The 71,639-nt window shown below is 44.7% G+C and overlaps 3 protein-coding genes and 1 pseudogene across 3 annotated transcripts in view; 3 read left to right on the plus strand and 1 right to left on the minus strand.

Annotated features, from left to right (window-relative positions):
- Window positions 1-1,280: 1,280 nt before the first annotated feature.
- ELSPBP1 (epididymal sperm binding protein 1) lies at window positions 1,281-38,462 on the minus strand. The gene is made up of 7 exons (XM_003940296.3): window positions 38,289-38,462; window positions 23,415-23,501; window positions 12,798-12,935; window positions 11,990-12,136; window positions 7,445-7,603; window positions 4,795-4,959; window positions 1,281-1,481 (listed from the first exon to the last, which is right to left on the minus strand). Exons 2-6 carry the CDS (start codon window positions 23,482-23,484, stop codon window positions 4,802-4,804), a joined length of 672 nt encoding a protein of 223 aa, XP_003940345.3. The 5' UTR covers window positions 23,485-23,501; window positions 38,289-38,462; the 3' UTR covers window positions 1,281-1,481; window positions 4,795-4,801.
- On the plus strand, window positions 28,743-29,614 carry LOC101039023 (AKT-interacting protein pseudogene; annotated as a pseudogene).
- Window positions 38,463-43,475: 5,013 nt separating the features above from the next.
- BSPH1 (binder of sperm protein homolog 1) lies at window positions 43,476-53,354 on the plus strand. Its single transcript, XM_039465391.1, is given in 6 exon segments — window positions 43,476-43,538; window positions 47,389-47,398; window positions 49,082-49,102; window positions 50,131-50,160; window positions 52,558-52,689; window positions 53,215-53,354. Coding segments are annotated over 6 exon segments (396 nt in total).
- Window positions 53,355-68,517: 15,163 nt separating this feature from the next.
- The window catches only part of LOC120362699 (binder of sperm protein homolog 2-like), a 4,066-nt gene continuing 944 nt past the window's right edge, over window positions 68,518-71,639 (plus strand). Inside the window, exons 1-4 of the mRNA XM_074385680.1 lie at window positions 68,518-68,586; window positions 68,674-68,740; window positions 70,232-70,264; window positions 71,089-71,229. Of these exons, the coding sequence (XP_074241781.1) occupies window positions 68,518-68,586; window positions 68,674-68,740; window positions 70,232-70,264; window positions 71,089-71,229 (310 nt within the window). The remainder of the gene's footprint in view (window positions 68,587-68,673; window positions 68,741-70,231; window positions 70,265-71,088; window positions 71,230-71,639) is intronic.

The raw sequence follows: 71,639 nt of genomic DNA on the forward strand, positions 1-71,639 counted from the left end.
CAGTTTCATTCTGTTGGCCAGAATGGAGTGCAGTGGTGTGGTGCCATCTCAGCTCACGCAACCTACACCTCCTAGGTTCAAGCGATTCTCATCCCTCAGCCTCCCAAGTAGCTGGGACTACAGGCATGTGCTACCACGCCTGGCTATTTTTTTTTTTTTTTTTTTTTTTTTTAGTAGAGACAGGATTTCACCATGTTGGCCAGGCTGTCTTGAACTGACCTCATGATGTGATCTGCTGCCTCAGCCTCCCAAAGTGCTAGGATTACAGATGTGAGCCACTGTACCCAGCATATTTACGTATTTATTTTTGAGACAAGGTCTCCCTCAGTCACCCAGACTGGAGTGCAGTGGTGCGATCTCAGCTCACTGCAACCTCCACCTCCTGGGTTCAAGTGATTCTCCTGCCTCAGTCTCGTGGGTAGCTGGGATTACAGGTGTCCACCACCATGCCCAGCTAATTTTTTTTTTTTTTTTTTTTTTTTTTTTTAGCAGAGACTGGGTTTCATCATGTTGGCCAGGCTCATGTGACCCGCCTGCCTCAGCCTCCCAAAGTGCTGGGATTACTGATGTGAGCCACTGCACCCAGCATATTTATGTATTTACTGTTGAGACAGGGTCTCCCTCTGTTACCCTGGCTGGAGTGCAGTGTGCAATCTCAGCTCACCGCAGCCTCCACCTCCCGGGCTCACACCATCCACTGCCTCAGCCTCCTGAGTACCTGGGACCATAGGTGCTGCCACCAAGCCCAGCTAATTTTTGGTTTTGGTTTTGTTTTGTTTTTTGGCAAATACACATTTTCCCCATGTTGCTCAGGCTGGTTGCAAACTCCTGGGCTCAAGGTATCCACCCGCTTCAGCCCCACAAAGTGCTGAGATTACTGGTGTGAGCCACCACACCCAGCCAATAGCTTTGCTTTATAAAATAAAAATTAAGAAAAAGTGGACCCCTTTGGCAAGCTGAGGAGGCAGGGTCACTTGAGGCCAGGAGTTCACAAGCAGCCTGGCAACATAGTGAGACCCTGTCTCTAGAAAAAAGAAAAATTACTTTACCCAGGCATATTATTTATTAATAATGTAACAAGTACATTAATGTAATAAGTACCCACAAACACCCCACCCAAACCTGTGATCTCCCCCAAAAGAGAAAGCAGGCTGTAATAACTCCTGGAGGTCCCTGTCCTGAGAGTCTGACCTCTACACACCATGAGACTCAGCAGCCTAGCCACCAACCTTTCCTTCCCCACTCATCGCTCTCATCTTAGGAAGCAGAGAAGGCAGATCCCAGTGTTAAATCAGGATTCCTTTATTGCTGGTTAATACCGTATTCTCTCTACATTCTTCTCAAAGGACCAGGTGATTGAACAAGGTGGTACAGAGGGTTTTTCTAAGGGTGATTATTTAAGCTTGAAAGATGCAATGAAAAAGACAAAGCCGTGTTCAGCCTCAATGTGGCGGTCTTCCTCTGAAGATGCTTCTCCTCCCCTTGAAAACAGAAGCAAACATCTGAGATGGATGAATAAGTAGGCCTTGGCTCAAAGCAGAAGGTGAATGGAAAGGACTTTGCATTGGTTTTCTAGACTTAGTTGGAAGCTGATGGAAGCAGCTGAGCTGAGAGGAATCAGATGCTCCCTCAACCCCCACCTAGCTCGTAGGAGCAAGAGCAATGAAGAATGAGCCCCTCAGCCTCACATCTAGGGAAAGGAGAAAGGGACCCGCAAAGAGACAGTTCTGCTGTGATGGATAGAGGTCAGAGGCTGGACCCTGGGCATGTTCTTAGTCCTAGCCACAGACCAAAGACCACTGTGGGTGTTTTTTAATATCTACCCTTTTAAGATGGTGCCCAGAGGCCAGGCGCAGTGGCTCACACCTGTAATCCCGTCACTTTGGGAGGCTGAGGCTGGCGGATCATGAGGTCAGGAGATCGAGACCATCCTGGTCAACACGGCGAAACCCTGTCTCTACTAACAGACACACACACACACACACACACACACACACACACACACACACACAAAATTAGCTGGGCGTGGTAGTATGTGCCTAGAGTCCCAGGTACTCAGGAGGCTGAGGCAGGAGAATTGCTTGAACCCGGGAGGCAGAGGTTGTGGTGAGCTGAGATTACGCCACTGTACTCCAGCCTAGGCGACAGTGAGAGACTCCATCTCAAAAAAAAAAAAAAAAAAAAGATGGTGCCCAGAACTCCAAACCCCCTCCTTTCCCCTTCCTCTATTCTGGGAAGAAGATTTTCATTGCTGAGCCAACATTCAGGAAGGGTTCAAACTAATTTCATGTCATCCATGAGCCACGTGCATTGTAAGGACAGAAATCACTAGACCCACCAGGGTTTTCCACCCCAAAGGGAGGAGAGGTAGGGTTTTGCCCACACATCTGATGGAAGGGCTTCCCTTTATTTTAGATTCCAGAAGTCACAGAGCACTGAGGTCAGTTGATCCATGCCGAGAGGTCTAAAGAGCATTTCTATAGGCTAGAGAATACTGACGCTGGCCTCAGCGGAGACCCAGAAGGAAAAGACTAGAAGACAAGGAGGGATGGGCCTGGTGTGGTGACTCACGCCTGTAATCCCAGCACTCTGGGAGGCCAAGGTGGGTGGATCACCTGAGGTCAGGAGTTCAAGATCAGCCTGGCCAACATGGTGAAACCCCGTCTCTACTAAAAATGAAAAAGAAAAAATAGCATGGGCGTGGCTGTGCACCCCTGTAATCTCAACTACTTGGGAGACTGAGGTGGGAGAATTGCTTGAACCAGGGAGGCAGAGGCTGCAGTGAGCTGACATCATGCCACTGTGCTCCAACCTGGGTGACAGAGTGAGATTCCATCAAAAGAAAGGGAGGAAGGAAGGAAGGAAGGAGGGAGGGAGGGAGGAAAGGAAAATAAGGGGAGGGGATAAAATTCACTCTGTGGAGGTACTTGATGACCAGTGGGCTGAGGTGGTGAAGGAAGAGAAGTAAACCCCATTTTTCCCTTGGTGAGCTACTCCAGCAATGGGGGCAATGGATGCACACCATGCTGACTTGGCTTCCGGATTTTCCTTCCTTCCTCCCTCCCTCCTTCCTTCTTTCCTTCCTTCCATCTTTCTCTTTTTTTCTTTCTTCTTTTTTTTTAATATTGTAAATACAGGAAATTTTTTAAATTGCATTTTCTGTTTTGGGGTACATGTGAAAAGCGTGCAAGATTGTTGCATAGGTACACACACGGCAGTGTGCTTTGCCGCCTTCCTCCCCTTCACCTGTATCTGACATTTCTCCCCATGTCTCACTCTGTTCCCCAGGCTGGAGTACAGAGGTGTAATCATAGCTCACTGCACCTTGAACTCCCGAGTTCAAGGGATCCTCTGACCTCCGCCTCCTGAGTAGCTGGGACTACAGGTGCATCCTACCACACCCAGCTAATTTTCTGTGTGCATGTGTGTATATATATATAATTTTTTTTTTTTGCAGAGACAGGGTCTTGCTACATTGCCCAGGATGGTCTCAAACTCCTGGCCCCAACCGATCCTCCTGCCTTGACTTCCCAAAGCACTAGGATTACAGGTGTGACTCCACAGCAGGTCAGTCATCCCCTTTTCTGGATTGTTTTTCAACACCACGCTCCATTTTGAGAAATTCCACTTTCCTCATCGCCCATACCCAAAGCCTCCCAGACTTGAAACTTGGAATGATACTTTTCTGGGTCTGAAAAGTCTGCCAGTCTCCCCTCTGCTCTCCTTCTTGTGGGAGAAATCCCAATTTCTTCCATCTGTCTAATCTGGGGAGTTCTTCCCATCTTCCCCAAACTCCCCCTTATCTTTGGCAACAGAGCCCACATTGCTGGGAACCTCAGCTAATCAGACACACTGGAAGAAGCAGATCTCGCCTTCCCATCAGCAACGCTAATCAGACACGCTGGAAAAAGTAGAATGTGAGCTGCTTGGGAGTAGAATCCAGCTACTTGGGAGGCTGAGGTAGGAGAATCACTTGAACCCAGGAGGCCGAGGTTGCAGTGAGCTGAGATTGTGCCACTGCACTCCAGACTGTGAGACAGAGAAAGACTCCATGTAAAAAAAAAAAAATTAAATTATGGAATATTATGTATCCATAAAAAACGATGAGTTCGTGTCCTTTGTAGGAATGTGGATGAACCCGGAAACCATCATTCTCAGCAAACTGACACAAGAACAGAAAATCAAACACCGCATGTTCTCACTCACAGGCAGGTGTTGAACAATGAGAACACATGGACACAGGGAGGGGAGCATCACACACTGGGGTCGGTTGTGGGGGGGGCGGGAACCAAGGGAGGGACAGCAGGGGCGTGAGGAGGTGGGGGAGGGATAACATGGGGAGAAACGCCAGATGTAGGTGACGGGGGGTGGAGGCAGCCAACCACCTTGCCGTCTGTGTACCTATGCAACAATCCTGCATGATCTACACATGTACCCCAGAACCTGAAGTACAATTTTAAAAAGGAAGAGAGAAAGAAAATTTAAAAAAAATTAATTAATTAAAATTAAACAGTTGGCCAGGTGTCGTGGAGCACACTCGTAGTACTGGCTACTCCGGAGGGGGAGGCTGAGCCCAGGAGTTGAAGGCTGCAGTGAGCTATGACGGCGCTACTGCACTGCAGCCTAGGTGACCGAGTGAGACCCTGCCTATTAAAGGAAGAGAAAACTTTGGGCAGCACATCGTCACATCAGCGACACGAATCAGACCTCGGCTTCACGTCAATGATGCGCCAGGCGCACCGCCGGTCTCACCTCTGCTTCCGTGAAAGAGCCACTGTCGGTCCCTGCGCTCACCTCAGCATCAGCAGTACACCCAGGTGCGGTCCCGGTCGTAGTTGTGAGACGTTGCACACCACACAAGGTCCTCCTTTGATCCTTTGTTAGTGCAGTTAAAATAATTCTTGTTTTTATAGCTGAATGGAAAGTGGCAAGGGAAGCCGGGGACCAGCGCGGAAATTCCTAGGAAGCAGAAGGGATAAGACAAAGGTTAGTCCCCAGGTCTCCATACCGTCATAGAGGCATGCGCTTCAGGCACACCCTAGATTCCAAATTGGCGTTGACCGTGGTGGTTTGCACCTTTAATTCCAGCACTTTGGGAGGTCGAGGCAGGAGGATCGTGTGAAGCCAGGAGTTCAAGACCAGCCTGGGCAACATAGCAAAACCTCATCTCTACCAAAAAAAAATTTTTTTAAATTAGTTGGGGGGGTGGTGTGTGCCTGTAGTCCCAGCTACTCGGGAGGTTGAGGTGGGAGGATTGCCCGAGGCTGGAAGGTCGAGGCTGCATTGAGTCACAATTGCACCACTGCACTACAGCCTGGGTGACAGATGGAGACCCTCCCTCTAAAATATAAAAAGTGGCTGGGCGCAGTGGCTCATGCTATAATTCCAACACTTTGGGAAGTCAAGGTGGACAGATGACTTGAGGTTAGGAGTTCGAGACCAGCCTGGCCAACACAAAAATTAGATGAATGTGGTGGCATGTACTTGTAGTCCTAGCTACTTAAGAGGCTGAAGCAGAAGAATCGCTTGAACCCAAGAGGTGGAGATTGCAGTGAGCCGAGATCACACCACTGCACTCTAGTCTGGGCAACAGAGTGAGATTTCATCTCAAAAATAAAATAAAACAAGTTATAAAAAGCTTTAAAAACTGAAAAATAAAATCTGGGTAAACACCGCACAGGACAGTGCTGTCTGGGCACTGCTCGGAATGCTTAAACCTAAACAAAAGAAGAATTTTGCATGGCTGGATTTTCTTCCCTCAGAGCTATCAGATTGTAGGACTTGAGGAAGGCTGGGACATAGGGCAGAGCACTGGAGCAGGGAAGAAGGGCAGAGTAGAGGCACACAGGGCCCTGGGGTCAGGAGGGAGAAGGATGTGGAAAGAAAAAGTTCCTCGTCAAAGTTTCCTTTCTTGTTGAAGAATAAATCATAAGTGTGCTAATAACTCTTTGTTACGCCCTATCCTATGTAGCTGTTAGACATGCCATGCTTACAGGCACGTAGTACATTCTATGTCCTTGTACTTGAACCAAGATATCTGTGCTGGACGTGCTCACAGGCATGTCCCAGCTCTCCACTGCTTTTAAAAACGTTTTAAGTTGTGAGCCAATCGGGTTTTAGTTTAAATTGTAAGATCTGGCTCCAACCAACGGAAATCAGATACAGCAGTAAGGACAGCCCGCAATGTGTAAAGGATAAATATGCCTGCTTTGCCTTTGTTCATTGTACTCTCGTGACAAGGTGGCTAGCGAGAAAACCCTTCCTGCAGTCCAGGAAGTAAAACTTGCGATGCTGAAAGATCCTTTGTCCCGGTGCTGATTTTCCTTTGCAGCATTGAGCATCTGTCTCCAACAAGGAGAATGTTGGGTACCAGGAGGACCTGGCAGGCATAGGATTTGTCTCAGAGAACCGATTTCAGTGTCCTCATCTTTTGTGGATTCCACAGGTGCAAATGCACCTACTCGCTAAACTTTGTCACTCACAAAATCAATACTCATGATGCTTCTGCGGCCATTTGCGGACACACACACAGAGTGAGGACGTTTGACCTGAGTCTCCCAACACACATGTTCTCAGCTGAGGGGAAATGAGGGGATGCTCCTTTGGCTCTTTTCAGCTCTTGTTCTGTGAGCTGAAAGGAGCCGAAAGAGCGTCCCCTCGTTTGGCAGTCTAGTACCATGTTTCCAAATGTTTGCACCTCTTGTTGGGTGATTTCACTGTTGGTTTGCTTATTAATTTATTTTAGGGGCAAGGTCTGACTCTGTCACCCAGGCTGGAGGGCAGTGGTGTGATCATAGCTCACTGCAGCCTCAACCTTCCAGGCTCAAGTGATCCTCCTGCCTCAGCCTCCCAAGTACCTGAGACTACAGGCACAGGCTACTACCAATATATTTCTTTTATCAACTAATATATTTATTTCATTCTTTCTTTCTTCTCTCTCTCTCTCTCTCTCTCTCTCTCTCTCTCTTTCTCTTTGAGACAGGTTCTCACTATGTGCCCAGGCTGGTCTTGAACTTCTGGTCTCAAGTAATCCTCTTGCCTCAGCCTCCGAAAGTTCTGGAATCTCGGATCAATGCAACCTTTGCCTCCTGGTTCAAGTGATTCTCCTGTCTCAGCCTCACAAGTACCTGTGAACCACCATGCCTGGCTCACACCAGCGTTTTTTTCAAAGCCCTGGCATGTATTTACTCTGTATTTGAATCATGGTTGGTTGTTTAACATTTTGAATATTTCATCTTGGCACCTTCCTCTTGGATTTTAAAGCCTGTGGCACATCACATCATTGACGTTATCCATGAGGCCAAAACTCTTTGCCAGATTCATCACCAGATCCTCAGTGCCCAACTCAGTGCCTGGCTCACAGTAGGGCTTCAGCAGGTATGTGTTGAGCAAATGCTTAAAAGAATCCACCCCCCACCCACACAACCCCCCATTCCCAGATTACTGGTGTCAGCACAGAAACTCCACTTTCCATCTTTATCCATGTTCTCCGTGGTCGGGCACCAGGGCTTCTTGCTTTCATCCACCATGCAATCAGAGACCACGTGATTTCTGTAGATGGAGGGGAAGATGCAGGGCTTGCTGAGAGAATTTCCCCCATACTCTGAAAACGATCATGGAAATGTTACAGGTCAAGAAGAGGAGATGAAAAGAGCTTCCATTTATGACACACAAACTATGTGCCACGCCTTATCCCATGAAAGGTGACATAGCACTGAATTCCCCAAGCAGCTTCTGAGTGACGTCATTATTTCGATGTGACGGATAAGTGAGAACCGAAACTACCAAGTCGCGCACACCTTACCCACTCCGTTAACATGACTTCACGGTCCTGCAGTCGCCATCACCTTGACTCTACTAAGCTAGGAAATGCTTGTCCGAGAAGAGCAGAGTTGCAAATAGCCTTATTATTCATTCCAGAAGCCTCCAGAAAAGCTATTTGTGTACTTATCAGACTGTTCAACTTTTTCAGCAGCTTGTGTCAAAACACTGTTTACTCTTCCACACTCTTTGAAACCCTATCTTCGGTCATTTCACCTTGCTGTAACCACCAACTCTAACCATTATATTATGATCCTTATCCAAATACCACGACCCAAATCCAAATTGTGGTTTGGATCCTTACAATCCGAATCACATCCCCCATGGAAAGACCCACCCTGGACAAGACCCCAAGACCCCATCAATATCCTGAGTTTTCCCTCTCCACCTCAAGATGTCATTCTTTTATTTTTAATTTTTTTAGATGGAGTCCCTGTCACCCAGGCTGGAGTGCAGTGGAAAGATCTCGGCTCAGTGCAACCTCTGCCTCCCGGGTTCAAGTGATTCTCCTACCTCAGCCTCCAGAGTAGCCAGGATTGCAGACAAGTGCCACCATGCCCCACTAATTTTTATAGTTTTATTAGAGGAGGGGTTTTTGCCATGTTGGCCAGGCTGGTCTCGAACTCTTGACCTCAGGTGATCCACCCGTGTCGGCCTCCCACAGTGCTAGGATTACAGGTGTGAGTCACCACACCCAGCCCAAGATGTTATTAAGACCCCATCAAAGTAGTAATCTCTCTTACTTGGGTGAGCAATAAACTCAGTCTTGCCTAATTAGCAGGCTTTTTTTGAGGGGGTGGTCTTTTAGGGGGAGCTGGAATTTGACTGAGGGGTTGGGGTTTACAGGTAGTAATGACCAGTGATTAAGAGCACAAATTCTGAAGGTGAGACTTCCTGGGATCAAATCATACCTTTGCTGCTATTAACATCAGTTTCTCCGTGTTTAAAACAGGGCTACCAGTCAGATTTACCTGATAGAGACTGTTGCATGGGATAGATGAGTTATTTCATGTAGTGTTTTAAACACCGCCTAGCACATAGAAAACGCTTGCTAAAAGTTCATTATGTTATTATTATTATTGATATGGAGTCTTGCTCTGTTGCCAAGCTGGAGTGCAGTTGTGCGATCTCAGCTCACTGCAAACTCCGCCTCCTGGGTTCAAGCAATTTTCTGCCTCAGCCTCCTGAGTAGCTGAGATTACAGGCACCCACTGCCATGCCTGGCTAATGTTTGTACTTTTAGTAGAGACAGGGTTTCACCACCTTGGCCAGGCTGGTCTTGAACTTCTGACCTCATGATCCACCTGCCTTAGCCTCCCAAAGTGCTGGGATTATAGGCATAAGCCACCATGCCCAGCCTATAATTATTATTTTTATTATCTAACATGCCCAAGATCATATAGCTGGTAAGGCCAACAACAGAATTTCAACTCAGGTCTAACCTCAAAGCAATTTTTTTTTTTTTTTTTTTTTTTTTGCCTAGCATTTCAGATGACAGCAGAAGAATGCGCGTTTCTTAGCTACGTGGCATGGCACCACCACTGATCCTGCATGAAAATGAACTCCAATCTTTACAAAAACCCTGTGACGCCAGCCTTAACATCTTTATTTTACAGATAATAAAAGTGACTTCCCAGGTGAGAATTTCCTAGGTGAGTAGAGTCAAGTTGATGATGACTGTGAACCAGTAAAGTCAATTACCCAGTAATGGAGATGGTAAGATGCACAGGCATGGGTGGTTTGGGTTCTCACTTACCCATAAAAAGGAAATAAGCAACAACTTTCTTAAGGTAGTGGGGCAGCCAAAGCTAAGAGGTACCTCTTCTTGGACATCTGTTTGGTGATTCATGCAAATTCTAATCTGTAACTCCATCAAAACTGGGTCTAAGGAGATTGGATCATTTTAAGGATAAACAGGAGCTTAGATATTAAGGTTATATTGCCATAAAACTGAAGGTTTTTTTGTTTTTGTTTTTGTTTTTGTTTTTGAGACAGAATCTCACTCTGTTGCCCAGGCTGGAAATCCACGGTACGATCACAGCTCACTGCAGCCTCGAACTCCTGGGCTCAAGGAATTCTCCTACCTCAGCCTCTCAAGTAGCTGGGACTACAGGTGCATGCCACCATGACCAGTTAATTTTTTGAGAAGTCTTGCTCTGTTGCCAGACCAGAGTGCAGTGGTGTGACCTCAGCTCACTGCAACCTCTGCCTCCTGGGTTCAAGTGATTCCCCTACCTCAGCCTCCCAAGTAGCTGGGACTAAGGCATGTCCCACCACACCCTGCTAATTTTCTGTATTTTAGTAGAGACGGGGTTTCACCATGTTGGCCAGGATGGTCTTGATCTCCTGACCTAGTGATTCGCCCACCTCAGCCTCCCAAAGTGCTGGGATTACAGGCATGAGCCATCACCCTGGCCGGTTTTTAAATTTTTTTAGAGACAGGGTCTCCCTATGTTGCCTAGGCTGGTCTCAAATTCCTGGCCTCAAGCAGTCCTTCTGCCTCAGTCTCTCAATCCCTTTTGGGATAACAGGCGTGAGCCACTGAGCCTGCTCTAACTGATATCTTTCTTAATTCATCTATTTGGTTTAGGGTTAAGAAATGGCTATGGTTATGAATTAATGATGTATTAATGACAGAGTATATAAGTAATGTATTTATTAATGATGGAATGTACGTATTAATGACAGAATTTAGAGTCAGGAATGGAAATGGAGAAAGAGTTGGACTTGCGATGAAAAATCAGGTTAAGTATTAGGACAGAGTTACAGTGATATTTAAGGTTAAGTTTGGTTTATTGTAAAGAACAGACATGGCAGATGATTAAGGCTAGAATAAAATTAAGGTTTGGATGGAATTAGGATTTGTTGAGTGCTAAGGGAAGAACAGAATTAAGATTTTTATGCAAGAGTAAGCATGCTGGCCAGACACGGTGGCTCACGCCTGTAATCTCAGCACTTTGGGAGGCCGAGGCTGGTGGATCACGAAATCAGGAAAGCGAGACCAGTCTAGCCCAGCAATTCCCTACTAAAAAATACAAAAGTTAGCTGGGCATGGTGGCACATGCCTGTAATCCCAGCTACTCGGGAGGCTAAGGTAGAGAACTGCTTGAATCCAGGAGGCAGAGGTTGCAGTGAGCTGAGATCACGCCACTATACTCCAGCCTGAGCGATACAGTGAGACCCTGTCTCAAAAATAAAATAAAGGGGAGGGGAAAGGAAGGGAAGGGAAAGGAAAGGGAGGGGAAGGGAGGGGAGGGGAGGAAAGGGGAGGGGAGGGGAGGGGAAGGAAGGGAATGGGAGGGGAGGGGAGGGGAGGGGAGGGGGAAGAGAAAGAAAGAGAAAGAGAGAGAGGAAGGAAGGGAGGAAGGGAGGGAGGGAGGGAGTGAAGGAGAGAAAGAGAGAGAAAAAAAGAGAGAAAGGCCAGGCGTGGTGGCTCTCACACCTGTAATCCCAGGACTTTGAGAGGCCAAGGTGAGAGGATCACGAAGTCAGGAAATCGAGACCATCCTGGCCAACACAGTGAAAGCCCGTCTCTACTAAAAATACAAAAAATTAGCCAGGTGTGGTGGCAGGCACCTGTAGTCCCAGCTACTCAGGAGGCTGAAGCAGGAGAAGCACTTGAACCCTGGAGGCAGAAGTTGCAGTGAGCCGAGATCACATCACTGCACTCCAGCCTGGGCAACAGAGTGAGACTCTGTCAAAAAAAAAAAAAAAAAGAGAGAGAGAGAGAGAAGAAAGAAGGAAAGAAAGACAGAGAGAAGAAAGGAAGAAAGGAAGGAAGGAAGGAAGGAAGGGAGGGAGGGAGGGAGGGAGGGAGGGAGGGAGGGAGGTACAAAGGAAAGAGAGGCAGGTTGGGTTCATCAGTGGGTGCATCTGGCTATTGTCAGTTCTAGAAACAGAAATACTCGGAAGTCAATATCAGGACGGCAGCTCATTGTTTCAGTTCTCAGGACCCCTGTCTTTTCATGCTGGATTGGGACTGGGAGAATAGCCTCAGGACAGCCCTGTCTGTAGTTGTCACAGTGAACTCTCTGAGCAGACGGTTGGCTCCTGTGAGTATTTCCCTCTGGGTGCTCTGGTTGCTACCCTGCCCAGCCTCCCCTCAGGATGATTCCTGCTGTCCACTCTCCCTCCCACTACCCACCTACTCCCTGCTACAGGAGCTCACCACTGGTTTCACAGAATTTCCACTGCTCTTGCTCATCGAAGACGGAGGTGACTGAGCACCACAGACTGCCTAAGAAGCTTCCCTGGGAGATGCAGCTGTTATAGGCCTTTCCTCGATAGATGAAAGGGAAGATACAGCGTGGGTAATCTGTTAGGAATGGAGTTTGTGAGTGGCTCGACTTCCTCTCGTCATTCACAGTACAGAGTTATTTAATCATCAGTCAACTAATCAATCAATCAACCATCACAGGACAGGACAGACGTAAGGTTCAGAAGAGACTTTATGCATTATTTCATCAAGCATTTGCCTATGCCATATACATCTGATTCTTGAACAATACGAGTTTGAACTCGGGTCTGCTTATACATGAGGTTTTGTTTGTTTGTTTTTGAGACATAGTCTCACTCTGTCACCCAGCCTGGAGTGCAATGGTGCGAACTGGGCTCACTGCAACCTCCACCTCCCAGGTTCAAGCAATTCTCCTGCCTCAGCCTCCTGAGTAGCTGGGATTACAGGTGCCCACCACCACATCCAGCTAATTTTTAAAATTTTTAGTAGAGATGGGTGTCACCATGTTGGCCAGGATGGTCTTGATCTCTTGACCTCATGATCCACCCTCCTCAACCTCCCAAAGTGCTGGGATTACAGGCCTGAGCCACCATGCCTGGCCTCCCAGAGCTTTTTCTATGCACACCTATGTATTATAATTCATCTGCAAGAAGTGATCATGTCATATACAGGCACACATTCTCTTTCGTAATCCATCCTATTCAAAGCCCCTGGCCAGGGACAGCAGGATACCGCTCACCTTCACTCTGGCAGTACTTCCATTGGCCATTGTACACCGCTCTGGTGGCACACCAAGGGGATAAGCTAAGAGTTTTGGTGCAAGTGAAGTAAACAGATCCCTGGTACGTGAAAGGAAAGACACATTCCTCGTTCCTCCCTGAAGGGCAGAAAGACAGAACAGGAGTGGGGAAGAATCACAATGAATTAACAAAGGATGAGTCTTGGTTTGGCTCTTGCTTTGATCTGAATGTCTGTGTCCCCCCAAAATTCATGTGTTAAAATCCTAACCCCCACGGTCACAGTACAAAGGGGCCTTTGGAAGGTGACTAGGTCATCAGGGCAGAGCCTTCATGATCAGGTCTCCTTATAAGAGACCCCAGAGAGCTAGCTGGCCCGTTCCACAATGTGAGAATACAGTAAGGAGGCGCCATCTGTGAACTAGGAGGCAGGCCCTCAGCAGCAGCTGCAAGTGCTGGGGCCTCGCCCTTGGACTTCCCAGCTCCAGAACTGAGAGACAGACATTTCTATTGTTTATAAGCTACTCAGTCAATGGTACTTTTTCAACTGTGTTGTATTGTATTGTACTGTACTGTACTGTATTGCATTGTACTATACTATGCTGTACTGTACTGTGTTGTATTGCACTGTACTGTATTGTACTGTATGGTACTGTATTGTATTCTGCTGTACTATATCATATTGTACTGTGCTGTATTGTATTATATCATACTGTGCTGTGCTGTATTGTGCTGTGCTGTATTGTGTTGTGCTGTATTGCATTTGCACTGTATTGTGCTGTGCTGTATTGTGCTGTGCTGTATTGTGCTGTGCTGTATTGCATTTGCACTGTATTGTGCTGTGCTGTATTGTGCTGTGCTGTATTGTGCTGTGCTGTATTGCATTTGCACTGTATTGTGCTGTGCTGTACTGCGCTGTGCTGTATTGCATTTGTACTGTACTATATTGTATTGTACTGTGTTTTATCGTATTGTGCTGTGCTGTGCTGTGCCATACTATATTGTGCTGTACTGTACTGTGTTGTATTGTATTGTACTGTACTGTACTGTATTGCATTGTACTATACTGTGCTGTACTGTACTGTGTTGTCTTGCACTGTACCGTATTGTACTGTATGGTACTGTATTGTACTCTGCTGTACTATACTATATCATATTGTACTGTGCTGTATTGTATTATATTGTACTGTGCTGTGCTGTATTATACCGTACTGCATTGTGTTGTATTGAAATATGCTGTACTGCACCGTATCGTGCTGTGCTGTGCTGTATTGCATTGTACTGTATTACACTCTACTGTATTGTGCTATACTGTAGTATATTGTATGGTGCTGTACTGTATTATATATTATACTGTACTATATTATACTGTATTGTACTGTACTGTGTTTTGTTGTATTGTGCTGTGCTGTGCTGTACTATATTGTGCCATACTGTAGTATACTATACTGTATTGTATTGCATTGTATTGTATTTTTTGAAATGGACTCTTACTCTGTCACCCAGGCTGGAGTGCAGTGGTGCAGTCTCAGCTCACTGCAACCTCCACCTCCCAGGTTCAAGCAATTCTCCTGCCTCAGCCTCCCAAGTAGCTGGGATTACAGGTGCCCACCACCATGCCTGGCTGATTTTTTTTGTAGTAGAGATGGAGGTTTGCCCTGTTGGCCAGGCTGGTCTTGAACTCCTGACCTCAGGTGATCCTCCCGCCTCAGCCTCCCACAGTGCTGGGATTACAGGTGTTGTATTTTTTTTATAGCAACCCAAAGGAACCGAGACAGTTCTCATGGTGGCCTGAAGGCTACACACCTAGGCTTAGCATCCAGTTTCCTAACAACATGTCAGGGTGTATCCAGTTCACGTTGGGGCCAGGAGCATTGAGGAAGAGTTTCATGCACAATCAAGGCAACCTAGGTGTTTCGTTCCCTGAGACCACTGTTTCTCAGAGCAGAAAATGGAGGAGCCAATAATGTCACACAAAATACGTTTTGGTGGATCACAATATCACATTAGGTTATGTAGGGACACACATTAAATGATTTTGAAACACTGACTGGAAAAAAAATCCTTTTCCAGTGGTCCTTTTAGTCCTTCTGCTTACGCAAAAGAGAATGCTTCAATTTAATACTAGTATTTCTCTACCGCATCCCTAATACTTTGATAATCTCCCATTTTAACAAAAAAAAAAAAAGAGAGAGAGAGGGAGAGAGAAAGTGAGAGGGCACGACTGAGGCTCAAAGCTTTATTTGGACAAGAGACTAGCAGAATTTAATAATGGGATTTTGTTTTCATAGTGCAGTATTTATTTTTAGTTATACTTCCTATTTATGGAAAGTGGTACTGCTTTTTTGTATGACAATACTGATGTTAACCAATCTCTTAAAATGAATCTATTGAAGTGAAGAAAAGTGAGCAACTTTAAAGAAATATGTTGAAGAAAAATAGCGCTGGTGGTACCTAGATGTGGCAGATATTGAGGGGTGATGCTTGGCTGAGTAAAGCTTAGGAGACCTAACTTTCTTTTTTTTTCTTTTCTTTTCTTTTTTTTTTTTTTTTTTTTTTTTGAGACGGAGTTTTGCTCTTGTTACCCAGGCTGGAGTGCAATGGCGCGATCTCGGCTCACCGCAACCTCCGCCTCCTGGGTTCAGGCAATTCTCCTGCCTCAGCCTCCCTAGTAGCTGAGACTACAGGCATGTGTCACCATGCCCAGCTAATTTTTTGTATTTTTAGTAGCGACGGGGTTTCACCATGATGACCAGGATAGTCTCGATCTCTTGACCTCATGATCCACCCGCCTCGGCCTCCCAAAGTGCTGGGATTACAGGCGTGACCGTGCCCGGCGGAGGAGACCTAACTTTCGATGTTCTTATTCTTCTCGGTGAGTACAGGAACTTTGATTTTTGTGCAGTGTACCCACAGAACCTAGAACAGTTACTTGCTCAACAACAAACAGAATAAAATAAGTTTGGAAAATGGCGTGTGAAATTAAACAGGTTTCTAAAGCCAAATACCACATGTTCTCACTCATAGGTGGGTGTTGAACAATGAGAACACATGGACACAGGGAGAGGTGCATCACACACGGGGGCAGTTGGGGGGTGGGTAGGGGAGAGACAGCAGGGGGATGGGGAGGGGAGGGAGGATGGGGAGGGGTAACATGGGGAGAAATGCCAGATATGGTATGCAGCTAAAGTAAAAAATTTAAACATAAATAAATAAATAAATAAGAAAATGAGAATTTTGCTAGGTCTAATTATCATTTAATTATTTCTGTCATGTATGTGATGACTTTGTGGCAATGTGTTACAGCTTATTCATTTTCCCCATCAAGGCAGATTCTGTTTCATCTTCTGCCTTTTGTCTCTTAACATCTGGTGCAGTGCCGTTTTAAGTACTGCTGTAACTCTCTCCTAGGATACAAGGACTAGGAATTCTCATGAGTGTATACAAGTGAGTGGATTTATTGACTCATCATATCCGGAAACTTGGATCCTCCCAAATGTCAAACCATTTGACAAAATAGATTGCAATATGGTAAACACAGAAACGTCCTGTCATAATCTCTCATCTCTAGTGAAGAAAAAAAGGTTGTTACAGAAAAATACACACTCTTTAACATGATTTTTGTGGAATTCAGCAACAACTGTGTGTGTATGTGTTTTTGTGTATGTATGTACGAGCAGATTTACATGAAGCACTCATATCAATGATAAAATATTTTAAAATGATAAAATGATATTTAAAGTGTCATAAAAGGAGCAGCAAAAAAGGCATTAAGGGAGGATATAATTAGATGAACATGACTGTGAAAGTTCTAGAGCACCGAGCAATGGCTGTTTGTTGTATTATGAGAAACTCATATGGATATGCAAACATAAATCTGCTACTGAACCAGTAAAATTTAAGTTGTTTCTCTTCCCATATGAATTAATAAAAGAATCTGAATATTACTAAAAAAAAAAAAAAAAGAAAGAAAATGAGAATGTACGTATACAGTATATTGAGTTGTCTTTCTTTCTTTCTTTTTTTTTTTTTTCTGTTTTCACAGTGCAATAGCACAACAGACTAATGGTCCCTGAAATATATTGAGAAATGCTATTCTCAGCCAGGCACAGTGACGTATGCCTATAATCCCAGCACTCTGGGAGGCCGAGGTGAGATCACTTTAAGCCAGGAGTTCAACGCGAGTCTGGGCAACAAAGTGAGACCCCCATCTCTACAAAAACAAACAAACAGGATTAGCCAGCCATGGTGGTGTGCCCCAGGAATCCCAGCTACTTAGGAGGCTGAGGGAGGAGGGCGTTTTGAGCCTGAGAGTTTGAGGCCGCAGTGACCCGTGATTGCACCACCGCACTCCAGCCTGGGTGACAGAGTGACACCCTGTCTCAAAGCAAAACAAAACAAAAAACAAAAACAAAAATGGCGTTCTGCTGAAATTTGAAGTGTGAATTTAAAATAAAAATAAAGAAATGCTATTCTATCCCAAATTTCTCATTACATGAAAACCCACTTACAATCAGGATTCATTAACGTTGATCCCTTTTTTTGAGCAGAACTGGGATGAGAGCTCAACTTGCTGATCTGTAAGTTCAGAGTCAGAGTCACAGCTTCCCTTCCTGCTCTACTCGCCTTCATTTTCCTTCTTCCTTTCCTCCCCCAAAGATATAATGATAGAATACTATGAGTGAGATACTCCGATGGGTGATTCGTGTGTGTGCAATGGATTATGGGTGGAAATTATGCTCACAATTTCCTGACGTTAAAAAAGTCCCAAGCAATCCTCCCTGCTATTTTCTTTCTCTGCCAGCCAGCTGAACATAGAGCAGCAGTTTTTGTTTGTTTGTTTGTTTTGTTCTGTTTTGTTTTGTTTTGTTTTTTGAGATGAAGTCTCACTCTTGTCACCCAGGCTGGAGTGCAGTGGCGCGATCTTGGCTCACTGCAACCTCCACCTCCTGGGTTCAAGTGATTCTCCTGCCTCAGCCTCCTGAGTAGCTGGGATTACAGGCTCCTGCCACCATGCCCAACTAATTTTTGTATTTTTAGTAGAGACAGGGTTTCCCTATGTTGGTCAGGCTGGTCTCAACCTCCTGATCTCAGGTGATCTGCCTGCCTTGGCCTCCCAAAATGTTGGGATTACATGCGTGAGCCACCGCACCTGGCCAGGAGTTCTTAATAGAGAAGGAGGAGCAATTATGACCTCCCAGGGGGCATTAGCGACATTTTCGGTTGTTACAACTTACAGGGGAAATGAGCCAGTGGCTGCTACTGGCCTCTGCCAGATAGAGGCTAGGGTTGTTGCTAAACATCCTTCAGTGCACAAGACAGCTCCCCAGAACAAAGGCATCTGGCCACAGACAGCTATAGTGCCACGGCCGAGAAACTCTGAGGACTGGGCAGAGAACACTGAGCACCTGCAGGACAGTGGACCCAGAAACTAGAGGATCTTGTTCTCTGGATTAAAACAAAAACGTTTCCCACTGAACATCCACATTGGACTATAGGATGAGTTTAACAGGAACCTCTATTGAGTCAAGCCACTGACATTTGGGTGTTGTTGTAACAGTTAGTCCTCCCCTTATAATATCATCATCATTTTTGGCCCATAACTCTCTGAGTGGAGGGTCTAGGTTTTATTTCTGCATTTTTGGCCCATAACACAATGCCTGGACCTTAAGATCACTCAGTAAATGTATACTGAATACATCTGTAAATATATACAAAGGGGACTTGGGATACCAAATTTCACCACAAGAATGTGGCTGTGGTCTCAGGGAGGCATGACAAAAATGAGATTATAACTAGAAAAGTGGATACCCCATCAATTTTAGTGTTCCTATTCTGAATAAACTGTGAGTTCCTAGCCTTTTAGGAACTTGTCAGTTCTTTGAGAACCCAGAAGTTCTCTCTAGGAGGATATTCATATGCCCTTGTGGTTGAAATGGCTATGTGTTCACCGAAACCAGTTTCATATACAGACAGACAAGACACAGGGTCTGTCTCCAAGGTCTGTAACGTGGCAGCCCCAGCCCTCACTGTGGATCAGATTCTTGTCCTGTATAACCTGATGTAGGTCATTATGGGGACAGGGATGGGCTGGGAGAGTGTGGAGAAGGCAGATTTCCATCTTTGAAGTGCACCAACAGGTTGACACAGTGACGAGAAATGTCATTACATTTCTCGCCTTTGTTTCTCAGAACTGTTTGGTACTTACTTTCATGAAGCTTAAACCAGTTTAAATCGGAAAGTGCTTAGGAGAATACCTGGAACATGGCTGCTGCTTAACAAACATTAGCTATGATCACCACTGTCATCGCCATCATCACCATCGTCGTCGTCATGATCCACAGTATTGTCACTGTCATCATCACAGTGATCATCATTGTCATGATCACCGTCAGCACTGTCACCATAACAACCTCATTATTGTCATCATGATTATTATCAGTCATTGTCATCATGTTATCATCATTGTGATAATCGTTATTCTCCTCATTACATCATAATTGTCATCATTATTGTCACCATCACCGACATTATTATTATTATTATTATTATTTTAAGACGGAGTTTCGCTCTTGTTACCCAGGCTGGATTGCAATGGCGCGATCTCGGCTCACTGCAACCTCCGCCTCCTGGGTTCAGGCAATTCTCCTGCCTCAGCCTCCTGAGTAGCTGGGATTACAGGCACGCGCCACCATGCCCAGCTAATTTTTTGTAGTTTTAGTAGAGACGGGGTTTCACCATGTTGACCAGGATGGTCTCGGTCTCTTGACCTCGTGATCCACCCGCCTCGGCCTCCCAAAGTGCTGGGATTATAGGCGTGAGCCACTGCGCCCGGCGACCAACCTTATTATTGTGATCATCATCATGATGACCGTCATCATAATTATCATTGTCATGATTATCAGTCATTGTCATTATCTTCATTATTGTCATCGTCATCATGTCTTCGTCAGCATTGTGATAACCATTATTCTCCTCCTCATTACATCCTAATTGTCATCATTGTTATGATCATCATCACATCATCATTTTCATTATTGTCATTATCATAACCATCATTGTCATTGTCATCATTGTCATTATCAGTCATTGTCATCAACTTCGTTATTGTCATTGTCATCACCATCATCGTCATCATCCATCATTGTCACCATCATCAGCCTCATTGTTATTAACATGATCATCATCATCATTGTCATCATCATCATCAGTCATTGTCATCAGCCTCATTATTGTCATTCTCATCATCATCATTGTCATGCTCATCAGTCATTGTCACCATCATTAACCTCATTATTGTCACTGTCATGATCATCATCATTGTCATCATTATCATTGTCATCATCAACCTCATTATTGTCATTGCCATCATATCATTGTCATCATCTGTCACTGTTGTCATCATTAGCAACCTCACTATTGTCGTGATCATGACCATGATCATCACTGTCATCATCGTCATCAGTCATTGTCATTGTAATCCTCATTGCTGTCATTATCATGATCATCGTCATCATCATTGTCATCATCTGTCACTGTCATCATCATCAACCTCATTGTTGTTATCATTATCATTGTCATCATTATCAACTGTCACTGTCACCACCATCAACCTCATTGTGGTCAATCTCATTATCATCACTGTCCTCATCGTTATCATAATCATCATTCTCCTCATCACATGATTATTCTCATCATTGTTGTTGCCACCACTATCATCATCGTCCTATCATCACCATCATCATCATTATCATTGTCATCATCACCGTCATTGTCGTTATCAATGCTTTGCCTCAGTCACCAACACCACTGAGTGTACAGGATACTGCATTGAGGGGGAGGGTGACGGAAACTCGGTAGGTGGAATTAAAGTTATCTTTGGGAGCTGTTAGTAATAATCAGCATATAATGAATACTATTAGCCATCTGCAAAGTGATCCAGCAGATGGCCTAATCCTCTTAACTTAGCTACAATCCTCCATAATCCAGACCCTGCTGACCTGCCTGTTTTCACTCCCTGATTAACATTCCCTTGACCTTTCCCGGTGTTCTTTCTCTGTCTTTGGGATTTTGCTCCTGCCCTTCACCCTGCCCCAAAACTCTTTCCTCTCTTCCCAGCTTTAGTCCCTGCTATTCATCCATGAAGACTTGGTTCAGTACAGCTCAATACTCTTCCTCACACTTGTAATACTCAGAATCAACCTCTATAAATGAATGCAGTTGCTGATTTTTTAAAAATTAATTCATTTATGTGTCTATAACTCCCAATTACTGTGAACTCTCTGAGTGGAGGGTCTAGGTTTTGTTTATTCCTGCATTTTTGGCCCATAACACAATGCCTGGACCTTAAGGTCACTCAGCAAACATATACTGAATAAATCTGTAAATATATGCAAAGGGGACTTGGGATACTGAGTTTCACCACAAGAATGTGGGTGTGGTCTCAGGGAGGCATGACAAAAATGAGATTATAACTAGAAAAGTGGATACCCCATCAATTACAGCGTTCCTTTTCTGAATAAACTGTGAGTTCCTAGCCTTTTAGGAACTTGTCAGTTCTTTGAGAACCCAGAAATTCTCTCTAGGAGGATATTCATATGCCCTTGTGATTGAGATGGCTATGTGTTCACCGAAACCAGTTTCATCTTCCTCCCAAATGCACTGATACACTACATCCCCCAGACTTGCTGGCAGCTAAGAGTCTCCCAGACTTGCTTGCAGCCAAGCGTCTGGCCAGTGGAAGTGGGGGAAAGTGATGAATGTCACTTCCTGTCCCAGCCAAAAGAAGACAAACAAACAAAAAACCCTCTCCTCCCAGATCTTCCAGATTCTCTTGATCCTTGTCTATGAGCCAAAAGCAAAAGATCCTCAGCAGACTCTGAAACCTCAGGGGATGGTGGGGCCCCAGGATGGAAGATGCTTGGATCCCCGAATGACCATGTGGAGCGTTGTTTTCTGATCGGAAGCACCCTTCTGGGACTTTGCACAACCAAGAAAAAACAAATGCTATTGTGTTAAACTGCTGGTAGTTTGCAGTTTGCTTGTTACAACAGCTATTCTCACTACCCTGATAAATACACACATTTTTTAAAAATACAGATTCAGGTTTTCATGGACTCGAATCCTCACTCAGTAACCCCAGGTTAGGAATCTCCGGAATAAAGAATGTGGGATCAAGGTGTATCAACATGTAAATGGTTCCTGAGCCTTATTCAGGGAAGAACGATTTGTCAGGAAGAACAGGATTCTAATTGTGAAGAACGACTCACCAAGGTTTGAGTGAATGACACAGAATCAAGGTATCCCCTTATTCTGTTTCCTTGCTTACTGTACAATCTTTTAGTGGTTAATTTCAGTTTTGAGATATATTAAGATATAATTATTATTAAAGAGAAATAATAATTAAAAAGAAGAAGAAGAAAAAGATGTAATTAGGGTGTCCAGGTTGGGGTCTGAGGGTTTAGTTCATTGGAATTATATAGCCTGCATTTTAATTAACATATTCACATTCCCCTCACCATGTGCTAAGCATTATGAAAGATGCTGGTACCCAGACTGGTCTTGAATTTCTGGTTTTAAGCAATCCTTTGCCTTGGCCTCCCAAAGTGCTGGAATAACAGATGTGAGCCACTACGCCTAGTCTATTTTTTAAATTACTGTGTGTAGAAAGAAAAATGGCATGTGTGGCCAGGTGCAGTGGCTCATGCCTGTAATCCCAACACTTTGGGAGGCTGAGGTGGGCGGATCACGAGGTCAGGAGTTTGAGACCAGCCTGGCCAATACGGTGAAAACCCATCTCTACCAAAAAAGAAAAAAATACAAAAATTAGCTGGGCATGGTGACGTGCACCTGTAGTCCCAGCTACTCAGGAAGCTGAGGTGGAAGAATCGCTTGAACCCAGGCAGTGGAGGTTGCAGTGAGCCGAGATCACAAGGTGCTTCTTGCTCAAAAAGCATTTTTTGCTTCAAGGCTTAGCTTAAAAAAAAAGAAAGAAAGAAAAATGGCATGTATGCCATCAAATCTAGGAGCTAGATTTTTAATCTTTTTATTTAATCTGCAAAATAACCCAATGAGATAAATGCCATTATTTCTCTTTCACAGTCTAGAAACTGACTTCAGAGAGGTTATGTTGCTTGACCAAATTTACAGAGAAAATAAGTGGCAGATCCAGCTTCCAAACCCCAGGGCTTCTGTGTGATTTTTCTTTTTTCTTTTTTTTTGAGACGGAGTTTTGCTCTTGTTGCCCAAGCTGCAGTGCAGCGGCGTGATCTCGGCTCACTGCAACCTCCATCTCCCGGCTTCAAGCAATCCTCCTGCCTCAGCCTCCCAGGTAGCTGGGATTACAGGCGCCCACCACCACCCCCCAGCTAATTTTTAAATTTTTAGCAGAGACGGGGTTTCACCATGTTGGCCAAGATGCTCTGGAGCTCCTGACCTCAAGTGATCTCCCACCTCGGCCTCTCAAAGTGCTGGGATTACAGGCATGAGCCACTGCGTCCAGCCTCTTGTGAGATTTTTGGTAAGCCATCTCCTCCCTACTTGGTTCCAGGAGTCTTTGCTTTGCCCCGTTCATTCTTTTCCAGTTTCTAAATCCTCCCCCTCATTTTGAGTGTCCTCACCTCCACTTGACTCATAGGAACAGAGGAAGAAGGTCATCCATCCCAACAGGTAACTGGACCATCGGGTCATTTTGGCTGTCCTCTTCTCTCTGGAATGAAAGAAAACAAAAATATTCATCCCTCAGCTCCCTTTGTCTTCCTGCTAGCTCCTAGATTTGATGTCATATATGCCATTTTTTTCTATTTACCATCATTTAAAAACCGGACCAGGCATAGCGACTCACACCTGTAATCCCAGAACTTTGGGAGGCCAAGGCAAAGGATCGCTTAAAGCCAGAAGTTCAAGACCAGCCTGGGCAACATAGTGAGACCCCCATCTCTAAGACATTTTCATTTAAATTAGCCAGGCATTTTCGTGTATGCCTGTGGTCCCAGCTACTCAGCAGGCTGAGGCAAGAGGATCACTTGAGCCCAGGAGGTTAAGGCTGCAGTGAGCTATGATTATGCCGCCGTACTACAGCCTGGGCAACAGAGTGAGACCCTGAGTCTAAAAATATACACACACACACATAACACACGCACACATACACACACACAACACACACACACATACACACACACACAGTGCTGGGAAAATACACACACACACACCACACACACACACATACACACACACACACACACACACACACACACACACAGTGCTGGGATTACAGACATGAGCCACTATGCCTGGTTTGGGCTCTTTCCTGATCCATGCTTTATGCATCCACTCAGGACCGAGTATTTACTGAGCATTTGCAAACTGTGGCGCACAGGGGTACACGGGGAGGATACAGCAGTGGGTGAGGCAGGCACAGCCTCTGCCTCCCTGGGGGTTTAGAGTCTACCAAGGAGACAGACGTGAGGCAAAGAAACCAGAAACAAATACAACTCTTTGCTGTGACAAATGCTGTGGATGCTGCGGGAAATGGAAAAGTTCCTTTTTAACGTTCCCTTTCTTGTCAAAGAATACATCGTTAAGTGTGCTAATAACTTTGTTAAGCCCTATCCTATGTAGCTGTTAGACATGCCATGCTTACAGGCACGTAGTACATTCTACGTCCTTGTATTTTAACCATGATATCTGTGCTGGACATGCTTACAGGCATGTCCCAGCTCTCCATTGCTTTTACCTGTTTAGAAAAGTTTTAAGTCATCAGTCAATTGGGTTTTAGTTTAGATTGTGAGGTCCAGCTCCAGCCAACGGAGATCAGACAGAGCAGTAAGAACAACCCCAAATGCGTAAGGAATAAATTTGCATATTTCCCTTTGTTCACTGTACTCTCATGGCAACATGGCTAGCGAGGGTCCCCTTCCTGCAGTCCAGGAAGAAAAAAATTGCATTGCTGAAAGGTCCTCTGTCTCAGTGCTGATTTTTCTTTGTGGCACCGAGCATCTATTTCCAACATCTATTTCCAACAGATGTGTCCCAGGAATAACTAGGGCAAGGTCACTTTTGATAGAGAGGTCGGGGAGGATCCTCTGAGAAATGACAGGTGAGCTGACACCTGGAGGAACAGAAGGATGAGGGAGATTCGAGAGGAGCTGGAGGTCTGGGGGCGGGGGATGCTTCTAGGCAGGAGAAGTTGATGTGGAAAGGGGCTGAGATGAAAAAAGCTAGATGTGCTCAAGGAAGAGGTAGAACCCAGATGGCTGGGGCCAGGCTGGGCACAGTGGCTCATGCCTATAACCCCAGTGTTTTGGGAGGCTGGGCAGGAGGATGGCTTAAGCTTAGGAGTTTGAGACCAGCCTGGGCCACATAGTGATACCTTGTCTTCACAAAAAGTGAGTAGGAGTGAGGTCACAGAGATGCATGGTGAGGTGGATGAGACCGGGCTCTGCAGAGCCTCCTTTAGATTCTAAACAGAAGGCCAGGTGCACTGGCTCATGCCTGTACTCCAAGTACTTTGGCAGCCTGAGGTGGGCAGATCACCTGAGGTCAGGAGTTCAAGAGCAGTCTGGTCACCATGGTGAAACCCCATCTCGACTACAAATACAAAAATTAGTTCCACATAATGGTGCATGCCTGTAATCTCAGCTACCCAGGAGGCTGAGGCAGGAGAACCACTTGAACCTGGGAGGTAGAGGTTGCAGTGAGCTGAGATCATACCACTGCACTCCAGCCTGGGCAACAGAGTGAGACTCTGTTTGAAAAAATAATAACAATAAAATAAGATAAATGCCACTAGAAGCCACGGAAGGGATTAAAGTGAGGAGAGGTGGGACCGCTGTGTGTCTCACACCTGTAATCCTAGCGCTTTGCGGGTCAGAACAGGCAGATTGCCTGAGGTCAGGAGTTCAAGACCAGCCTGGCCAACATGGTAAAATCCCATGTCTACTAAAAATACAAAAAAAAAAAAAAAAAAAAAAAAAAATTAGCTGGCCCTCGTGGCAGGTGCTTGCAACCCCCTCAGGAGACTGAGGCAGGAGATTCATTTGAACTCAGGAGGCAGAGGTTGCAGTGAACTGAGATTGCACCATTGCACTCCAGCCTGGGCAACAGAGCAAAATTCCATCAAAAAAAAAAAAAGTGAGGAGGAGTGGCATGTATTAATTGAAAATCCTCCATCACCTTTAGAATACAATCCATAGTCCATACCATGGCCTTCCCTCAAAGCTGATTTCTTACCTTCCTTCCCCTCCCTCCATCCCTTTTCACCGTTCCCTGCAGAAGCCAAGCTTGCTTGCACCTCAAGGCATCTGCACTTGCTCGTCTCTTTGCCTGGGATGATCCCTCCATTCCCAGATATTTGGGTGACTTGCTTCCGTGTGCAATCAAGAGTTTGGTGCAAGTTCAAAGAATTGGAAGCAACTGATGGTCTGGAATGTTAATTATGCACAGACCCAGTCACAGATATTAATAGAAAATATTCTAGGGGAGGTTCAAAACAATTATTCAACTGTAAAACAAGCCCTAATAGCCAGACACCCACGTCTGGAACATCCAGGTGGGGACCAAATTACACCTTGGGCACTGGCATGTTCAGACACTTGGTGAACCCTCTGACCTGAGCCCTGGGGTGGTTGGGACCAGCATCCTGCCACTGCCCCTGTTCCTTGGCTGGTAAGAAAAACAGTTGCTGTGGTTTTGGAGTCAAACCACAGGCAAATATAGGGGTAGTTTTTCTTTCTTTCTTTCTTTTTTTTTTTTTTTTTGAGACAGAGTTTCGCTCTTGTTGCCCAGGCTGGAGTGCAATAGTGTGATCTCTGCTCCCTGTAACCTCCCCCTCCTGGGTTCAAGTGATTCTCTTGCCTCAGCCTCTCAAGTAGCTGGATTGCAGGCATGCACCACCACAACTGGCTAGTTTTGTGTTTTTAATACAGACAGGCTTTCTCCATGTTGGTCAGGCTGGTCTCGAACTCCCGACCTCAGGTGATCCACCTGCCTTGGCCTCCCAATGTGCTGGGATTACAGGTGTGAGCCACCGCACCCATTCAGGGGTAGTTTTTTCAATGATCAAATGAGGGAGAATAAACCCCACCTTGGAATCTTACACCTGCAGCAGATGCTAGAAAGCACTGTGTGAATGTCAGAAGAATGTCAAGAGATCTTCATTACTATTTTCGGAGACAGCACACAAGCTAGATTGTTTTTTTTTTTTTGAGATTAAGTCTTGCTCTTGTCCCTCAGGCTGGCGTGCAGTGGCACGACCTTAGCTCACTGCAACCTCCGCCTCCCCGGTACAAGCAATTCTCCTGCCTCAGCCTCCCGAGTAGGTGGGATTACAGGGATGAGCCATCACACTCAGCTAATTTTTTGTCTTTTTAGTAGAGACAAGGTTTCACCATCTTGGCCAGGTTGGTTTCAAACTTGCAACCCCAAGTGATCCACCTGCCTGGGCCTCCCAAAATGCTGCAATTACAGGCGTGAGCCACCACACCTGGCCAAGCCAGGTATTTTATTTACAATTTACGGAGATGGGGGAGAGACAAATTTTGCCACCTTGACTCCCTGCAATGTCATGCTTATCTTCCTTCCTGGCCCAAAACCCCAATTCCTACACCCTAATCGGTTCATTAACCACCAGCTTTCATTTTGACCCTTCTCCCCAAGATTCAAATTCAATGAATAATTTTTGGCTTACAAAATTATTCTAAGATCCAGACAGGCAGAAGATTATAATGCCAAAAAGAGCCTGCCCTGGAGCCTGACCACCTGGGCTTTGATGCTTTGCCTCTCACTACCTTTGTGACTCCAAGAAAGTACTGAGTTTCCTGGGTCTCAGTCCTCATTCGCACAGTGGAGGGGATGGTGGTCACTGCTGCTGCTTCAGAATGTCAGTGTAGTTCACAGATGCTTGGTGGGTAGAATAATGCCCACCCAACACAAACCTGTCCATGCCCTGATCCCTAGAATTGATGAATATGCCAGGTCGCGGGGCCAGTCATGGTAGCTCACACTTGCCGTCCCAGCACTTGGGGAAGCTGAAACAGGAGGATCACTCGAGCTCAGGAGTTTGAGATCAACTTGAGCAACATATTGACACCCATTTCTACAAAAAAAAATCTTAAAATTAAAAATATATATACTATGCAGCCATAAAAAACGATGAGTTCGTGTCCTTTGCGGGGACATGGATGAATCTGGAAACCATCATTCTCAGCAAACTGGCACAAGAACAGAAAACCAAACACTGCATGTTCTCACTTATAGGTGGGTGTTGAACAATGAGAACATATGGGCACGGGAAGGGTAACATCACACACTGGGGTAGGTTGTGGGGGTGGGGGCCTAGGGGAGGGACAGTGGGGAGTGGGGAGGTTGGGGAGGGATAACACTGGGAGAAATACCTGATGTAGGAGACAGCAAACCACCAAGGCATGTGTGTACCTATGCAACCATCCTGCAAGATCTGCACATGTACCCCAGAACTTAAAGTAGATTTAAAAAAAAAAACATTTTTTTTTTAAGTAGCCAGCATGGTGGCACATGCCTGCAGTCCTAGCTACTTGGGAGGCTGAGGGACAAGGGCTGGTTGAGTCCAGGACGTCCAGATCAGCTTAGGCAACATAGTGAGACCCCTACCTACAAAAAAAAAAAAAAAAATCTTTTAAAAAAATTAGCTAGTGTGGTGGTGAAGAAGGAAATTAAATAATAGCAATAATAGTACAGACAAAACCTTCTAATTTATAGTTGCTATAGAATAAAGTAAATTTTGGAGGGCAGGGCGGGCGGGGCGGGGGTCGAGCTGGGGCTGGGCTGGCACTGCAGCTGGAGATGCCGTCAGGCCGCGACGGCCCTCAGCAGCCAAGAGCTCTGCATCAAAGGCACCGGGGGAAAGTGAATGCCAAAGACAGAAGATTTTGATGACACACCACTGAATTTCTTTGTTGGGAATACACATTATGAACCCTTTCTGGAGCCTTTCTACAAGCTCTGTATGCAAACGACCTGAAGGGGAAGAGAAGACATTCACAGGGGACGTGAAAACCAGTCCTCCACGAACCGCACCAAAGAAACAGCTGCATTCTATTCCCAAAGATGCTTTGCCCGTAACTAAGCCTACATCTGCCCCAGGAGCGCAGTCAACAAACAGCACGCATGCGTCCTATGGACCCTTCTACCTGGAATACTCGCTTCTTGCAGAATTTACCTTGGTTGTGAAGCAGAAAGTATTGGGTGTCTATGTGCAGCCATCTTATCGCTCTGCATTAATGTGGTTTGGAGTAATATTCATACGGCATGGACTTTACCAAGATGGCGTATTTAAGTTCACAGTTTACATCCCTGATAACTATCCAGATGCTGACTGTCCACGCTTGGTGTTTGATATTCCCAACTTTCACCCGTTAGTTGATCCCACCTCAGGTGAGCTGGATGTGAAGAGAGCATTTGTGAAATGGAGGCGGAACCATAATCATGTTTGGCAGGTATTCATGTATGCAAGGAGTTTTCTACAAGATTGAAACAGCAAGCCCCCTGAACCCAGAGGCTGTAGTACTGTATGAAAAGGGTATTCAGCTTTTTAAAAGTCAAGTGGTTGACAGCGTCAAGGTGTGCACTGCTCGTTTGTTTGACCAGCCTAAAATAGAAGACCCCTATGCAATTAGCTTATCTCCATGGAATCCTTCTGTACATGATGGAGCCAGAGAAAAGATGCTGACTCAGAAAAAGAAGCCTGAGGAACAGCACAATAAAAGTGTTCATGCTGCTGTCATGGGTAAAGCCTGGCTCAGTACGGCCTTTCAGTAAAGAAGAGAAAACAGTGAAGGCTTAAGAGATGGTGAATCTGGTGCACCGTGCGCTTTCCCGCTGGACTCTGGCCTAGTTCAAGCTGACCAATGGCAGAGGACTGTCTGAAGAGTAAAGCTGTGTGAACAATGACCGATTGCCAGTGTTTTCCATGTATGCATAGGTTCTAACAGCAGGTTTTGGAAACCTCTCTCTGAGTAATGCATTACTTCTGCCAGAAGTGTCTTAGGGTGGTTATCTAGTTCAGTACTCCAAATTATTGTGGACCTTGAGGCTTAAGTATTTTTCTGAATATAATGCTAAAGGTAAGTTGCATTGATTTAAACTAATAGAGCAGACAGAATTCAGCACTACTTAATAGTTTGTAAATCAGTGGTTTCAGTTGTATATATGTTAGGAAATGGAGAGAGACAGAGAGAGAGAGAGCAGGGTCCACAGCTCAGCACTTTTAAGTGGAAGATCATTTGAATCTCAAGTCTTCAGCCTGCACTGATTTATAGCCTGTACTGTCTTACTGATTTATAAACTGAAATCACTGAGAAATGTTTTTAGTTGAGTGAGAAGAAACCAGAACACTTGTTCCTAGTGTTGTGTTATTTTTTTAAGCAAATTACTCACTGTGTTTTTATGGCAGGAGGGAGAAAAAGTGTTAAAATGGTTTCTAATGAAGTCAGATATTGAAATGATGAATGACTAATGTGTTTAGTAGAGACAAAACAAACCAATAAATGATTGTTCTTTGCCATTTAAAAAAATAAAAAATAAAGTAAATGTTGCTGTGTTCTGTGCTGTTTAATATGAAACCTAACCCCCAGCTCTGCTTAAAATTAACAAACTCCCTATAAAACCTACTTTATCTATTCTCCTCACATTCTCAGCAACGTTCCCAGGCATCTCAAGACTCCAGTTTTTCTTGCTGACCAGCTGCAAGATCACAGGGCAAGATAACACCCAAAGAATGTACAATGCGTTTCTCAAAATGCTATTTCTCAAATGTAACATACATCACAAGACATGTTACAAATTAATTAACTGTTCTTTATTCTGCCTTCTGTAAACCTGTTAGCTGCTACATCATCCTGGATGTATAAAAGTACTCCATTTTGGCCAGGTGCGGTGGCTCATGCCTGTAATCCCAGCACTTTGGGAGGCCGAGGTGGGCAGATCACAAGGTCAGGAGATTGAAACCATCCTGGCTAACATGGTGAAACCCCATCTCTACTAAAAATACAAAAATTAGCGGGACGTGGTGGTGGGTGCCTGCAGTCCCAACTACTTGGGAGGCTGAGGCAGAAGAATCACTTGAACCCAGGAGGCGGAGGTTGCAGTGAGCCAAGAAAGCGCCACTGCACTCCAGCCTTGGTGACAGAGTAAGACTCCAACTCAAAAAAAAAGAAAAAGAAAAAGAAAAGAAAAGTACCCCATCTTCTTTCTCTAAGGCTCATTCTTGGGATGCTAATCCTCTGAGTCAGTGGCCACCTTAATAAAATCCTCCCATTTCACCCGTTGGTCTCTCGGGTCCCCTGGATATTCTGTAACAGTGGCACATGCCTGTAGTCCTGGCTACTTAAGAGGCTGAAGCAGGAGGATCGCTTGCACCAAGGGGTTCGAGGCTTCAGTGAGCTATGATCCAGCTTGGGTGACAGAGCCAGACCCTGTCTCCTCCCCCTCCCCACAAAAAAAAAAAAATGAAGTGTGGAGGACTTGGCAGACGTCATAAAGTTAAGAACCTTGAGATGGGTCTGGATTACCCAGATGGACCTAATGTTCATCACAAGGGCCCTTGTAAGAGAGGTGGGAGAGTCAGTAATCCAGGTGTGACAGCAGAAAGCAGAGATCAGACTTACACCAGGAAGAGGCCACGAGCCAAAGAATGCAGGCGGCCTTTAGAAGCTGGAAGAAGCCAGCAAGCAGATTCTCTCCTAGACCCTCCAGGAGGAATGCAGCCTGGCTGATATCCTGATCTTAGGCCCAGTGAGACTCTTGATTTACAGAACTGTAAGAGAACAAGTGTGTGTTAAGTCGGTTAGGTGTGTGGGGATTTGTTACAGCTGCTGCAGGAAACTAACACACACACAGGGCTGAAAACCCTGCCTGGCACGTAAAACATACTTTCTCAATACCAATCGTTACCATTTTCATTATCACTGCCCCATTTGAATCAGCCATCCTGGAAGAGGTGTGGAGCAGAGGTGTCTAACTTTACGATCCCTCTCAAGCCAGCTGTGTGATTCCATGGGACACATGCACAGCTCAGAGTCCTCATCTCCACAATGGACAAATACATAAGTGGTTGCGGCTTCGGAAAAGGGCGGCCTGTATATGAATTTCTGCTCATCCATGTGACGTTGAGAGTGTGATAGAATGTATTTGACGCTCAGCTTTCTTTTCTATATAGGAGACCACTGAAATTTATCTTGTAGGATTGTTTAAGAATGAAATGATACAATGTAAGCAGAGTTCTTGGCATGTGCTGAGTGCTCAACAAATAATCATGGTAAACATGGGCTGGGCATGGTGGCTCATGCCTGTAATCCCAGCTTTTTGGGAGGCCGAGGTGGGAAGATCACTTGTGTTCAGGAGTTCAAGACCAGCCTGGACAACATAGTGAGACTCCATCTCTACAAAAATTTAAAAATTAGCTGAGCATGATGCTGTACACCTGTAGTCCCAGCTACTGAGGAGGCTGAGGCAGGAGGATCACTTGAACCCAGGAGATTGAGGCTGCAGTGAGCTATGATTGCACCACCGCACTCCAGCCTCAGTGACAGAGCAAGATCTCATTTCTTAAATTAAAAAAAAAAATAACTTGTTTATGTGATAAATATTTGTTGTGTTCCTACTATGCAGAGTTGTTGGTAGACTGGACAGGTGAAGTTCCTGCTTGCATGAGGCTAATATTTTACTAGGATAGTGAAGACAAAAGACAAATAAGACTTTCTGACCAGGTGCAGTGGCTCACGCCTGTAATTCCAGCACTTTGGTAGGCCAAGGTGGGCAGATCACTTGAGGCCAGGAGTTCAAGACCAGCCTAGCCAACATGGTGAAACCCCATCTCTACTAAAAATACAAAAATTAGCCAGGCATGGGGACACATGCCTGTAATCCCAACTATTTGAGAGGCTAAGGCACAAGAGTCATTCGAACCCAGGAGGTGGAGGTTGCAGTGAGCTGAGATGGCACCACTGCATTCCAGCCTGGGCAATACAGCGAGACTCGGTATCAAAAAAAAAAAAAAAAAAAAAAAAGAAAAGAAAAGAAAAGAAATGAGGCTTTCCATGTGGGGTGGTGACAAGTTCCTGGAACTAGATAATGGTGATGATTGTGCAACATTGTAAATATAGTTATGGCCACTAAATTGTGCACTTTAAAAATAGTTAAAATGCTAATCTTATGTTATGTGTATTCTATCACAATAAACAAAACCAAAATCATTTCAGAATATGAAAAGTGTAATAAAAATAATAATTAACGGGAACATAAATGACAGTGACTGATAGACGTCTCCTTTAGGTGGTCAGGGAAGGCCTCTCTGAGCAGGTGAAATCTGAACCAAAACCTAGAGTCAGCCACACACAGTCTGAGGAGGCATTCCAGGCAGAGGGATCAGTAAGGGCAAAGTTGCTGATGTGGGAAAGTGCGCCATGTCCTGAAGCCGTAGAAGGGAAATCCACATGGCCTGGACCGTTCATTTTCCCCCTTAGCCTGGGCCTCCCGCATGCGCAGTGCCCCCTTTACGCTTGGGCGGTGAGCATGCGCGGTGCGTTTACTGGCGTTGTGCACATGCGCATCGGAGACTCTCTTCCCTTTCCAGCGGAATGCCCCCGGAAGGTCAGACTCTACCATTTTGTCTCTTAATGCGCATGCCCAGGCTCATTCGCCCAATCCTTGCGGTTTTTTTTTTTTTTCTTTTTTTAGTCAGACGGAATCTCGCACTGTCGCTTGGGCTGGACTGCAAGGGCACAGTCTTGGCTCAGTGTAACCTCTGGCCCCCAAGTTCAAGTGAGTCTCCTATCTCAGTCTCCCGAGTAGCTGGGATTACAGGCGCCTGCCACCACAGCCGGCTAATTTTTGTTTGTTTATTTATTTATTTATTTACTTAGTGGAGACGGGGCTTAACTCTGTTGGCCAGGCTGGTCTTGAACGCCTGACATCGTGATCCACCCGCCTTGACCTCCCAAAGTGCTGGGATTACAGGCGTGAGCCACCGTGCCCTGCCAATCCCTGAGATTTTATTGGAAGCTGCTGACTACCAATTCTGGAATGAGTGCAGGTGGGGGAAGGAAAAGAGTGCAAATTTAAGTCATTTGGAGCCTTGTAGTTCTCAGTTAAGACACTGCAGCTGTATCCCACATACACAAAGCATTTTCCTGAGTGGGCATGTGAGAAGCCACTGATACCAATCACCTCAGGAAGTGGGAACCAGGGGCAAATAGGAGACTTCTTTCCATTTAAGTTTTTATCACAGATGTGTGTGACTTATGTCATTAAAAACAATTTAATTTATATATATATATATGCCTAGAACGTCAGAGTTGAAATATTCCCAGCTCAAAGAAACAATAAATGTTGGAAGCAATGGATATCCCAAATACCCTGATTTGATCATTACACACTATATACATGTATCAAAATATCACATCAGTGGCTCATACCTGTAATCCCAGCACTTTGGGAGGCTAAGGTGGGAGGATTACTTGAATCCAGGAGTTTGAGACCAGCCTGGGCAACATAGTGAGACCCCATTTCAAATAAATAAATAAGGAAAAAGAAAAAAATCACATGTATCTCATAGATATGTACAATTATTATGTATCAATAAAACATTTTAAAAACTAATTATATGTGTATCTTTGCACATATATGTGTATATACATGTACATGCCTGTATGCATGATAGATGTGTATATATTTATACATAATATACACACATCATATGTGCACATATACAGGTATATACATGCACATATGCTCACATGCAAACACGCAGAGTTAAAATTTTTTTTAAAAAAAAGATAGAGGCCAGGTGAGGTGGCTCATGCCTGTAATCCTAACACTTTGAGAGGCTGAGGCAGGCACATCATGAGGTCAGGAGTTCGAGACCAGGCTGACCAACATAGTGAAACCCCGTCTCTACTAAAAATATAAAAGTTAGCTGGGCATGGTGGTGCACACCTGTAATTCCAGCTACTCAGGAGGCTGAGGCAGGAGAATTGCTTGAACCCAGGAGGCGGAGGTTGCAGTGAGCCAAAATGGTGCCACTGCACTCCAGCCTGGGTGACAGAGCAAGACTCTATCAAAAAAGAAGGAAAGAACATCCTGAGTACAGCAATAGGAGGCAGTTTAAAATCACAAAATGAAAAATCTACAAAAATGAGATGGGTGTCATAGAAATTGATTAATTTTATGGGGTAGTTACTGACTTACCAAATTTATTGAGTATCTATAGAGCAAAGTGCGGTGCCAGGGGCCACTTAGTGTTCCATAGTGATTAAGAGCCTGTGTGGATGTTTTGCTGGTGTCTGGCGGAGTGACATTTAATAAGGTACTTCACAGCTTACCCCTCTGTAAAATGGTGATGCTAATAATCAGATCTACTTCATAGAGTTCCCGGGAGGATTAAATTGGATGAAAGAAACAAAATGCTTAAGAGAATGTGTGCTAGAGATATTTCACAATAAATGTTGGCCATTTATGACGATGATGGTAACATTCAACATGCTAGACCTGCAGTAATACACTGATTAAGCAAACGTTTTGAGAATGTTCTAATTCGCTTCTTTTGCTTTTGTTATTTATGCCTTTTAAATTTTCCTGAAAATATTACCTTCTGAGAAATTTTTTCCCTGCTTAATGATACTCTTCTTTGATAATATTCCCTCATCCATTCATCCATCAACCATCCTTTTACTAACCCTTCTTTCATCATCCATCCATCCATCCACCCACCCATGTATCCTTCCACCCATTCTTCCATCCATTCCTCCATCTATCCATCTTTCCATCCATCTTCTTCCATCATCCATTCATCCATCCGTCAACTCATGCACCCATTCATCCGTCCACTCATTCTTCCATCTATCAATTCTCCCATCCTTTTGCCAGTCTTTCACCATCCACTTATCTATCAATTCATTTATCTTTCTAGTCATCCATTATTCATTCAATCCATCCTCTTATCCATCCATAAGCTATTCATCCAATAAGTATTTAAGAACCCCACGATTCATAAGAAACTGTGTCAAGTACCAAGAGGAGCCAGATATGATTTCTGCCCTCAACAACCAGAGATAAATCCTTTCATCTATCCTTCGATTTATTTCATCCAGTCCTCCATCCATCCTTCCATTCATCCATTCTTACACCATTCATCCATTCTTCTATCCACACATCCTTCCCTTCATTCTTTTTTCTTTTTTTGTTGTTGCTATTGTTTTTACCAGATCACAGTTCAAATTCCCTTCATTCTTTAATCATCCATTAAACCACCACCAGTCCAGTAAGTATTCGAGAATCCTATCATGTATAAGGAAATGCAGTGGGTACCAAGAGGAACCAGACATAATTTCTGTCCTCAAACACTTAGAGGTAAGACATTGGCACCAGTATCTGCCACCCAATATGGAAAATAATGGCAGCCACAACTGGTAGTATTAAGGCACTGATAGGGTGCCCAAGAGGCAGCTTAGCCCACAGCCTTGGTTCTCTGGTTCTCTAAAGCCACAACAATGTCACAGTGGACCAATGAGAAGATAATAGCACACAAACAACCAGAGTTCAAATCCAACCTCTCCCATGTATAAACTGGGTGGCCTTGGGAAGGTCACTTCACCTTTCTGAACTCCAAATCAATATTCCTATCTGTTTAGTAGAGATAATATCTCAACTATAGAAGCCATTGTGATGATGACAGGCACACGTGGGCTGTAAGGTCACTGGAGTATAGTGTACCTTCAAAATCATGAGTCCATCTGCTTCTCAGCAAAAATGACCCCATGTCTGAAACAAGACTTCAGTGTGAGTCTTCCCCCAACCTCTAAGACCACACACAAACCTCTCCTATTACATATTTAGGCTGCCTTTGGAGGGAAAAGCAGCAGGATCTCAGTAAGCTCTTTTTGAATCTCAACTTTCTTTTACTTCAAGTAAGGAGAGTAAGCCTTACCTGGAGAAATGCGGCAAAAATTGACAGAACCATAAAGATTCTAATCCACTGCCCAGAATTTAATAAGTAATTCATCCAGTCTCTTAAAGGGAACACATTTGTTCCCTTTTCTTCAGTTTCTGCCAAACTTGGGGTACAGGCAACCTTCCGTAGCATTACATCGTCAGATAATCTGGTTTAACCCATTTCTTTGAGTTTATTAACAGAGAAAGGGCCCCACCTGCAAGACTCCACCTTCCCTACTTTCTCTGGCTTTCCCCTTCCAGAACCAATATGACAGCCACCAGCTACTTCTGGTTCTTGAGCACTTGAAATGGGAAAGTCCAGATTGTTCTATGTTGTACATGTAAAATACTGATTCTGAAGACAAAAATATAGGAAAAAGAATGTAAAATGTCTCATGAATAATTGTTTGTATTTATTATGTGTTGAAAGGATTATTTAGATATCCATGGGTTCCCCAAAACATATTATTAAAATCAATTGCATTTATCATTTCTTACTTAGGTGTTTCTGCTATAAAACTTGCCATAATTTATGTGGCTCACATCCTATTTCTAGCACATAATACTGCTCTAAACCTTCCTTCCTTGCGATGGGAGCCCCCAGACCCCCACTTCTCACACCCTCCCAAGTTTCCAGGTCAAAATGTACCTTTGAGAAAGTCCTTCTGAGCCCTAGCTCTCCACGGTCTCTCTAACGTTCTGCTCCCAAGAGCTCTGGATTATCTGTGGATTGGCTGAATGGCTTTGCCCCCAGCCTGTCTGTAGGACGGCAGCTTCTTTAAGGAGGGTTCTTCATCAGTGGTTACTGTCAGAAGGCAGAGATCAGCTGTGGTTAATTTATGATGGCTAGAGATAAGCCAATGCATATCCACGAAGCCCATAAAATTCAGTCAAGTGTACGCCGATGGGGCCTTGCAGGGGCTGGAGGCAAGGACAAGCATATTAATAAGCAGAGGAGAGAATGCTCCCAGAAATGCAGCTGAGGAGCTGGAGAGGTTTCAGCTGAACAATAAAAGACTGAGAGCCCTAGAATTATCTAGCAAGAAGGCAAGTGTGGGATAATTGAAACTAGCCTTCTGAAATATGTCATTTAGTTTTGTGTTTTTTTGAGACAGAGTCTCGGTCACCCAGGCTGGTATGATCTCGGCTCACTGCCACTATCACCTCCCAGATTCAAATGATTCTTCTGCCTCAGCCTCCTGAGTAGCTGGGATTACAAGTGCCCACCACCATGCCTGGCTAATTTTTTAAATTTTTAATAGAGACGGGGTTTCACCATGTTGGCCAGTCTGGTCTCAAACCCCTGACCTCAGGTGATCTGCCCTCCTCGACCTTCCAAAGTGCTGGGAGTACAGGCCATAATTTTTAAATGATTCTTTACCATCCTGGAATATTGCAAAGAAGTCCACAAGCCTTCTCTTGGGATCTTTCAGAGTTGCCCACATGTTACAGCTGACCTTCCTTCCTTGCGATGGGAGCCTCCAGACCCCACTTCTCACACCCTCCCAAGTTTCCCGGTCAAAATGTACCTTTGAGAAAGTCCTTCTGGGCCTGAACTTTCTCCACGGTCTCTCTTAAAGTTCTGCTCCCAAGAGCTCTGGATTATCTGGGGATTGGCTGAACGGTTTTGCCCCCAGCCTGTCTGTAGGACGGCAGCTTCTCTAAGGAGGGTTCTTCATCAGTGGTTACTGTCAGAAGGCAGTTTGAATGAGATCAGCTGTGGTTAAAAACACCTTGGTTTTACAGATAAGGGAATCAAGGCACAGCTGGGCTCAGGGACTTGGCGAACCTCAGACAGCAAATTGTTGAGGGCTTGACCCAGTGTATCCGGGGCTCTTTGCTTGTTGGTTCTTTGGTGCTGCATCCCCATGTCCCAGGCTTGGGTGTTTTTCAGAATAAGAGGCTTGCAGGAAAATTTGCCGGGCATGGTGGCGTGTGCCTGTAATTCCAGCTACTCGGGAGGCGGAGGCAGGAAAATTGCTTGAACCCAGGAGGTGGAGGTTGCAGTGAGCTGAGAATGCGCCGTTGTGCTCCAGCCTGAGCAACAAGAGAGAAACTCCTTCTCAAAAAAAAAAAAAAAGAGGCTTGCAGGCTGGGGTTTGTCTCATGGCAGCCTCCTCTGCCCTGGCTTCTCTGCCTGTCTCTGCCTTCAGCTCTTTTCACTGGCTGTCTCTCTGGCCCTCCCTGCCACTCTCTTCCTCAGTCTCTCTTTCACCGTCTCTCCTCTCCCCTCTCCCTTTCTCCCTTTGTCCTTACCTCCTTTCCCTTCCTCTTTGAAGCTCTTTCTCTGTCTCTGGGTTTTGCTCAGTGTCTCTCTTTCTGTCTTCCTCTGTCTTCATCCATCAACCTGCTGCTGCTGCTTCTCCTTTTTTTTTTTTTTTTTTTTTTTGGTCAGAGGATGGAGTCTCCCTTTGTCACCCAGGCTAGAGTGCAGTGGCGTTACCTCAGCTCACAGCAACCTCCACCTCCCAGATTCAAGCCATTCTCCTGCCTCAGCCTCCCAAGTAGCTGAGACCATAGGCACATGCCATGACGCCCAGCTAACTCTTGTATTTTTTAGTAGAAATGGGGTTTCACCAGGTTGGCCAGGCTAGTCTCAAACTCCTGACCTCAGCCTCTGAAAGTGCTGGGATTATAGACATGAGCCGTAGTGCCCAGACTGGATCAACCTGCTTCTCTGGCTCTCTTTCTACACACTACTTATTTCAGGGCAGGAATGTGTATCACAATCATCGGAGGGCCTTTAAAAATACAGCCATCAGGCCAGGCACAGTGGTTCATGCCTGTAACCTCAGCACTTTGGGAGGCCAAAGTGGGAGGATCACTTGAGCCCAGGAGTTCAAGACCAGCCTGGGTAATATAGCAAGACCCCAAATCTACAAAAAAAAAAAAAATTAATTAGCCAGGTATGGTGGCATGTGCCTATAGTCCCAGCTACTCAGGAAACTAAGGAAGAAAGATCACTTGAGCTCAGGAGATTGAGGCTGCAGTGAGCTGTGATCATACCACTGCACTCCAGCCAGAGCGAGACCCCATTTTTTTTTGACAGAGTCTCGATTGTTGCCCAGGCTGGAATGCAGTGATGCGATCTCAGCTCAACGGCAACCTCCACCTCCCGGGTTCAAGCAATCCTCCTGCCTCAGCCTCCTGAGTAGCTGGGATTACAGGCATGCACCAGCATGCCCAGCTAATTTGTTGGATCTTTTTGTAGAGATAGGATTTTGCCATGTTGCTCAGGCTGGTTTTGAACCCCTAGGCTCAAGTGATCCTCCCACCTCTGCCTCCCAAAGGCATAAGCCACCACACCTGGCCAATTCAGCATTTAAAAGGGGGAAAATTCTGTCATTTTCAACAACATAGATGAAACTAGAGGACATTCCACTGGTGAAATGCCACATAATCTCTTTTCTATATGGAATCTTAAGAAGTTTAACTCACAGAAGTAGGGACTAGAATGATAATTACCAGAGGCTGGGGGATATTGATCAAAGGATGCAAATTTTCAGTTAAGAAGAATAAGCTGAGGCCGGGTGTGGTGGCTTATGCCTGTAATCCCAGCACTTTGGGAGGCCGAGGCAGGCGGATCACCAGGTCAGGAATTCGAGACTATCTTGGCCAATATGGTGAAACCCCATCTCTACTAAAAATACAAAAATTAGCTGGGTGTGGTGGCACACACCTGTAGTCCCAGCTACTTGGGAGGCTGAGGCAGGAGAATCGCCTGAACCTGGGAGGTGGAGGTTGCAGTGAGCTGACATCATGCCACTACACTCCAGCCTGGATGACAGAGTAAGACTCTGTCTCAAATTAAAAAAAAGAAGAAGAATAAGCTTTAGTGACCTATGGCACAGAATAATGACTATAATAAATAATGATGCATTGTATGTTTCCAAATTGATTTTTTTTTAAGTAGATTTTTTTTAGATGGAGTCTCTTTCTGTCACCCAGACTGGGGCGCAGTGGCACCATTTCAGCTCATTGCAACCTCCACCTCCTGGATTCAAGCAATTCTCAAGCCTCACCCACTCTTTAATGCCCCAGAGAGCCCGATAACACAGACACTATTATCCTGATTTTAGAGAAGAGGAAGTTACGGTTCAGAGAGCATAGTGACGTGGCCAACATCAAGCAGCTGGTAAATTTTTTTACATTCACTTTTCCTTGATTAAACATTTATGGAGCTCCTAGCACTATGCTAGCTGTGGACTTCAAGATATATATATATATATATATATATATATATATATATATATGCCAGGTGTAGTGGTTCACGCCTGTAATTCCAGCACTTTGGGAGGCTGAGGTGGTTGGATCACGAAGTCAGAAGTTTGAGACCAGCCTGGCCAATATGGTGAAACCCCATCTTTACTAAAAGTACAAAAATTACCAAGGCGTTGTGGCATGTGCCTGTAATCCCAGCTACTCAGGAGACTGAGGCAGGAGAATCACTTGAACCCAGGAGGCAGAGGTTGCAGTGAGTCGACATCATGCCATTTCAATCCAGTCTGGGCGACAGAACAAGACTCCGTCTCAGAAAAAAAAAGCCAGGTGTGGTGGCTCATACCAGTAATCTCAGCACTTTGGGAGGTTGAGGCACATGGCTGATCACCTGAGGTCAGGCGTTTGAGACCAGCCTGACCAGTGTGATGAAACCCCGTCTCTACTAAAAATAAAAAAATTAGCTGGGCGTGGTGGCATGTGCCTGTAATTCCAGCTACTCAGGAGGCTGAGGCAGAAGAATCACTTGAACCCAGGAGGCAGAGGTTGCAGTGAGCCAAGATCGCACAATTGCACTACAGCCTGGGCAGCAAGAGTGAAACTCAGTCAAAAAAACAAACAAACAAACAAAAAACATTTAACATGAGCCCTACTCGCTTAACAAAGGTTTAAGTTAAATGTGAGACACGTTGTTGACCAAAGGTGCAGCAAGTCTCTAAAATGTGTTCCTCTGGCTTAATTTTAGCATTTGAAAGATTTTCAAGATTTGTTCAAGCTAGTAATTCTAAATAACATTCTAGAACTATGAAATTCTAGAAATGGGAAAAATTTCTTCTGGATTCCATTCTTCTGTTCATACAAACAAAATTCATGACAATATTAGATTTATTCATTCCTAGCTTATTCATCAATCCTCAGGCATACAGAAATAACAGAAAGACATTACAAACTGGCTGGGCGCAGAGGCTGACGCTTGTAATCCCAGCACTTTGGAAGGCCGAAGCAGAAGGATTGCTTGAGTCCAGGAGTTTGAGAAACTAGTCTGGGAAACAGAGCAAGACACTGCCTCTACAAAAAATAAAATTTAAAAATTAGCCAGGATGGTGATGTGCGCCTGTGGTCCCAGCTACTCAGGAAACTGAGGCAGGAGGCTTGGTGAGCACAGGAGTTTGAGGCTGCAGTGAGCTATGGATCGTGCCACTGCACTCCAGCCTGAGCGATACAGCAAGATTCTGTCTTTATTGACGGAGTCTCTCATTCGGTCACCCAGGCTGGAGTGCAATGGCGCAATCTCGGCTCACTGCAACCTCTGCCTCCCGGGTTCAAGCAGTTCTTCTGCCTCAGCCTCCCAAGTAGCTGAGATTACAGGCATGTCCCATCAAACCCAGCTAATTCTTTTGTATTTTTTTAGTAGAGACGGGGTTTCACCATGTTGGCCAAGCTGGTTTCAAACTCCTGACCTCAAATGATCCGCCCGCCTCAGCCTCCAAAAGTGCTGGGATTACTGGCTGAGCCATTGCGCCTGGCCTCCAGATTCTGTCTTTAAAAGAGAAAGAAATAAAAAATTGACCGCAAATGGGCTGATAAACTCTATTCCTCTATTTTATTCAGTTGCTAAGGGATTTTTGGATCTCGTATGGCTAATAAAGGGAAACTGACTGAAGAAATAACTTGCAGAATGGGACACCGATGACATGCAATGCAATCGTGATTACACGAAACAAAGATGCTAAGGGAAGGACGGGTGGCTCCGCAAATGTGATGTCTTCGCACATTTGGTCTTCATAAAGCATCAGTAATAACGGCAAAAATACAGTGTGCCAAAGACCACCCACTATGTTGTAGAATATAGTCGACATTATGTTTAAACAAGAAGGAAAGAGGTGCCGGGCGCGGTGGCTCACACCTGTAATCCCAGCACTTTGGGAGGCCGAGGTGGGCGGATCATCCGAGGTCAGGAGTTCGAGACCAGCCTGGCCAACATAACGAAACCCTGTCTCTACCAAAAATGCAAAAATTAGCCAGGCATGGTGGCGCATGCCTGTAATCCCATTTGCTCGGGAGGCTGAGGCAGGAGAATCGCTTGAACATGGAAGATGGAGGTTACAGTGAACCGGGGTCACACCGTTGCCCTCCAGCCTAGGTAAAAAGAGCAAAACTCTGTCTCAAAAAAAAAAAAAAAAAAAAAAAAAGTAACTAAGAACACACTGTGTTTTGGAATCCATGATTAATCTGACCTTTCATAGGTGGAAATGTAGGCGTCCATAGATGCTGCGCCGAGTCTTCCTCAGAACTTCAAAGCCACTTACAGCCCACCAGGTTAATCACCAAGAACAGTGGCCCACACGGAAGGTTTGTGGAGCAGAAACAAAGGTGCTTGTATTGGGGAAGCAAAGCTGCTTCTCCAGGAAGCCTTCCTGGGCCTCTCCAGGGGATTCTTGAGCCCTGGCTGACAAAGACCAAAAAGGTCTGAGATTCCGGTAAAACTGTGGCTACTCATGGGATTCCGGATGCTTCTCTTCCTGGAAATGACATGAAATTCCTCAGCCTGCATCTTCCCTGTCTGTTATTTTAAGTATTTCTTTTTTCTACATTACTTCCTGTGCAAGGTAGATAGCTTCACTTTGGAGTGGAGTGAGAGCAAGGAAGGAGGGAGAAGGTGGAGATGAAAGATGAGAGAAGAGGAGGAGGAGGGGGAAGAGGGGAAGGAGGAGGAGGGAGAGGAGGAGGGGAAGGAGGAGGAAGAGGGAAGAGGAGGAAGAGGGAAGAGGAAGAGGGAAATGAGGGGGAGGAGGGGGAGGGGAGGGGAAGAAGGAAAAGGAAGAGGGGAAGGAGGAAGAAGGAGGGGAGGAGGAGGGGCACAAAGGGGAAGAAGGGGAGGGGGAGGGGAGGAGGAGGAGGAAAGGAAGGAGGAGGAAGAGGAGGAAGACAAGGGAAAGAGGAGGGAGGAGGAAGAGGAGAAGGAAGGGAAGGAGGAGGGAGATGAAAAAGAGGATGGGGAGGAGGTGGACAGGAAGGAGGGGAGGAGGAGAGGGGAAGGGAAGAAGGAGGAGGAGGAAGAGAAGGAGGAGAGGGACAAGGAAGAAGTGGGGAGGAGGGAAGAGAGGAGGGGACGGGGAGGAGAAGTGGTTGTGGTCAGTTCCCAGGGCTATAAAATCCTGGCGATCAGCTGGTCAACCACGTGTGTGTGCTGGGAGCATGGCCTGGCACTGGGGGCTCCTGCTGGCTTGGGTCTGCCTGCTTCGAAGTGCGGTGGCTCTTCTAGAGGAAGGTGAGGAGCCAGGGGACCCTGGCTGGGGAGAGGGTCCCACACATCAGCCACTGTAGCCATCAAATCCCAGGCGCCACGGAGGGCAGCAGTCGCCTTTGCTTTAGGTACCATAAGAAAGAAAAAGATACTCTCCCTTTCAGATCAGAAACACAATCCATGGGTAAAGATTTTTTTTAAAAAAAATAAGCAAGTTCATCTAATAAAAGCATGAAAGACTAAGAATGTAAATTGAAAAATCCTAGTGACATGTTACTTGAAATCCATTCTCCCTTCATGCCGGGAGATTTTAAATGCCTCAGGCAGAGGTTTTGAAAATGAGACTAATTTTCATAAAGTCGATTTTATTCCTTTTCCAAAGCCTATAACAATTATGAAGCAAAAATATAAACATAAGAAGGGAATTTACTATAGATGCATCTGACATGTTTGATGATGACAGAGCATAGTTGCAAAAACAATTTCTTACGGAATGGCCGTGAAGAATGACCTTGCATATATTTCTTTTCAGTTTTCTTCAGGACATCTTTGCATTAAAAAAAAATAACACTGCTTGCTAATACTTCCTTTTCAAAGAATGGAAAAGAAAAAGATACTATGACCACTGCTTTCTTACCTGCTAGAATTATTTTATACGTATTGAAAAAGAACACTTTACTTGGCCACAGGTGGTTTTGATTTTTAAATCAGACATCATGTTTGTAGATACATAAAAAAGAATATAGATCAGTGGGGGAAAAAGCTAATTAAGATGATCCTAAAGCTTCTCCACTGTCAGTCAATATCTGGTCTTCTGAATTATCGATGTTATATATTTCCACATAATATTTGTGTTATCCAGACCCCTAGTGATAAGGCATTTCTCTTAATAATGCATAAGTCATGGGCCCTGGGTTATCAGCCTGTATTTTAAATGATGTAGTGTGAGACTACTTTTGATCTGCAGAACTGTTCACTATCTTCCTCTCTCCCCCTTGCAAGTATCTGCTTCCTGGACTTACTGTCTTTTTTTTTTTTTTTTTTTTTTTTTTTTTTTTTTTTTGAGACAGAATCTTGCTCTGTGAACTCGACTGGAGTGCAGTGGTGTGATCTCAGTTCACCGCATCCTCCACCTCCCAGGTTCAAGGGCTTCTCCTGCCTCAGCCTCCCGAGTAGCTGGGACTACAGGCACATGCCACCATGCCCGGCTAATTTTTATATTTTTAGTAGAGATGGGGTTTCACCATGTTGGTCAGGCTGGTCTTGAACTGCTGATCTCAGGAGATCCACCCGACTTGGCCTTCCAAAGTGCTGGGATTACAGGTGTGAGCCACCACGCCCAGCCTATTGTCTCTTAAGAGTTTTTTTTTAGCCACTGAGGAGCAAAGTGTATTTTTTATGCTAGTTGTATTCAATACAGTCAATAGCAACTGGATCCCTACCGCAATCCAGCCTGCAGATAGTAAGATGCCATCACAAATAAGGGGGATGTGAAAACATACACATCTAGAGCTCAAAGTCTTGCTTGAAGCCATAAACTAAGCTTGCTTGAAACCCAGAGATGCTGGAGAGAAATCTGGACTCCTAACTTGCCAGGAGCAGAGTCTAGTGGGACAGAGGAGGTGAAGGGAGCCTCAGTTCTTGATGAATGGGGATGCAGGAGAGCTCTTGGCTATGGTTCCTACCCCTCCCCTTTGGAGAAGCATTGCATTTGAGTGGTTTAGAGGAAGGGACATGATAGGCTTGCTATGTGCACAGGCTCTAGTGGGAAGATTAGCGCATGATCTAGCGGGAAGACAGAAGACAAAAGAGACCGAGTGTGGCACCTGCTAAATCTACTATATGCCTGACCTGAAAAAGGAAATGTGGATGAATTGGCAAGACTTCACAAAGGACTTGGTTGAGTGATCTTGTTCCAGGGCTAGAAATTTGCCGTGTACAAAATGTCACGGCTATTCCAAGTCGATGGGTTGTCTAAGGGATTACATGGGAGTGGGGAGGAGTAGGAGGAGGGGGAGGAGCAGGAGGGAGAGGAAGAAGAAGGAGGGGGGGAGGAGGGGGAGAAAGAGGAGCTTCTTTTGAGCTACTGAGGAGCAAACTCCAAGTTTTTGATGCTGGTTGCAATAGCAACCGGGTCCCCACCGCAATCCGGCTTGCAGATAGTAAGATGTCGCCACAAATAAGGGGCAGGTGAAAACTCATAGACATTTGGGCTCAAAGTCTTGCTTGAGGCCATAGATTAAGCTTGGTTGGAATCCAGAGGGGCCAGAGGGAAGTCTGGACTCCTAACTCGCCAGGGGCAGAGTCAAGTGGGACAGAGGAGGTGAAGGGAGCTTCAGTTCTTGATGAATAGGGATGAGGAGAGCTCTCGGCTATGGTTCCTCCTCATCCTCATCAGAGGAGCACTGCATTTTCATGTTTTAGAAGCAGTGACATGACAGGCTTGCTAGGTACGAGCATCTCCACTTAGGAGCATGTGATCTGCATGTGATCTGCACATCCGCCTCTTCCCACTAGTGCCTGACCTAGTGGGTTTTTTAAAACTCAGCTGGTGATTCTAATATGCAACAAAGCTTGTGAACCATTGCACTGGTCCATTATGACTGTTGCTTAAATAATACGTGCCTAAGGAAAACTTTTTTTTTTTTTTTTTTTTTTTTGAGACAGAGTTTCACTCTTGTTACCCAGGCTGGAGTGCAATGGCGCAATCTCAGCTCACTGCAACCTCCGCCTCCTGGGTTCGGGCAATTCTCCTGCCTCAGCCTCCTGAGTAGCTGGAACTACAGGCACGCACCACCATGCCCAGCAAATTTTTTGTATTTTTAGTAGAGACGGGGTTTCACCATGTTGACCAGGACGGTCTCGATCTCTTCACCTCGTGATCCACCCAAAGTCCTGGGATTACAGACATGAGCCACCACGCCCAGCCCCAGGAAAACGTTTTAATTTCAAGACACAAAGGCGGCCAGGACAATTTAGCTGAAAAGTAAACTTGCTGAATGAAGAAACATGAGCAAATAGCAAAGTAGTCAGTAATGAATAAAACAGACACAACAAATTCAGAATTAAAATCATTGCTTTTGCAAAAATCTTTTTAAAAAAACAAAAAAGTCATTATTTTTTAAGCATAATATACAAATTTGATGAACTAGTTATGAACACAGATTATGTTGGGTTATAATGCTTTAATATGAGAGATATCTACAAATTAATTATAGTATGTGTAAGTTCTCTTAATCAACATGACATTTGCAAATTTATTTGTTAGTAAATTGTGCTTTTCTATCTTAGATTATTTTAATAGTTATTAAGCATCATATAGCATGAGTTATTTGAGAAAAATCAAATTTTTCACTCTATTTATTCTATATTCATTCTGTTATATTTCATCCTAAAGTTATGACTATTTTTCTTTTTTTGTCTTGTTTTCTTCTATCTCCTTGAATTAAGTTATGACTATTCTTAAAGACTCAATTAAATGAACTTTATAAAAGTTATTTAATATATTAACTAAAACACATGCTGGTTTTAAATCAAATAGCCTTTACATAAAGTCACTTCAGGAACCATGCAAAGTGGCCAAACAAAAAATTCAAGTTCTAAGGAGGGGGAGGTAAATATTACAGGTTTAATGGCTCGTGAAGGAACAACGGTTGAGAAAAGCTGCTTTAAGGGAAAAAAAAGTAAAGCTATCAGGCAGTTTCTTTCCCACGAACATTAGGATATTCAAACTGGGGAGGACTAGACATCCTAATGTTCTCTCCATTTTACAGCAGAGTAAACTGAAGACAGATTGTTGTAAGTGGTTGATTGAGCCTGTGCCCTGATTTGGGCCGTTACTTCCTACTGAACCAACCCCTCCAAGGGGGATTCAAATTGAATTACCATATGCTTAACCTTTTTTAACTTAACGGAACTTAACACTTCTGAACTTTGTCTCTAAGATGATAGAAACAGCCAGGCTCAGTGGTGCAAGCCTGTAATCCCAGAACTTCGGGAGGCCGAGGCAGGCAGATCACAAGGTCAAGAGATCGAGACCATCCGGGCCAACATGGTGAAACCCCGTCTCTACTAAAATACAAAAAATAGCTGGGCATGGTGGTGTGTGCCTGTAGTCCCAGCTACTTGGGAGGCTGAGGCTGGAGAATTGCTTGAACCTGGGAGGTGGAGGTTGCAGTGAGCCGAGATTACGCCACTGCAGGGATCTAGCCTGACCCCTAGCAACAGAACAAAACTGTCTCAAAAAAAAAAAAAAAAAAAAAGATGGAAATAATGCTTGCCTCACAAAATTGCTCTAATAAGTTAAATAAAATATAGTTTTCAGGATATATAAGATGCTTAGAGCATTTATTTGCACTTCCTACATACCTCAGAGGTATCATTCTTATTTTTCTCTCCTAGAGGAAGAGGTTTCCATTTTGAAAGTGATAACTCCAAAGACATGAATCTCTGATAGAATTCAGGTACTCAGTGAGAAGTGGCGACAAAAATAAAAACCCGTAGTGGTGACAAAAATAAAAAATAAAAACCTAAAATAAAAATCAGAAACCTATGATGAAGTGGTTTATTTTGTAAAAAATGTGAGAAAAGTAAATCATTTACTTTTGCCTGGCGAATTTTTTGTTTTAAAAATAATTTTAATTATTCCTATCCTTTAATAATATTTGGAAAATACAGTTAAAGCAAAAGGAAAATAAGAAATCACCCACAATCATGCTACCAAAAATAAGCTCTATTGAACTTTGATGCCTAACTTTTGAAATAGTATTATTCTTACTAGAATAGAAATTGGTGAAATCTCTTCATTTATTTTATCTTAAAGTAACATAAGTATTTGTTCAAAATTGTGTCTTTCAGAGGAAATACAAGCAACTGTGGGTGAGTTGATCAAAAAACTTTTATTAGGGTTTCTTTTGAATTTTTTGCAATAAAATGTGAAACCACTGAATATTTCCTTTCCTAGTAAGAAGTCATATTTTTCATTAAAGATTACTATTTTATGTACACATATAAAGTAAATTTCATGTTTAAAATGTTAAGAAAAAGAAGAATAGATAAATCATAATTTTACTGTTAATTTTACTTTTGGGTGATTAAACATTTCATTACACATAACTTCATAATGTGATTTTTTTGCAAAAAAAATCAAATATGATGAAAATAAGAAATAGAAAATGCCTTTTGCCAACTAAAAATGAAGTACAAATTTTTCCATATTTATATGTTCATTTTTATTAATACCTACTTGATATTATAAAGCCAATTTCATTTTAAAATTCCCTCAGGGATTAATATTTTTGAATTAATTTTTATTTTTTAAACTAATACTAATCATGCTGAAACAAACATTCTTAATCTAAGTGTCATTCTAATTAAAACTAGGAAAGCACAGGAGTGTTACATTAACACTATTTTAGGTTCTAATATAAGTGATATCGTAAGAAGAAAAATGCATATAAAATAACAGGCAAACTTATTTTATGATTGTATACTTTAAATCCCTAAGAACATGAATAAAAATTATTAGCTTTAATAAAGTAATATAGCAATGTGGCTGGATACAAGATAAACATATAACAGTCAATAATTTTTCTCTATTTCTACTGGTAAGAACCAACTGGACATTGATGGAAATGGAAAACATTCTGTTTAATATCAATGACCAAAAAAAAAAAGCACTTTGGAATTAAATCCATGAGAAATGTATATGACTTATATAAAATAAGTGAGAAAATCATATTGAAGAGCAAAAAAATACATTTTGAAAAAGAGATAATGCCATGTTCTTGGATGGAAAACATGATGCCATGATAATATCACTTTTTCTCAACTAACATTTTTATTTAATTTCATTTTAAAGCCTAAGAATAGTGAAATAAATGTCAGCTCTAAATTTTATTTTTCAGAAACTATAACTCATTATCCAGAGGTTAAAGGTAAGTTTATCAGAAAACTTTTATTATTAATATATATTCTAATTATGTAAAAATGGGGAATCAGTAATTTTTTTCAGTAAAATATATATATATATATATATAATTTTTTCTCCTTGTATAAAATGTAACCTAAGTGCCTTGTAAACAGATAAAGAAAAAGGAGATATAGAAGTCATCCTGAACTTTCATCAGCACTAAATGTGTCCACTCTTTAATTTCTGCCAATCTAATAGGAAATAATAGATTTTAAAATGTATATTAAAAACATCCAATAATAATTAGGAATATTATGAACAAAGTGCTGGAGTAGAGAAATATTTTGTTTCATCAGATATTTAGATATACTAAAATACTGTAATATAAACAACATGGAATCAGCCTATGAAGACAGAAGGAAGAGGAGGAGGAAGAGGGTAAAATGAAGAAAAAGAGGAAGACAAAGAAAGAGGAGGAGAAGGAGGAGGAGGAGGAGGAGGAGGAGGAGGAGGAGGAGGAGGAGGAGGAGGAGGAGGAGAGGAGAATAAAGAAAGAAATATTTTGTGATGCTTGCTGGCTCCAGAGCCTGCTCATTTTACCACCATGCTTTCTTACATCTCTAATAATTTCAAGATACTTGATTGAAAATCTAGGATGGATCCCAGGATATATTAGAATAATCCATGGTTTTGAACATGACTGTTTAAATGGTACAGGTGGGTTATTTCATCATAGACCTGTCATTACTATTTGAAATAAAATTAAGTTGCATTTCCCTTTTGCATCATATATAAAACTAAATCCTTGCTTAATCGAATTTTAAATGTAAGAGGAACAAAATTGTTTAAGAAGAAAATGGAAAAATATATATATTGCCTAAGGACCAGCAGATCTTTTAAAGCAAGGCAGGAATCATCTATAATACATGTGAACATTTTTAAAGTGTGTAAACACTTCGTGCTGATGAAAATTCAGGTAAAGGAGCACAATTGGTGGGAGAGACTAATTGCCATTGTCCTTTGAGAAAGCAATACTCATCAATGTTAAAATTTTATGTACACTTTGTCCTTGTAACCTTGCTTTGGGGATTCTATAGAAACAAATACTTCAATACATAAGGATTTAAATACATGGAATGTTTACTACAGCTATATTTACAGTGGGAAAAATCTGAATGTGGGAAATATTGAATAAATTGTGGTGAATCCATATCACAGAACATGAATCGGCATTAGAAAGAAATTAAGGCTGGACTCAGTGGCTCATGCCTGTAATCCCAACATTTTTGGAAGCCAAGGGAGGAGAACAGTTGAGCTCAGGAGTCTGAGACCAGCCTGGGCCATGTAATAAGATCTCATCTTTACAAAAAAATTTTAAAATTAGCTGGGCATAGTAGCACACACCTGTGGTCCCAGTTACTCAGGAAGTTGAGGTGGGAGGATCACTTGAGCCCAGGAGAATGAGGCTGCAGTGAGCCATAAAGAAGTCAGAGCTACACAATCACTTTAAGAGGATTTCTACAGTGTATTCAGTTGGAAACTCAAGTATAAAATGGTTCATTTTGAAGGGCAGCAAAAGATCAGGTATGGGTGCCTATATGTGTATATGCATATATAACCATGTATATCCTGTACACAACCATACAGCATATATACGAAATTATGTAACATACGTGCATATATATATATAACATACAACATATACATACATACATCCATGTTGTATGAGAAGGGGAGAGAAAGAGAGATGATGGAAGGAGGTGAAAATAAGAGAACCAGGGGCAGAGGAAAACAATTGTTTGGTAGATAAATACCCACATTTATGTTTCTATGCTTAGGAGAGATTTCTGAAACTGGGGCAAGCCAGGCGTGGTGGCTCACACCTATAATCCCAACACTTTGGGAGGTTGAGGCGGGCAGATCACCTGAGGTCAGGAGTTCAAGACCAGCCTGACCAACATGGAGAAACCTTGTCACTACTGAAAATACAAAAATTAGTCGGACGCAGTAGTGGGCGCCTGTAATCCCAGCTACTCAGGAGGCTGAGGCAGGAGAATCACTTGAAACTGTGAGGCGGAGTTTGCAGTGAGACGAGATTGTGCCATCACACTCCAGCCTGGGCAAAAAGAGCGAAACTGTGTCTCGAAGAAAGAAAGAAGGAAAGAAAGAAACTGGGGCAAATGCTATGAAAAATTTTGAGACTCTTTATGCGCTGGGAAAAAGCAGGGCAGGGGCAGGAGTATAAAATAAAAGACCTTTGTCATTAGAGGGCCAAAGCTCTGCTATTGAGTGGCACAATCACATTCACTACAGCCACAGGCAATGGGTAACAGACCCGAGGAAGGCAGTGGCTTGATTACCTCTCTTGATAACCTCTCTCCTAACACACCCAGAGACAGATGAAGAATTTTGTTTTCTCTAGATGGGGAGTGTGTCTTTCCATTCCACTATAAAAATGGAACACACTATGACTGCATCAAGGGCAAGGCAAAACACAAATGGTGCTCATTAAACGAGACTTATGAAGGATACTGGAAGTATTGCGGTAGAGAAGGTGAGTGTCCTGCCTTTACATACCTCGGAGCAGTCATCTCGGTCTCTGAGGAGAAATGCAAAAGGGTTCTGAAAATAGAATCCTTAGCCAATTAAATTGTGAAAATAAAGGATGTTCAATTTCTGAGAGTATAAAAATCACATTGCACCAAAGATATGTTATGAGCACTTCAACCGTATTATTTTGAAAAGAAAATCTTTTTAGTAGAACATCAAAGTAATATGGGACCTGAATGCCCCACCAACATTGTTCCTTTGTGCCTTTGGTGGAATAGGGCAGAGCAGATGATACTGAGTGGGAAGCAAAAGTGTGTGTATGCATGTGCACATGTGTGCATATGTGTGTGTCTGTGTGAATGTGCATGTGTGCACATGTTTGTTCATGTGTGTGCATTCATGTGAATATACCTATGCATTTGTGCACGTGTGTGCATGTGTGTGCGTATGTGGGCATGGTGTGGTGGAGGGGGGTGTAAATTAGAAAGGTTTCTCTCTCCAGCTGCTTCTTCCTCTTTTTCCTCTGCAGATTTTGCAAGCTGTGTATTTCCCTTCTGGTACAGACGCTTGATCTACTGGGAGTGTACCGATGATGGGAGTGCATTTGGGAGAAAATGGTGTTCACTGACCCAGAATTATAACAGGGATCAAGTTTGGAAATACTGTTAATGATGGTGAGATTTACCAGGGGAGGGGGACGAGGACGTTTAATCATTCTCTTTGGTAAGAACTTACGGTTTTTGTTGGCAGAGGAGAATGCTTACTCATTAGAAAGGGTTTTTTTTTTTCTTTTTTTCTGAGATGTGAGTTGAAGGTGATCTAACTATAAATAACTAGAGGTTTTTGATTAAGGATTATGGGTTTTAATATGGCAATCTGTAATTTAGCCTCAGCACTTTAATCGCTAACTGTAAAATTGGTTCCTTTTAAAAATTAAGTCTATGGGATAGGCATGGTGGATTATGCCTATAATCCCAGTGCTTTAGGAGGTCAAAAAGGAAGGATTGCTTGAGGCCAGGAGTTCAAAACCAGCCTGGACAACATAGCAAGATCCTGTTTCTAAAAAAAAAAAAAAAAAAAAAAAATTTAATTACCTAGGCATGGTGGCACACACTTGTAGTCTCAGCTACTCAGGAAGTTGAGGCAGAAGGATCACCTGAGTTCAAGCGTTCAAGGTTGTAGTGAGCTGTGAGGAAAGGGAGACCCAACTCTAAAATAAAATAAATGAAGTAAAATAAGTGTATGGACTTCAGAAGATAGTGATGTGTCAGTGTAGATTCATCCGTTGTAACAAATGTTCCACTCTGGTGGAGGATATTGATAATGGGGTGGCTATGTGTACATGGGAAATTTTTGTATCTACGACTTAATTTTTCTGTGACTTAAAACTGCTCTAAGGCTGGGCACGGTGGCTCACACCTGTAATCCTAGCACTTTGGGAGGCCAAGGTGGGTGGATCACCTGAGGTCAGGAGTTCAAGATCAGCCTGGCCATGATGGTGAAACCCCATCTTTAAATAAAATAAAATAATTTTTTTAAAAACTGCTCTAAAAAATAAATTGCATTGGCCGGGCGCAGTGGCTCATGCCTGTAATCCCAGCACTTTGGGAGGCCAAGGAGGGCAAATCACAAGGTCAGGAGATCGAGACCATCCTGGCCAATATGGTGAAACCCCATCTCTACTACAAATACAAAATAAAAAATAATTGGCTGAGCATGGTTGCACATGCCTGTAATCCCAGCTACTCAGGAGGCTGAGGCAGAAAAATCACTTGAACCAGGGAGTCGGAGGCTGCAGTGAGCCGAGATTGCACCACTGCACTCCAGCCAGGTGACACAGTAAGACTCCATCTCAAAAAAAAAAAAATAATAATGTGTATTTTAAAATGCATTGCCTTGGCAGGGCGCGGTGGCTCAAGCCTGTAATCCCAGCACTTTGGGAGGCCGAGGCGGGTGGATCACGAGGTCAAGAGATCGAGACCATCCTGGTCAACACGGTGAAACCCCGTCTCTACTAAAAATACAAAAAATTAGCCGGGCATTGTGGCACGTGCCTGTAATCCCAGCTACTCAGGAGGCTGAGGCAGGAGAATTGCCTGAACCCAGGAGGCGGAGGTTGCGGTGAGCCGAGATCGCGCCATTGCACTCCAGCCTGGGTAACAAGAGCGAAACTCCATCTCAAAATAAATAAATAAATAAATAAATAAATAAATAAATAAAATAAAATAAAATGCATTGCCTTAATGAAGAGTATGTTTTTTTTAAAAAAGTGATAACTGAGGTGGTACCTGAGGTAGGAATACAGGTGTGGAGGTAAAGTATCAGAGTGAAGTTTAAAAAGGCTCAGATATGAAACACATGAATGAAGGCAACAAAGCTGGGTGCATTTTACAAGGTGAGGGAGAGCCACTGGGGCAGGTCCGTGGTGAGTATCCCGAGAGCCAGGCGATGGGCATGCCAGCACTTGAGAGCTGGCCAAGTCAAAGGGGAGCCACAGAGCAGCGTTTGGTAAGCAGAATCCGGACAGAATCCAATTTGATGATAGAGGCCAGGAACAGTGGCTGACGCCTGTAATCCCAGCACTTTGGGAGGCAGAGGCAGGAGGATCCCTTGAACCCAGCCTGGGCTACCTAGCAAGACTTCATCTCTACAAATAACTTTAAAAATTAGGCAGGCATAGCAGCACATGCCTGTGGTCTCAGCCCCTAAGGAGGCTGAGGTAGGAGGATCACTTGAGCCCAGGGATTTGAGGCTGCAGCGATCAGTGATTTCGTCCCTACACTCCAGCCTGGGCCGCAGAGCGAAACTGTTTCTTAGAAATTAACATTAAAAATTAAATTAAGACGAAAATGTAATTATAAGGCAAATTGCTTTGGCTCTGGGCGGACAATGGAAAGATGAAATGGCCATGGACTGAATGTGGTACCCCGCTTGAACTCGGGAGGCAGTGGTTGCGGTAAGCCGAGATCACTCCACTGTACTACAGCCTGGGTGGCAGAGCGAGACTCCATTTAAAAAAAGAAAAACGAAAGGGAAGGAAAGAGAGAGAACGCGGCTGTGGAGGTACCCAACCTATGGGAGCTGAGGGAATGAATACTTCAAACTTCTTCCCTGTCATCTCCTGCCAGGGCTTCCCACTGGCCAAGCCCAAGGAGAAAGCAAAGGGAAAGGAGCTCAAAGATGAATGAGGGGAGGAGAGTGAGCCGGCAGGTGCATGCAGGTGGCACTCAGCATGGCTGGGAACATGAGTTTCAATCCCACCAAACTAAATTTTGAGATTCCCACCACAGCATATAGCTGCTCAAGGGGCCACACTGAGAAGGGCAATGCTTGTTTGGATTTATTCCCAGGTGGGTGTGTTGGTGGGTGTGGAAGAAGAACCGAAGGCTGAGGCTAGAGTATGTACAAAAGAAAGAATCATGAGGATAAACAAGGAGCCTGAAGTGAATAAACAGCAAAGTAAAGATGGCGGTGAAGAAAAGGAGAAGGAAATACAGGCCCAAAACACCGGAAGTCCCAACTGATACTGACTTCCTGCTGCGTCAGAGCAGTGGCGGGCACACTAACAAGATGGCGCCTTCCTGCATGCACTTGGCTCACTTATTTCTCTTGTAATATCCAATAAAGAGTCTCCAGGCAAACGTGGTCTTTCTTTTTTGGCTGAATTGAAGGGTCCTGTCAACAATCACCTCTTGTAGCAACCAGCAACTCCCCAATGTTGAACCAGAGTCTCAGCCAGCTTCCCCTTTCTCTTCACCGCAAAATATCTGCAGAATGAAATGGTGCTTGACTTTTTATTGTGGTTGTGAAACAGATGACAGGCAAGGTTATGAATGAAAAGTGTGTGTGTGTGTGCGCGCGCGCACATGTGGATTCCCGTGGAGGAGGAAGGACCACAGAGATGGATGAGTTGGCCTAAAATGAATTGAGTGTGCTGGTGAGGGATGAGATGGCACCAATAAAATGACAGGAGACTGCTCCCTGGAAATGAGTAAAATACTCCAAAAAAAAAAAATTTTTTTTTTTTTTTTTTTTTTGAGACGGAGTTTCGCTCTTGTTGCCCAGGCTGGAGTGCAATGGCGCGATCTCGGCTCACCGCAACCTCCGCCTCCTGGGTTCAAGCAATTCTCCTGCCTCAGCCTCCTGAGTAGCTGGGATTACAGGCACGTGCCACCATGCCCAGCTAATTTTCTGTATTTTTAGTAGAGACGGGGTTTCCCCATGTTGGCCAGAATGGTCTCGATCTCTTGACCTCATGATCCACCCGCCTCGGCCTCCCAAAGTGCTGGGATTACAGGCGTGAGCCACCGCGCCTGGCCCACTCCAAAATTTTTAAGAAAAACACAGAATCATGTAAAAACTACTGATCTGGTATGTTACTGCCTACATTATACAAAGACTTATTTACCAAATCTGGATATGTCTATTATATATCGGGGGGGGATGTGTGTACATACACATACACACACACATGCATATATAGGAAGGAAGTAAAAGTAAAACTGGGAAATTTTTAAATTTTTTAAAACTTTAATTAAAAAGAAATATTCTGGCCGGGCGCAGTGGCTCAAGCCTGTAATCCCAGCACTTTGGGAGGCCGAGGTGGGTGGATCACGAGGTCAAGAGATCGAGACCATCCTGGTCAACATGGTGAAACCCCGTCTCTACTAAAAATACAAAAAATTAGCTGGGCATGGTGGCACATGCCTGTAATCCCAGCTACTCAGGAGGCTGAGGCAGGAGAATTGCCTGAACCCAGGGGGCGGAGGTTGCGGTGAGCTGAGATCACGCCATTGCACTCCAGCCTGGGTAACAAGAGCGAAACTCTGTCTCAAAAAAAAAAAAAAGAAATATTCTGCTATTTCAATATATTAAAATAAACACTCTCCATCTCAGCTTCAATATTCTAATTCTGCACATCGGAGGTAACCATGGTGAGGAACTTTCTATTTTCAATTTCTATTTAAAATCCAGTTCTACATAACTAGCCTAAAGATTACAGTAGGCCAGGCACAGTGGCTCACGCCTGTAATCCCAGCACTTTGGGAGGCCGAGGCAGGCAGATCACGAGGTCACGAGTTTGAGACCAACCTGGCCAACATGGTGAAACCCCATCTCTGCTAAAAATACAAAAAATTAGCAGGGTGTGGTGGTGCACACCTGTAACCCCAGCTACTCAGGAGGCTGAGGCAGGAGAATTGCTTGAACCCAGGAGGTGGAGGTTGCAGGGAGCTGAGATCAAACCATTGCACTCCAGCCTGGGAGACAGAGCGAGACTCCGTGTCAAAAAGAAAAGAAAAGAATACAGTAAGAGATTTGATTCAAGTAAGTATATCAAGGTTATCAAGGTTATAGGCAAACTAACGCAGGAACAGAAAACCAAATGCTGCATGCTTTCACTTATAAGTGGGAGCCGAACATGGAGAACGAACACATGGAGACAGAGAAAACAGACACCAGGGCCCACTTGATGGTGGAGAGAGGGAGAAGGGAGAGGATCAAAAAATTACCTGTAAAGCCCTACGTTTATTACATGGGTGATGAAATAACCTGTGCACCGAAGCCCTATGACACCCAATTTACCTATATAATAAACCCAATAAATGTGCACAGGTAGCCTGAACCTAAAATAAAAGTTTTCAAATATATGTACATATATATCAAGGTTAGCATGGGACAACTGGAATCAAGTATTCAGTCTGTCAACCTAAATGAGATTAAGACTTTTAACACCACCCCCTTGTTAAATTGTGAAATCTAGCAGATTTTAGATTCCACTCACTATTTACACATGTTGAAGAAGAGGAAAGTGCCAATGATTTTCCTTTTTTTTTTTTTTTTTTTTTTTTTTGAGATGGAGTTTCACTCTTGTTACCCAGGCTGGAGTGCAATGGCGCGACCTCGGCTCACCGCAACCTCCGCCTCCTGGGTTCAGGCAATTCTCCTGCCTCAGCCTCCTGAGTAGCTGGGATTACAGGCGTGTGCCACCATGCCCAGCTAATTTTTTGTGTATTTAGTAGAGACGGGGTTTCACCATGTTGACCAGGATGGTCTCGATCTCTTGACCTCGTGATCCACCTGCCTCAGCCTCCCAGAGTGCTGGGATTACAGGCGTGAGCCACTGCGCCCGGCACCCCCCCCCTTTTTTTTTTAAATTGAGACAGAGTCTCACTCTGTCACCCAGACTGGAGTGCAGTGGTGCGATCTCGGCTCACTGCAACCTTCGCCTCCCGGATTTAAGTGATTCTCCTGCCTCAGTCTCCTGAGTAGCTGGGATTACAGGTGGGCACCACCATGATCAGCTAATTTTTGTATTTTTTTTTTCAGTAGAGACAGGGTTTCACCGTGTTGGTCAGGCTGGTCTCAAACTCCTGACCTCATGATCTGCCCACCTCAGCCTCCCAAAGTGCCTAGATTACAGGCGTAAGCCACCGTGTCCAGCCTATCTTTTGATTTAGTGGAGCAAACCCCAGGTATTTATCTTGTTTAGGAATGCAGAGATGTGAATTACAACCAGCGAAGCAGATGAACAAGTAGGAAAAACAGAATGATAACTTTTTCTTCAAAGACTGTTAACATAGGACAGAACAACCATTTCTAAAGACTTTTCAGTATTCCAGAACCTTTTTGTTCAAATTATATTTCCAAGGCTTTAATAATGGACAAGACAAAATGGTAACAGATATTAATATTATGATAAATCTCCTTGCATAGTAAAACAAGATGAGTGTTCTTAGGGTGTTCTCAATGAATAAGAAAGGAACTATTTAGTATAAATAAATGCTATGCTAAAAACTGGGGTAATAAGGCCGGCACAGTGGCTCATGCCTGTAATCCCAGCACTTTAGGAGGCCTGGGGGGCAGATCTGAAGGTCAGGAATTCAAGACCAGCCTGGCCAACATAGCGAAACCCCATCTCTGCTAAAAATACAAAAATTAACTGGGCATGGTGGCAGGGGCACCTGTAATCCCAGCTATTCAGGAGGCTGAGGGAGGAGAATCGCTTGAACCCGGGAGGTGGAGGTGGCAGTGAGCTGAGGTCATGCCACTGCAATCCAGCCTGGGTGATAGACTCCATATCAAAAATTAATTAATTAATTGATTGATTAACTAACTAAACAGAGATTCTACGGGTAAGGGGGATCCAGAGAATGGGACCTCCAGGATCAGGGATCACTTCTAGGAAGGGACATCATCCAGGCTGGGTCCTGATAGTCTAATGACAGTTAGGCAGGTGCAGAGGTGAAGGAATAGATGTCCAGCCCAGGGGATGGCATGTCCAGAAGCCCCATGACCACACAAACACAAACACACAGAGATACACACACACACATACAGACACATACACACACAGACACAGACAGACACAGACACATATACACACAGACACAGACAGACACAGACACATACACACACAGACACAGATACACACAGACACACATACAGACACACACAGACACACACACAAAACCTCTACTCTTAAACCTATCCACGTGAGTCATAATCTTCAATTTATCAACACACACCCAGCATCGTTAATTAAAAATGCCACAGCCATGGATGGAAAAACACAGAGTGTTTCACGTGTATGGCCTGGGTTACTTCTAAAAAGGTTTCAGAGTTTATATAGATAGATGCAGATGCCTAAATAGAAAGACATAGATAATCGATAGATGTCAGCTCATATTTTAAAGTGTGTTCTTTCTATAGATTACGGTTTTAAAAAAAATGGAAACGTTGTCTTTGTGAACCCAGAAATCTCCTCTTAATCTTTAACAAAGAATAGGAAACCTTTTGTAAAGAATAAGGCTGACTTGTTTTTCCGGTCTAGGAATGCCAGCAGAAAGTAATGCTTTTGACGTGGGTTTAAATGTTTCAGTGGAGACAGGCAGAGCTGGCTGTGATTGAGCCCAGGTGGTGGCAATTAATCCGGAAGAGGCAGAGTGATGCTGGTTTATTGCCACCAGGCGACAGGGTATAGTCACGCATCAGGTCCTAGGGAATGGCTGATGCAAGAGAGACATCTAGTGGTGATAAATTTATCACAGGTTTTTCAGAAATGAATTCAACGGGCGGCTCACTAAAGACATTCCTTGCACTGGGTGCAGTGGCTCATGCCTGTAATCCCAGCAATTTGGGAGGCCGAGGTGGGTGGATCACCTGAGGTCAGGAGTTCGAGACCAGCCTGGCCAACATAGTGAAATCCCATCTCTACTAAAAATACAAAAATTAGCTGGGTGTGGTGATACGTGCCCGTAAGGAGCTACGCAGGAGGCTGAGGCAGGAGAATGGCTTGAACCCGGAAGGCGGAGTTTGCAGAGAACCGAGACCATGCCATTGCACTCCAGCCTGGGCGACAGAGTGAGATGCCATCTCAAAACAACAACAACAACAACAACAACATTGCACAGAAGTGCCACAGTATAACGGCCAGACTGAACTCATCCATCTAGAATCATGGCTTTTCTCCTGGTTCCAAGCACGAGTCAGTTCTCCAACTAAATGCCCCTGAGTGAAGGTAAGGCTGGGAAACCAGGAAGTCAGACACTGCTATAAGGCCATAGTGCACACAGTTAGAAAATACAAAGGAAAGGCGGGCGTGATTGCTCACATCTGTAATCTCAGCACTTCGGGAGCAGAGGTGGGTGGATAACCTGAGGTCAGGTCAGCAGTTCGAGACCAGCCTGGCCAACATGGTGAAACCCTGTCTCTACTAAAAATACAAGATTAGCCAGGTGTGGTGGCGTGTGCCTGTAATTCCAACTATTTAGGAGGCTGAGGCAGGAGACTAGCTAGGGCCTGGGAGGCAGAGGTTGTGGTGAGCCGAGACCACGCCATTGCATTCCAGCCTGGGTGACTAGAGCCTAACTCTGCCTCAAAAAGAAAGAGAAAAAAAGAAAGGAAAGAAGGGAGGGAGGCAGAGAGGGAGGGAGGCAGGAAATACAAAGGAAAATACATAAACTTTCCAGAGCCTACGGAATACTGGTTTTGAGCAAAGATTAGTTTTCAAGGACTAAGAATGCCACTGATATCCAGTGATTCAAATGGAAAATTATAGGAACATGAGATAGAGTCCTGATATAAGTTCACTTCTCTGTCTTAGCTCAGTGTAATAACAAATACTTTCTGCGGATATTTCCACGGGGCCCAGGAGTAATACAGTCTGAAAAAATTATTTTCAGAAAGGTGTATGACTCACATGGGTTCCCAGAGCCATGGGCCCAGCTATGACGACAGGGAAGTCACACAGGATGTCACTGTAGTTACCCTCCTACAAGAATGACGTGTGTAAAGAAATATTACGTTCCTTGGGCACTGCGGAGCTTGGCGGCACCAACAGACTTGAAAGACTGTTGTCAAACTCTATTCATTTTTCTAATGAGCCAGTACAAAAAAAAAAAAAATGCTGAGGCTTAAACAATGACCATGATTTATTTTTATGTCAACCAAGTCAACCGACTCCTTTTGTACCTCCTCTTCTACATTGATTTTATTCCGGGAGACTCTGGTCTTAGGTAAGCACCTACTTAGAGCGTGTAGTTACATGCCCCCGTCCAAATGCAGGAGCAGCTGATAAATACAGTGTAGCCAGGCAGCCATGTAATCAGTTTCCACTGTGCTACAGTTAGGATGAAGGTGAGAATGGACTTCTGTAAACTCTCCCTCATGGCTCCTGGAATATAATCCACTTCCTGGCACTGGAAGGGCATCTTGCAGTGGGGTCATTCTACAAAACTGACTTACTTCCTCCATGAGAGGTGTTTTTTTGAGACGGAGTCTTGCAACCTCCACCTCCTGCATTCAAGTAATTCTCCTGCCTCAGCCTCCTGAGTAGCTGGGATTACAGGTGCCCACCACCATGCCCAGCTCATTTTTGTATTTCTAGTAGAGATGGGGTTTCACCATGTTGGCCAGCCTGGTCTCAAACTCCTGACCACAAGTGATCCGCCTGCCTTGGCATCCTAAAGTGCTGGGATTACAGGCGTGAGTCACTGCGCCCGGCCGCATGAGACATTTAATACTTACCCATCTTTAACACAGTCAGGCAAAAATTGTGCAGGATATTGCTACATGCTCAAAAGCTCTCAATGATTCAAAGAACACAAACTTGCTTACGAATGTTAAACCGTATAAAAGTTGGAAATGAAAAAATGATCCTTTAGAAAATTTCAGTGTATTCTATTCCATTGATCTATGTAGCCAGCACTGCACTGCTTTAATTACTGTGACTTTGTAGTAAGTTTTGAAATTAGGAAATGTGAAGCCTCCAACTTTGTTCTTATTTTTCAAGGTTGTTTCGGCTATTCTTTTTTTTTTTTTTTTTTTTTTAAGACAAAGTCTTGCTCTCTCACCCAGGCTGGAGTGCAGTGGCAAGATCTCGGCTCACTGCAACCTCCACTTCCTGGGTTCAAGTGATTCTCCTGCCTCAGCCTCCCGAGTAACTGGGATTACAGGTGCCCGCCATCACACCGTCCGGCTAATTTTTGTATTTTGTAACTCCTGGCCTCAGGTGATCCACCCCCCTTGGCCTCCCAAAGGGTTGGGATTACAGGGGTGGGCCACCACATCCAGCCTAGATCCATAAATCCTATTTTATGCCCATTAGGTATCCTAATTCTTACCTATTTGGGGCCCAATTTGATACATCTTATACTGAGAGTGTTGTGCTAAAATCTCCTACTGCCGGAATGTTTCTGTGTCTCTTTGCATCCTCTGTTAGTTTTTGCTTTACAAAAATGATCACTCTGTAATTCGAGGCAGAGATGCATATAGCTCATACCCTCACTGTGAACAGCGACTTCTGACACTGAAAAGCGACCATCTTTGTCACGCTTAATGCTTTTTGGCTTGAATTCAACTTTGATGCCAAGATTGCAAGCCCCGCTCTCTACGTTTTTATTGATCTAGTATGCTTCTGCCTAGCCTTTATTTTTTTAGTTGTCAACTTAAAATTATACGTATTTATGGGGTAAAGCCTGATTTTTGATGCTTGTATAATGGCTAGATCAGTATTTGCTTACAGTTTATTCAAACTGCTGCATTATCATTGGCTTGTTTTTGAGGAGTTTGAGGCCAGCCTGATTATCTTGTTCCTTTAAAGTATGCTTCTTTTTATTTTGTTTTGAGGCTCTCGGGACTTTTTAAATTTACTTCTGAAGTCTAATAATTACATTGGTTCAATGTCTAGAGGCTGATGGTTTGTCTTCCGCGATTCATAACTCAAGCGCGCCCTCTGCTGTCTATGTAGTGAAAGGCATGCATTTTTTAACGCATGGCTTTTTGTTGGCAAGGAGGGACAGGCAGTGGCCAGATTTTTCTCTTTCCTTCCTTCCTTTCCTTCCTTCCTTCCTTCCTTCCTTCCTTCCTTCCTTCCTTCCTTCCTTCCTTCCTTCCTTCCTTCCTTCCTTCCTTCCTTCCTTCCTTCCTTCCTTCCTTCCTTCCTCCCTCCCTCCCTCCCTCCCTCCCTCCCTCCCTCCCTCCCTCCCTCCCTTCCTTTCCTTTCCTTCCTTCCTTTCCTTTCCTTCCTTCCTTCCCTTCCCCTTCCTTCCTTCCTTCCCTCCCTCCCTCCCTCCTTCCTTCCTTCCTTCCCTTCCCCTTCCTTCCTTCCTTCCCTCCCTCCCTCCCTCCCTCCCTCCTTCCTTCCTTCCTTCCCTTCCCCCTTCCTTCCTTCCTTCCCTCCCTCCTTTCTTCCTTCCTTCCTCTTACTCTATTTTGTTTTGCAGCATCCTAAAGTGTCCCCTCCTTCTTTTTCTCATCCTCATCCAGGCAGGGTTTAGAAAAGCTAATTTAAGGGGCAAGGGAGAGAGTGAAAGAGAGGAAGAAAGAATGAGAATGAATGACAATACATAAACCCATGGCTCAACCTTTATTTCAAGGCAGCCCAAAGGGACAGCTCTCCCTGCTCTTTCACCCTCTCCTCTAGATGTGATGCTGAGGAGGCACTGGAGAGCCCCAAAATTGAGGCTTAGCCGAGGATAGTTCTTGGCTTCTCCTAGAAAATTATTCAAGAGGCCAGCTCAGTGGCTCACGCCTATAATCCCAGCACTTTGGGAGGCTGAGGCGGATGGATCACTTGAGATCACGAGTTCCAGACCAACCTGGCCAACATAGTGAAACCCCACCTCTACTAAATATATGAAAATTAAGTGGGTGGGGTGGCGGGTGCCCATAATCCCAGCTACTTGGGAGGCTGAGGCAGGAGAATTGCTTGAACCGGGAAGGCGGAGGTCGCAGGGAGCCGAGACTGCATCACTGCACTCCAAGATGGTGTCACACTATCGCCTGGGCGATAGAGTGAGACCCTGCCTCAAAGAAAAAAAGCAAAGAAGAAGAAAAAGAAAGAAAAGAATCAATGGTGGTGTTCGACGGCAACTTTTTTTTTCTTTCTTTTGAGACGGAGTCTCTCACTGTATCCTCCGGGCTGCAGTGCAGTGACGCGATCTCAGCTCCCTGCAACCTCCGTCTCACGGGTTCAAGCCATTCTCCTGCCCCAGCCTCTGAGTAGCTGGGACTACAGGCGCGCACCACCACACCCAGCTAATTTTTGTATTTTTAGTAGAGACGGGGTTTCACCGTGTTGGTCAGGCTGGTCTTGAACTCCTGACCCCACGATCCGCCCAGCTCGGCCTCCCAAAGCGCTGGGATTATGGGCGTGAGCCGCCGTGCCTGGCCTCGGCAGCAAGGTTTACTGAAGCCTCCGTGTGCAGCCGCAGCAGAAAGATGGCGCCTTGCAGAGCAGGGCTGCCCCATCGGCAGTGTGCCCAGAGGAGCGGCTCAGGGGCAGCACTGCTGTCATATTGATACTCACTTTTGAGACTGTATGCAAATTAAGGGGTCGTTTATGCAGAAATTTCTAGAATGAGGCCGCGCATCCAGGGGTCGCCATGGCAATGGCGAACTGACAGGGCACGCTGGTGGGCGTGTCTTACGGGGAGGTGCTTCCGTCCTCAATTTGGTCCCGGGTGCCAGCCCTGCCCCTGGAGCCGAGTTCCGTCTCCTGGCCTCAAAGCATTCCCAGGCACCACCCTCCAGTTCAACGCGTCTAAATTGGCTTTGTGACCTTGGTTCTCTGATTCACCAGGATTGTCTTTTAGCTTTTTCTCACTTAGAGTGTTATGTGTCCTCTGCGGGGTGATTATGGCCCCATCTTAGAACTTTTGATCCTCCTTTCTCTCCTTCACGTGGCTTTTCTCCCCTTTGGGAAATCGCTCTGCTGGAAACGGGTATTGACTCTTCCTCTTGAAAGAAGGTTCTAATGTGACTGGGCGTGGTGGCTCACACCCGTGATCCCAACCCTCTGGGAGGCCAAGATGGGAGGATCATTTGAGGCCAGGAGTTTGAGAGCAGCCTGAGCAACGTAAGGAGACCCCGTCTCTCCCCGAATAAATACATAAATAAAATACATTTTTTCAAAGAATTTTCTAAGGTTCTTCGATTTCTTTAGGTATGCTGAAGGTGTGAGGTTTGTGTGGTTTTTGTCTGTCTTGAGGACGTGTTGTCAAGAATGTGTGCAGTTTCTCATTTCGGTGTTTGCTGTGATTTCAGGCTCCACTTTCACCCATTTGTACCTCTATGAGCCCATCATTGAAAAGGCTGGCTATAAGAACACACAGACACACTAGATCTCTCTATTCACTCCCTTGCCCCTCTCTCTGCATGCACACAGAGAGAATGCCTAATGGGAACACAGTGAAAAGGCAGAAGCCAGGAAGAGTCCTTGTCCGAAACTGAGTTTGCCAGCACCCTGACCATGGACTTCCAGCCTTCAGAACTGTGAGAAAACACCCCACAGTCTATGGCATTGTCTGGCAGCCCTTCCAGGTGAATACACAGGGTTTCCGGAAGATCCATGTGTCTTCACCACAATTATTCAACTCTAAAAGCAACCGGCTGGATGTGGTGGCTCACGCCTGTCATCCCAGCACTTCGGGAGGCTGAGGTGGGTAGATCACCTGACGTCGAGAGTTCAAGACCTGCCTAACCAACATAGTGAAACCCCATCTCTACTAAAAACACAAAATTAGCTGGACATAGTGGTGCATGCCTGTAAACCCAGCTAATCAGGAGGCTGAGGCAGGAGAATCTCTTGAACCCACGAGGCGGACGTTGCAGTGAGCCGACATTGTGCCATAGCACTCCAGCCTGGGCAATAACAGCGAAACTCTGTCTCAAGAGAACAAAACAAAACAAAACAAAAAAAACAAATACTGGTGAAGGTTGAATGCCTCCTACTGGCATTGCACCGTGTCGCAGACAGAGGTCAAGTCCTTTAGCTAACGTCCCCAGCTAATAAGTGGAAAATCCTGGATTTGAACATGAGTCTATCTGATGTGAATGCGCCTCTATTTTCCACCAGTCCTAAAGCTGGCATTGCAGGTAGACGTTCTGAATCTAAACCCAATGCCATCCCTCTTCACTTTTGCGGAAGATAACAACTGAATCCCGGAATGATGTCCCCTCTCTTAGAATCATCGGGAATGTCCATGTGCCTGTGATGAGCAGTAATCCTAGGGGTGCTCTAAAATCCAAGTACAACCCTAACACTTCATGACTTCAGGTAAAATTTTTCTTTCATCCCCGCCTCCCCCGAGCCAGTACTGTTGGCTAGATACCAACTTTGATTCTGAAAACTATTTGATCACAGTTTGCCCAGTGCCTTGAGGTATAGTGAGGATTCCATCGAGCAGGAAAAGAATAATGAGTTCTCTGTGGTGTTCATGTCAGCCCTTCCAGAGGGTATGGTGTTCTGGCTACGGCTCAGTGTCCTGAACATGCCTTTCATGTGCAGTGGGGGGTGAATCTCTAGAATGTTCCTTGCCAGCTCTGTGTGGGAATTTACCACAGCCTCTATGAGCTCATGGATATTCAGGAATGTCACTGCCCATGGTCTTCAAGAGAAGTTACAACTAGAATTAAGAGCATTAAAAGAGAGAGAGAGAGAGAAGAAAGAAAGAAAGAAGGGAAGGAGGGAGGGAGGGAGGGAGGGAGGGAGGGAGGGAAAGAGAAAGAAAGAAAAAGAAAGAAAGAGAAAGAAAAGAATCAATCAAAGTCAAAGATGCATTATCAGCCAGATGCAGTGCCTCATGCCTGTAATCCCAACATTTTGAGTGGATGAGACAGGAGGATTGTTTGAGGCCAGGAGTTCAAGACCATCCTGGGCAACATAGTGGATCTTGAGTCTACTTAAAAAAAAATTAAATTAGCTGGGCGCGGTGGCTCAAGCCTGTAATCCCAGCACTTTGGGAGGCCGAGGCAAGTGGATCACGAGGTCGAGAGATCGAGACCATCCTGGTCAACATGGTGAAACCCCGTCTCTACTAAAAATACAAAAAATTAGCTGGGCGTGGTGGCGCGTGCCTGTAATCCCAGCTACTCAGGAGGCTGAGGCAGGAGAATTGCCTGAACCCAGGAGGCGGAGGTTGCGGTGAGCCAAGATCGCACCATTGCACTCCAGCCTGGGTAACAAGAGCGAAACTCCATCTCAAAAAAAAAAAAAAAAAAAAAAATTAAATTAAATTAAATCAGCCAGGGGCTGGGCACGGTGGCTCATGCCTATAATCCCAACAGTTTGGGAGGCCAAGGTGAGCAGATCACTTGAGGTCAGGAGTTCAGGATCAGCTTGGCCAGCATGGCAAAACCCTCTCTCTACTAAAAATACAAAAATTAGCCGGGTGTGTAGTTCCAGCTACTCAGGAGGCTGAGGCAGGAGAATCACTTGAACCCTGGAAACAGAGGCTGCTGTGAGCCGAGATCATGCCACGGCACTCCAGCCTGGGGGACAGAGCGAGACTCTGTCTCAAAAAAAAAAAAAAAAAAAAAATGGCATTCTAAGATGAACGCTCCTAATTTTTCTGAGCACCTGGAGATTGAGGGCGGGGAGGAGATGCTGTCAAGTACATTTGTGAGAGCAGCCAGAGTAGGAGGGGCAGAAACAGGAGGGTATAAAGTCAGAGGCGATGCTGGCTAAGGTGCCCGGTGCCCGCCGCAGTTGGAGGTGATGCGGAACCTGGTGGGATGGGTGTCGCTGGCTGGCTGCATGTGTGGGCTGAACGCAGGTGAGGCGGCAGCAGGGGGAGCAATGGGAGGAGGAGGGGACAGGGGACAGAGCAGGGGTTGAGACAGGCAGGAAACAGATGCTGTTCATTGCCCATGATCTCTTTTGAACAGAGCACAGTGTTCGGTACAGAATACAGGACATGGGGAGTCCCTGTTCCACCCTTGTTCTTCCTCGTGTTGGTTGGGAGATCGTGGGCGATTGTGCCTGTCTCTAAGCCTCAGCTGTCCCATCTATGTAACAGTAATAATAATCTTTAAGAAGGAAAGGGCTGGGCCAGGCGCGGTGACTCACACCTGTAATCCCATCACTTTGGGAGGCTGAGGTGGGTGGATCACCTGAGGTCAGGAGTTCGAGACCAGCCTGGCCAACATAGTGCAACCCTGTCTCTACTAAAAATACAAAAATTAGCCAGGCATGGTGGTGCACGCCTGTCATCTCAACAACTCAGGAGGCTGAGGCAGGAGAATCGCTTGAACCTGGCAGGCAGAGGTTGCAGTGGGCCCAGATTGCACCGTTGCACTCCAGCCTGGGCGACAGAGTGAGAGAGAAGGAAGGAAGGAAGGATGGAAGGAAGGAAGGAAGGAAGGAAGGAAGGAAGGAAGGAAGGAAGGAAAATGACAGGAGAGAAGGAAAGAAAGAAGAGAAAGAAGAGAGAGAGAGACAGAGAGGAAAGAAGCGGGGGAAAGAAGGAAAGAAGGAAGGCAGAGCTTATGACATGTATGGCTTTGGGAAGTTCTTCAAGGTCTGTTAAGAGAGTAAGTTACAAAATAAACAGTACATAGACTAAACTATCTTTTGTGCTTTTTTTAAAAAAGGAGTAAATGCTTGCTTGGATATTCAAAAAATCTGTCTAGATTTCACAAGGTTACGTCAGTAACCAGCAGGGAAGATAAGAGTGTGACTGAGGTCAGACAAATGGTTTAAAAATGAAAAGAAAGGCTTTGGAATGTGCAGAGTTCCTTGCCTGAATCAATGCGCTTTCAGGCTGGGTGGGGTGGCTCGTGCCTGTAATCCCAGTACTTTGGGAGGCCAAAGCAAGAGGATCACTTGAGGTCAGGAGTTTAAGACCAGTCTGGCCAACATGGTGAAACCCCATCTTTACTAAAAATACAAATATTAATGGGGTGTGGTGGTGGGTACCCATAATCCCAGCTACTGGGAAGGCTGAGGCACAAGAATCACTGAAACCCAGGAGGCGGAGGTTGCAGTGAGCCGAGATCATGCCATTGCACTCCATCCTGGACAACAGAGTGAGACTCCTTCTCAAAAAGAAAAGGAATAAATGGGCTTTCATGGGTAGATGCACAATCTCCCAGTGGGAAGTGTCCATGGGTATGATATTGTAGGTGTTTACAAGATACGATGGCGCAGGTGTTTGACAACAGAACGGTTGGCTGTGTGAATGTTGAGATACTTTTCACAGCACTTACTCTGGGAACAGAGTAACTTAGAAGGTGATCTAAATGTTACCCCTTTTTTTCTCTTTCAGAACTGATTGCACATTTGCACCCTCCGGCTCAAGGTAAGGAGACCATCTTTTAATTTTTTAGCATCTCACGTGCTAGCCCCACCCCTTAAGCAACATTATATTCCTGAAGTCCCCTGCACTTTCTTCCCGTCACTTTCTTCTCCAATTCTTGTGGCATGAAAGGCTCTTGGTTGCCAGGTATGGGGACTCACGCCTGTCATCCCAGCACTTTACAAGGCCAAGGTGGGAGGATCACGAGGTCAAGAGATCGAGACCACCCTGGTCAACATGGTGAAACCCCCGTCTCTACTAAAAATACGAAAATTAGCTGGGCATGGTGGCGTGCACCTGTAGTCCCAGCTACTCGGGAGGCCGAGGCAGGAGAATCACTTGAACCCAGGAGACGGAGGTTGCAGTGAGCCGAGATTGTGCCACTGCATTCCAGCCTGGGCAACAGAGCAAGACTCTGTCTCAAAAAAAAAAGAAAGAGCCAGGCGCGGTGGCTCAAGCCTGTAATCCCAGCACTTTGGGAGGCTGAGGCGGGTGGATCACGAGGTCGAGAGATCGAGACCATCCTGGTCAACATGGTGAAACCCCGTCTCTACTAAAGATACAAAAAATTAGCTGGGCATGGTGGCACGTGCCTGTAATCCCAGCTACTCAGGAGGCTGAGGCAGGAGAATTGCCTGAGCCCAGGAGGCGGAGGTTGCGGTGAGCCGAGATCGCGCCATTGCACTCCAGCCTGGGTAACAAGAGCGAAACTCCGTCTCAAAAAAAAAAAAAAAAAAAGAAAGAAAGAAAGAAAGAAAGAAAGAAAGAAAGAAAGGAAATCTGTTTTGTAAGCTGGCCCTTCAATCGGCGTGTCCTTTCTTTTCCAGTGATCTCCAGTGAGCCCTGTGTCTTCCCCTTCACCTATCAAGGTGTCACCCACTACAGTTGTATCTCCATCCACAGTGACTTTCACTGGTGTTCCTTTGACAAGGAATTCCAAGGCAGGTGGCGCTACTGCACGAGGCTGGGTGAGTATCCCGGGTTGGGCTGTCCTAGATGCCCAGGACTCAGCAGTTAATAGCAGGTGGCTACATGGTTTCTGGTGTCAGACAGACCTGAGTTCAAATCCTGGCTCTTCTACAAAATTTTAATTCTTTTGAAAACAGCTAAGTCTTGTCAAAAAAAAAAAAGCATGGTTTGGCCAGGTGCGGTGGCTCACACCTGTAATTCCCAGCACTTTGGGAAACCGAGGTGGGTGGATCACCTGAGGTCAGGAGTTCGAGACCAGCCTGGCCAACATGGTGAAACCCCATCTCTAATTAAAATTACAAAAATTAGCCGGGTGTGGCGGTGGGTGCCTGTAAACCCAGCTACTCAGGAGGCTGAGGTAGGAGAATCTCTTGAACCCAAGAGGTTGAGGTTGCACTGAGCCAAGATC

The sequence above is a fragment of the Saimiri boliviensis genome, chromosome 14 (genome assembly GCF_048565385.1).
Source record: "Saimiri boliviensis isolate mSaiBol1 chromosome 14, mSaiBol1.pri, whole genome shotgun sequence".
Taxonomy (NCBI): domain Eukaryota; kingdom Metazoa; phylum Chordata; class Mammalia; order Primates; family Cebidae; genus Saimiri; species Saimiri boliviensis.

What these genes read in the sequence shown, in the direction of transcription:
- ELSPBP1 (XM_003940296.3), bottom strand. Translation starts at nt 23,484, where the DNA reads ATGACCCGATGGTCCAGTTACCTGTTGGGATGGATGACCTTCTTCCTC. An exon ending in TTCCTATGAGTCAAGTGGAG is followed by an intron (nt 12,936 to 23,414) that starts GTGAGGACACTC and finishes TCTGCCCTTCAG; the next exon opens with GGAGGAACGAGGAATGTGTC. An exon ending in GAAATTCTGTGAAACCAGTG is followed by an intron (nt 7,604 to 11,989) that starts GTGAGCTCCTGT and finishes GATCGTTTTCAG; the next exon opens with AGTATGGGGGAAATTCTCTC.